The sequence below is a fragment of the Mytilus trossulus genome, chromosome 11 (assembly GCF_036588685.1).
Source record: "Mytilus trossulus isolate FHL-02 chromosome 11, PNRI_Mtr1.1.1.hap1, whole genome shotgun sequence".
NCBI lineage: Eukaryota > Metazoa > Mollusca > Bivalvia > Mytilida > Mytilidae > Mytilus > Mytilus trossulus.
The window spans coordinates 25,922,183-25,994,271 of NC_086383.1; the positions used below are offsets into that span (position 1 = coordinate 25,922,183).

The window sequence follows — 72,089 nt, forward strand, 5'->3', positions numbered from 1 at the left end:
AGATAGGATTAACAGGTTGAATGCATCCAAAATTACAAGCGTATTGGCAGCGTTCATGATTTTTAAACACGACTGGCGTACCTCGGAGCTATACGCTGAAGTGTGACGCCGATATAGAACTAAAAAAGAGACCTATAATTGTTAATTTCCGTGTCGTTTTGTGAAGAGTTGTCTCATTGGCAATCATATCACATCTTCTTTTTAGCATATCTGGTCCGAAGGGCCAAGTGAGCTTTTCTCATCACTTGGCGTCCGTCGTTTGTCGTCGTCCGTCGTCGTTAACTTTTACAAAAATCTTCTCCTCTGAAACTACTCAGCCAAATTAAACCAAACTTGATCACAATCATCATTGGGGTATCAAGTTTAAAAAATATGTCCGGTGACCCGGCCTAACAAATAAGATGAATGCCATTGTTAAACATAGAACAAAGGGGTAAAATGCAGTTTTTGAATTATAACTCAAAAACCAAAGCATTTAGAGCAAATCTAACATGGGGGTTAACTTGTTTGTCAGGTCAAGATCTATCTGCCCTGAAACTTTCAGATGAATCGGACAATCCATTGTTGGGTTGCAACCCTAAATTAGTAATTTCAAGGAAATTTTGCCGTTTTTGGTTATTATCATGAATTTAATTATAGAAAGAGATAAACTGTAAGCAGCAGTATTGTTCAGAAAAGTGGGATTCACGAATACATTGTCAGTCAACATGACCCCTTTAGGAGTTATTATCGTGCTTGTTCATACTGCTCAAACAAAGTTATGAGGAGAGATTAAAATTGACACTCCGTATATTTGATGGACACCATCAAGAATTAGCGGATCCATACGATATATTTGACCAAACTAGACACATATGAAAAAGTTTAGACATCAACGCCAAGTGATTTCATATTTTAAATTGTAAAAAAAGACAACAAAATGACGTCATTTGATTTGTAAAACATTTTTACCACATGGTAGATTGTGGTTTGTCATTATGTCGTCTAATCTTTTGATTACCATGCGTGACTTATTCCCGATTGTGACTGTTTTGCTGAGTGTGAATTCACATAACTATAAGACGTGTTACGGTACTTGTCAATCCCAAATTTATGTATTTAGTTTAAATGTTTAATTTTTTATTTGTAATCCTCATCGGATCTAGTCAAATGTGTTGACGTCTTTCCTATTATATTTATTTGTTATGGTAAAGAAAATTAGTCATCGCCTTCATTTATTAGCTTTGATTTTCTTCAAAGTAATCAGTACGAAATTTTACGTTTGAAGTTAGATTCAAAACAAACTGGACATATTGTTATACTATAGTTAATTGCTAACTTAGTTTGCTATTAATAAGTATTGAAATGTGCATTGTTATTAAACGCAATATCAGTATTTAGTTCAAAATTAATCTTCTATGAATCCTAATTCTATCTAATTCATTCAAATGTGACGTCATTTTTCATTCTTTGATAATCTGATTTACAAATTCAAATGACGTCATTTTTTTGTCATTTTGTACAATTTCAAATATGACGTAACTTGGCGTTGAGGTATAAACTTATATGGATGTGTGTTGCAAATGTCTGGTTATGAAATGTATTTCAGTTGTTTCCTGTAATTACAATTGGGAATGGAAATGGGGAATGTGTCAAAGAGACAACAACCCATCCATAGAAAAAAAAACCAGTATAAGGTCACCAACAGTTCTTCAATGTAGCGAGAAATTCCCGCACTCGGAGGCGTCCTTCAGCTGGCCACTAAACAAATATATACCAGTTCAGTGATAATGAACGCCTTACTAATTTTTAAATTGTACATAAGAAACAAAAAAATATAGATAATACAAGGCCAGAGGCTCCTGACTTGGGACAGGTGCAACAATTTGGCTGGGTTAAATATTTTTGTGATATTTCAACCCTCCCCCTATACCTCTAGCCAATGCAGAAAAGTAAAATCACAAAAATACTGAACTTAGAGTAAAATCAATTCGGAAAGTCCATAATCACATGGTAAAATCAATAAACCATACGCATAAAAAACGACTGAACAAGAACTGTCATATTCCTGACTTGGTTCAGGCATTTTCAAATGTAGAAAATGACGGATCAAACCTGTTTCTATAGCGCTAACCCTCTCACTTAAATGACAGTCTTATCAAATTCCGTTATATTTACATTGATGCGTTTAATAAACCATATAATAGTCAAAATATGGGTACATCAGTCATCACGTATAACAATTTTAACAGGAACAATTTAACAGAACACAAAAACATCTACTATCTACGAATACATGATTGATTTGAGTTGATGACGTCAGACATGTTTTATACGTCATATAAATGTGTCGTTCAATATGCCTACAATCAATTTTAAAATTCATATAGGCAATGTTAGAATACAGTACGCACATTAAAATTCAGCTTAAGAGAAAACAGACTACTAGCAGTTTAAAACTGACATGCCAGATCCAGACTTCAATTAAACTGACTGAAAGATTATGATTTAATTATATGAACATCAGGCATAATCCTTCCCGTTTGGATTTTGTAGCATACCATCATAACATATATAAAAAGAACATAACCCGTGTCATGCCAACAATTGGTTTTTGAAAACATGTGTTTATTTCCGATGCAAAGATCCTAAAAGTGAATCAATAATAACGCCAAAATATGCAATCTTTCATGACCTGACAACAGTATCGTAACTATATCCCTTCTTTATTAGTCTGTTCAAAGGTTTTGTTAGTTTCTGAGGTGAATACTGACCCCTTTGTGCTTTATAAAGAATATTTCCATAAAAAATTGGATGTGAAATATCTGAACGTATAACGTGTAAGAAGCTATATTTACGAATGATGTATTTATATCGATGATAAAATTTAGTAAATGTTTTAAATAGTTTGTGATATCGAAAACCCTGGTGTAATTTTCAGTAATACAAAAATTTCTCTCGTTAAAATCAAAAACATTGTTACATACACGAGCGAATCGTACGAGTTGGGATACATAAACATCGTAAGATGGTGATAAGGGAACGTCACCATCTAAAATGAATAATTAACGATAGGAAATGAAAAAGTATTTTCTCTTTTATCATAAATTTTAGTATTCACCTTTCGTTAGTGATATAGATATCAAGATCGAGTTAAGGGCAGTGGTCATTGTTAGTATTAGCCTAATTTAAAGTGAGTTCAACAGGATAAAGTTCTTTAGTATACATACTGAAGTCGTCATTTTTTAGAACCAAAATATCATCCAAATATCTAAAAGTATCACTAAATTTGTTTATCAGATGTTATTTCGATGGGTCTTTGCTTATTTTTGTCATAAATTGTAACTCATAGCAGTACAAAAACAGGACCGCAATAAGTGGCGAACAGTGTGTTCCCTTTCGAATTCCGATAACTTGGCGATATACGGAATCCCTAAAGCGAACAAAAGTGTTATCTAGTAAAAATTCAAGGGCTTATATAGTATCAAAGCATGTCCAATTGACATCGTTTTTTTGTTTATTGCTACTAAAAAATGACCTTAAAGAGATTAAACATATATATTCACATTCTGACTTTTTAAAGGCTCATTTAATTAGGTGTGTGAATTTGTTCTTAATGAGAATGTGAGGCAATGTGGTATACAGGGTAGAAAAATCAAAACTCTTAACAGATTTAAAATCACCAATATAAGCATGCAATTTATCAAGTACTTCCAGCGAGTTCTTGACACTCCCAAAGTAATTAATTCCACCATTTTCAAAGGCGTTATTTGAACAATTTATTATCAGAGTTTTGATTGTACCAAGTGTGCTGGTAAGAAGAAAAGACAATTTAGTAGTGAAAACATGGATTCAAGACGAAATAAATATATATTTGTAAGGTGTTTTGTGTAGCTTCGGAAGCCAATACATAGTTGGGACTTTCATTGTATTTGGTTCTGTCTGTAAAGCGGTAGCTAAAAGTTTATGTTTGTTTCAGATGTCGTTTTCGGAAAATGGAGTCAGTTGGAATGTTGGTGAATTGGTGATCTCTTTTTTCTGAATCTCAATGTAAAATTTAAGTCAAACAAACAGCTTAATCGGTAGGGACAACTTGGCTAGTCTTAGTCCTTAGTATTTTGAATAGTAATTTTATAAAATTCACAGTTTGCGAAAGTATAAATTATTCTAAATGATAGTGTTGTTCTGGTAACTAACAGAAAACCTGGCCGTTTTGGGAACAAGTGGTTTGATCTTTTGGTCCTTGATTCTGTTCAACTTTGTACTTATTTCGGCAATTTTGTATCTGGGCGTTACTAGTAGGTCTTTTGTAGACAAAATGCACTTCTCACGTATTAAAATTTTGAACTTGTTGCCTTTTGTTGGCTGTTGTTCGTGTGTTTCCTTGTCAAGTGTGTCCTCCAATTTGTTTATATTATAGTCCTGTGGTGTGGCGTTGTCATTTTGATGTTATATTTCACGTGGCCATAAAAGAGTGAGGTTTGGCATGCCACAATATCAGGTTCAACCCACCATTTTTTCCTTTTGTGCGTGTTACATTTAAACGTTGTGTCGTTTGTTTTCTCTTATTTTTTAGTGTAAATTCACATTACGATAAGACGTGTCACGATACTTGTCTATCACAAGTTCATGTATTTGGTTTTGATGTTATATTTGTTATTCTCGTGGGATTTTGTCTTATGCTTGGTACGTTTCTGTGTGTGTTTAATTGTTAGGTTACTGCCCCTGAATTGGAAATTTTAAGGAAATTTTGCCGTTTTTTTGTTATTCACTTGAATATTTTTTATAGATAGAGATAAATTGTAAACAGCAATATAAGACCTAAAAAAAAGTCAATATTGTTGAAATGGTCAATTGACCCCCTAAGGAGTTATTGTCCTTTATAGTCCTATTTTAAAAAAAATCAAAAATTCATATTATTAAAATAGCTACCTTCGGGATCGTTAAGCGAGTTAAATGGTGCGAGACTGCTTAAACATTTCTACATGCTAAACTGTTGAAAAATATGATCATGCGACTTATTAAAATGACTAGTCAATAAAGTGGACATGCTAAAAAACAACTATTCATCAACATCAAATTAGTCATGCATGTAGTAATCAATAACGACAATAGTAATATACCGCTGTCCAAAAGTCATACATGGTGACGCGAAAACAAATCCATGTTACAAACCAAACTGAGGGAAACTCATAAACAATAAAGGAAAAAGAACGGAACAACAGAGACACTGAAGAGCAATAAAACCAAACACTAACATAAAAAGTATAAAGACTATTTAATAACAACTGCAATATTTCTGACTTGAAATTAAAATGTTCGTAGTAAGCGGCGAGAAATAAGATCCTTTGCACTTTTCCATCCCAAAACCTTGATGAAAAATTAATATGTTCTTGATTTTATCATTTCCGTTTAAAATATTGAATAGAAGTTGTCGAACAGAATTCGTTTTGCCTACCTAAATCATTTAATTTTAGTGGTCTACTAATTGTGGACTATTGCTCTTTAACTTTCGACGCCACGTCGTCTCGATATTTAATAGAAAAAAATATATGACAGGATTTCCAATGAGACAACTATTCACAAGAGACCAAATGACACTTACAATTTTTCACATTTGAGAGAAGTTTTTGAGTGGTTTTTAATGTCATCTTTGTGTTTTATATTTTCAAATGGGTTGCTATCATTGTTACTCTCTAGAGAAATTACAACATTTCAGATTAACCAGAGTTAATCATCAACAAGTCCGCCTAACCAATTAATAAATGTATATGAATATATCAAATATTCCAACAAGAGTTGCCATAGTTCGACAAATGTGTTCTAAATCACACGTTCAAACTATGATTTATCTTGTGTTTTTGGGATATCTATGTTTTACAGAGTATACATATTCTTTTGTTGTGCCATCAGCTAATGAACCAGGTATTGTTTTAATGATAATTTCTTTATTGCCTTTAATGTGCGTATTAGACATTACAAAAACGGTCATGTGGACAGTTGTAGCATTGACAATTATACCACATCTTCTTTCTTGTAATTACTGTGAGATTTTGAAATATGATTTTAAATTGAAATATCATCATGCATGTTCATGAGCTTATTTAAAAAAATATGAAACAAATATCGAACTCTAGAACAAATTCGTAATAGGAAAGACCATGAAAACTGTCAATTTCCAATTCAAAAATTTGTCAGCAACCCCACCAGACATTATAAGTTAATTCAAATTTAACTGACATCCAATTGCCAAAGCTGTGTATACATAAATCACAGATATACAACAAAACTTATTTAAACCTTTAAAAGAAAACATATACTAGTACATTAATCATTCTTATGCAATTTGTATGTAACATTGTTTTTCATTGGCTGAAAGTTGCCGTCAAATCCACAGTTGACCAGGCGTACCTAAGGAGAAACAACCATTTTGAAATGATCGACTCAACAAATGTTCGATTACTACTATATAATCGAACATAAAACAACACTTACCTCCAATTCGCCGTTTTAATGTTATTTAATCCGTTTTTAAAGCGTACAGGTAACGTAATAACCTCCAGTTTGTAAGTTTTCATTCGTATGACGTAACGTTTATCCATGACGCTTTTGCGCCAAAATCATTCATGAAGTTTCGCGGAATTTTTGTTATTTGTCAAATTTATACATTTTTCTAAGTTTTAACGCATTATTTCTTTTTGAAATGCATTATAATCGGAATAACAGTACGGTAGTTGAAGAGTTGCCACCGTCAATTTTGATTTGACGGTCGCAAATCTCCGTTTTACTGTCTCCGCTACGCGTCGCCAGTAACACTGCATTTGCGACCGTCAAATCTACAATTGACGGTGGCAACTCTTCAACTACAGTACTGTTATTCCTTAAATCAAAGACGGCGAAACAAAAGGTATTCTCAACAAATTCTGTTTTTGTCGTTAATGGTATATTTGCTCAATAAGATAGAAATTATGAATGTTAAAGTACACAAAATAGAAACAACACTGTAAAAAACGCATTGTGTGTAAAACACCCCCCACCCTGCACCACTAATGTCGTGGTTTAAATTAAATGTATAACAAAACATTACAGAACGAAAAAATTAAAATGAAATATAAACAACTTGATCCCCTATTATCTATAAACTTAGACAATCTTGTACATGCTGTAGTTATCGTTTATATTTTACTGTCAACATCTTATTTTAGATAAACATTTTTTTTTTAATTCAAGCAAAAAAACAACAGTTTACAAAACAAAGCATCACAACCTTAAGAATAAGCAACACACACCAACAAAAATATGGGTTTATGTCAGGTGCTCATTGATTTTGAATGAAATATCAAAAATAATTATATATTTGTTGTTAGTATTTTACTTTCTTGTCACATTTCACTTTTCACAAATGTTTTAAAAGGTGTCATTGAATCCAACAGTTATTTAGTCGTTACCTCTGTTTGATATTACACACGAAATTTCAAACTATATCCATTAGCAGTGTGCTGATTAATAGCATAGTCTTGAAATACGTGTGATGAAGCATCACTCTTTTTTTTTTATTTCGAAGCTACAGTAGTTAAACGATCATCAAATTTCAAGTATTCTAGTAATCATATATATCCAAGGTTCTTAAATCCAACAGTTTTATCATTTTTACACAATTTAATCTATTGTGTGATGGTTCATATTCTGGACGCCAGTCTTTGCTCCTTTGTAATAAATCTACATACCAAAAAACAAGTATGAAGCTTAGAAATGGAAAAATATTAAATACTAAACTCGTTCAAAGGGTATCTACACGTCTCAATCTTCAGAATCGCTTATCTAAAAATACTACCATCGCTAACGTTTTTAACAATAAAAATCGTGGTTACCCTTCTATCGATAAGTGTAATGCCAAAAAAATGACTCACGTGTCCCCGTCTTTCCACCACCAATACAGTAAGGTCCACATTTAATGGTCGCACATTTTCTCTAAATTTTGAAACTGATATTACTTGAAAAACAAACAGTATTATTTATTTACTCGCATGAAACAAACCGGGATGCGGTATTAAGTACGTAGGTGAAACTGGGCGATATTTATCTAAACGCACGCAAGAACACCTATATCGTTTTAAAAGACCCAATTAATTCAAAAGTATCATTTATCAACATCTTAAGAAGCACAGTCATCCTATTAAATATTTAACAGTTCAACCTTTAGAAGTAGTAAATAAGCAGCCTGGTGAATCTCATTCAAAGTGGGTACGATCACGAAAAATAAATGAATTAAATTGGATTAAAAAATTACAGACAGTTAACCCTCTCGGTCTTAATGATAATATCATGGGAATTGGCAATATATCAAGAACCGATTCTGTTAACAATTTGGATATAATTTCTAAAACTGTTCGTAAAAATCGTTCTCATGGACGCAGAAAAAATCGCAATCAAAAAAAAATTCGGACCAACCATACAAATATTTCGGACCTAATTTCTATTTCACAAAACAACGGCGACATTATCTGTTAACCAAGCTTTGTTCTTTACCTATAAAAAAATATATTTTTTTTTAGAGGATTGCAACACAATTTCATATTACAGTCCTAAGTATAAAATTGTCCAAATTATAACGGCATATTGTTATTCTAAACTGTTTCCAAAAATTGATCGCCCTGAAGAGCATAAAAAACATTTTATTAAAATAAAGTATGTCAATAAAGGTTTTGGTTTTGTAAATATTGCCGGTATTTTTACCGCCCATTCTGTTAAAGACCAAATTCCTGGATATTTTGATAATACTAAAGTCCCCCTCATTTGTTATATTTACAAGAAATCTACCCGAAAATATGTGTTTAATTAAAGCCAATTGTGTAAAGATGTAAATATCACTGAAAATACACCTATGTCGTGTAATTGCAGTAATTCAGAATACACATATGGCCCAATTTACCATGTTATAACAGGAGACCTTAACATCGTTCGCGACTGAGAGTTAAAATCATTCCTCAGTAAAGGACCTAAATATCATCCCCCGTCAACTATTAACTGGAATGAGTGTCGTAATATCATCCACGACTCACTCCGTGCCTACTATTTGAAATGGGTAAAACGGGGAAAAGCTGACAAAAAATCTTTGGACTCTTTTTAATTCAGTAATGAAGATAGTTGATATTCGAATACAACATTTTAAAGAACATTTTACTCTTAACAAAAACTATAAAAACCCTATTTCGCGTATCAGAAATAAACTAACAGAACTAGCCAAGGAATTTTTTTTTGTCCCGGCTGATTAAGCTGTTTGACCTAAATTTTATATAGAGGTTCTGCAAAAGGAAATCACGAATTCACCAACATTCCAACTGACTTTATTTTCAGAATACGACATCTGTAACAAACAAAAACTTTTAGCTACTTCTTTACAAGCAGAACCAAACAGAATGAAAGTCCCAACTATGTACTGGCTTCCGAAGCTGCAAAAAGAATCTTACAAATATAGATTTATTTCATCTTCTAGCCATTGTTTAGCTACTAAATTGTCTGTTTTACTTACTAGTACACCTGGTACAATAAAAAAACTGATAATAAATTGTTCAAATAAGGCCTTTGACAATAGTGAAATTAATTACTTTTGGAGTGTCAAAAACTCGTTGGAAGTACTTGACAAATTGCACATATTGGTGATTTTGAATCTGTTCAAAGTTTTGATTTTTCTACCCTATATAAACTCTTTGCTTTATGTTCTTATTAGGAAAAAAATTCACATCCCTAATTAACTGGGCATTTAAAAAAGTCGGAATGCGAATACATATGTTCAAACTCTTTTAGATCTTTTTTAGTAGCAATAAACAAAAGAACTATGTCAATTGGACATGCTTTGATACTATTTATCCGCTTGATTTTTTACTTGATAACATTTGTGTTCGCTTTGGAGATTCCGTATATCGTCAAGTCATTGGAATTCCAATGAGGACTATATGTGCACCACTTATTGCGGACCTGTTTTTGTATTGTTATGAGTTACAATTAATGACTAAAATTAGCAAAGACCCATCAAAACAACATTTGATACAAAAATTTAACAATACTTTCAGATATTTGGATGATATATTGGCTCAATAATGTATACTAAAGAAATTTATCCTGCAGAACTTACTTTAAAAAAGGCTAATGATAACAATGACCTCTGCCCTTTCCTCGATCTTGATATCTATATCATAAACGGGACGCTTAATACAAAAATTTATGATAAAAGAGATGATTTTTCATTTCCTATTGTTAATTATCCATTTTTAGATGGTGACGTTCCCTTGTCACCATCTTATGGTGTTTATATATCTCAACTTGTACGATTCGCTCGTGTATGTAACAACGTATTAGATTTTAGCGAGAGAAATTTATGTATTACTGAAAAATATTACACCAGGGTTTTCGATATCACGAACTGGTCAAAACATTTACTAAATTGTATCACCGTTATAAGGAAATAATTCGTAAATATAACTCAACATGCAGACATCTTATACGTTCAGGTATTTCACATCCAATTGTTTATGGAAATATTCTTTATAAAGCACAAAAATGACAGTATTCTCCTCAGAAACTAACAAAACCTTTAAATAGACTTATTAAAAGGGGATATAGTTGCGATACTGTTGTCAGTTCATTAAAGATTGCATATTTTGGCTTTAACATTGATTCACTGATAGAGTCTTTGCATCGGAACTAAACACATTTATTTCTTAAAAAACAGTTGTTGGCATGACACGGGTTATGTTCTTCTCATATATTTTATGATAGTATGATACTAAACTCCTAACGGGAGGGATTGTACCTGATATTCATATGATAAGGACATAATCTTTTAATCAGTTTAATTGAGGTCTGGAGCTGGCATGTAAGGTAACTGCTAGTAGTCTGTTGTTATTTATGTATAATTGTCATTTTATTTATTTTCTTTTGTTACATCTTTTGACATCGGACTCGGACTTCTCTTGAACTGAATGTTAATGTGCGTATTGTTATTCTTTTACTTTTCTACATTGGCTAGAGGTATAGGGGAGGGTTAAGATCTCATAAATATGTTTAACCCCGCCGCAATTTTGCGCCTGTCCCAATTCAGGAGCCTCTGGCCTTTGTTAGTCTTGTATGATTTTAAATTTTAGTTTCTTGTGTATAATTCGGAGTTTAGTATGACGTCCATTATCACTCTACTATTATGCATATTTTAAGGGGCCAGCTGAAGGACACCTATGGGTGCGGGAATTTTCGCTACATTGAAGACCCATTGGTTGCCTTCGGCTGTTTTCTGCTCAATGGTCGGGTGGTTGTCGCTTTGACATATTCACCATTTCCTTTCTCAATTTTAGTAATCATATATATCCGAGGTTCTTAAATCCTGAGCGTTTCTGGTGCGATAAATCAACACAAGTCTATGGAAGCACTAAATCCATTTAATGTCCTCATCATTTTTCTATCACTTAGTGAATTGTTCTACTATTGTACAGATAATCGTTGGCGCTCATGTCGAAGGTACGCCAAGAAGAGCAATTCGCAAACACAAAATATATTAAGTGACGTTAATAAATTTAAACACGATGAAATAACTAACATTCCTACTCACTAGGGCAAAATATTCTACACGAATTTGTATTTTTTTTTGTTGTTTCTTCACTTCACCTTTATATGTAATAATAATTATAATAAATGATGTTAACTATACTCGAAAAGCTGAAATTTTAAAATTCAACTGGCATTTTGATTCTTTCTTTTAATAAGTCGCATATAACAGACTTCACAAAGTCAGTTTGCATACAGTGACATTAATATAAATGAAAAAATATATAAAAGACAAAGCTAGGTGTACAATGTATCAACATATTTTTACATTTATGCCGGCGTCACACACGCTTGGTGAAAGCTACAAATCGAGGAACTGTTTATGCAGCATAATTATTTTCATCCAGCTTTAGCGTGTGCCTAGCAAATACATGTACGCTACACGTACGTTATATATCAGATACGAACGCGTTAAGCGCGCTACATACAGATAGCTTGAGGCACATTTAGGGCACGTTGTATACGCTTCTTATATGCAAGAAGAAGAAGAAGAAGAAGAAGAAGAAGAAGAAGAAGAAGAAGAAGAAGAAGAAGAAGAAGAACGATTTAGAGTTATGTAATATCTACATGCGAATTGCAAAAAAAGATGAGATAAATAATTTCAAATCAAATGATCATATTGTTTTGGTTTTGATATGATAACAGTCTGATATAAAATTTGCTATAAAAGAACGTCCATGATACGACCGTTACGCGTCTCAAATACGTTTAAGAATTTTTTTTCTTTTCGTAACGTGCATTCCATCTACGTTAGACAAACGTCAAGAATACGCAATCAAACGTTTCTTAAACCCCCGATAAACGCTTAGGTATGCTTCTCGTACGCCCAATACGCGGTTAGAGCTCGTTGTAAACACAATACAGATAAAATTAACAGGTTGAATGCCTCCAAAATTACTAGCGTATCGGCAGCGTCCTTGATTTTTAACACACCCTGCGTATGTTGGAGCTATACACTGATATGTGACGCCGGTATAGAACTAAACAAAGAGATGTAAAGTTGTTAACTTCTGTGTTATTTTGTGAAGAGTTGTCTCATTGGCTATCATATTTCATCTTCTTTTAAGCTCACCTTGCCCGTCGTCGTCGTTTATTTCTCAAAAATCTTCTCCTCTGAAACTGCTGGGTCAAATTATTCCAAACTTGACCACAATCATCACTGGGGTATCTAGTTTAAAAAATATGTCCGGTGAACCGGCCTAACAATCAAGGTGGTCGTCATTGCTAAAAATAGAACATACAGATGGGTGCGGTTCTTACCTTGACAAAAAACTTGGGTCAGACTTGTTAACTACTTTCTAAGTTAACTTGATAATTTTTGATCAGTTTCGTCGTTGTTGGACCAGATCTACGGTCTGCTTTTTAGGACTGCAGCAGATCTAGCGCTTTAATTAAAATATGTAAACAACATTCGCATTGTATTTACACAGATATCAAATTTAATTATTTACTCGCTAGACTCTACTAGATATTATACAAAGTTTATCTTTCTTTTATTTGATATACATGTATTCTTATATAAACAAAAATGGCTATACAATCACATAGAGCTATTCATAAAGGAAATGAGAGCTTTTTTTTTTTTATTAGAAAGCGGATAGAAAGGTTATTCAACGCATCGGAAAAATATTATTATATCACGGGATAACAACAACATTGTCTACGTTGCGTCGTTTCCCGTTTTTCTACTGTCCCTTCCTAAATTCTACTTTATGTATAAATGTATACATGCACGCATATGTCATTGTTATTCAACTTGTTTCCATTGAATTAACTATTTTATTTTCCGCAGAACATTCTGAGAGAAATTGTACAGTGTCCGTAAGCATACGGTATGGTAAAACTATCAACAATCTCGTCAAATTTGTCAGATTTGTAGAGAGATTTTTTTGCCGATTTATTGATATATTGGACATCCCAGAATTGTTCGCAATGCGCACTTGAATGAAAAAGTTGCCACTTGACGTTGAACTACAAACAAAATTAATCAACCGACATAATAGATTTACAGTATAATATTCTCAGAAGAGAACCTCATATACTTTTATTAAATAGTACAAACCTATTCAGACATATTAGTGTTGGTACTTTGATGATGCGGCCTTAAATCCTGACATTCAATTTATGCGGATCGTTTTTTTTGTTGTTGCATTCATTGTTTTCCAATATTATTGATTACATTCACATTTATTTTCCTAAGAAAATGTATACAGAAGCCCCAGGAGAAGACATTAAGTACAGGTCCATGTAAGAATCAGGCAAACAGTGATAAGTCCATTTTGGCAAATTGATCAAATTTCTTATTCTAGATATGGATTTACCTTATAAGAACTTCAATATGAAATTTTTTTTTGAAAAAAAAAAATTTTGTGTTAAAAATATTCATTTTCAAATTTCCCCCTGATGGCCCCTAAAAATGAGCAAGGAAAACTACCAAAACGCACGTTTTTAAAGTAATTTATCTTGCTTTAATAATATATTTTTTGTTGCTTGTATATACTTTATATAGAGTTCATATGTATAGTGATATGAAAACAGATTGAAAATGGATTTCAAATATTTTCTTCCCTAGCAACCGTAACCATGGAAATGTGATCAAAATGAAGTTTAGAAAAATGCAAATTTCATCTAATTTCATTTTATTTTTTTAAGAAACAGCAACAGTATACACACTTTTGTTATATATTTCCTTTTAGAGAAGCCCTATAGAATAAATCGAAACAAAAAAAAGTTCGGAAATATTTGGCTGTTGTAGGTGGCAGCACCATCAAAATCGTCAATTTTTCAGTTTTTTTTTTAATCATTTATGATTTTTACGCCCCATGTTGATCAAATTTAGGTGAAATATTCACTTATATCATGCCAATACCTATACATATGATATACCAGGGTATAAAGGGGTAATATTTTGCATTTTGAGTGGAACAATATATAGCTTGTTTGTGTATGTTTGGGGAGGAGGGCGCTTGAACCTTTTCCAAGGGGAAAAATGTTATGATTTACATTAGTTATGAGCCAAAGTCCACAATAATTGTGTTGTTACCTTGCAAGAATCAACAGGGTCTGAATAGATATAAATGAAGGATTTGAATTCTTAGAAACAAATAGTTTTCTCAATATATTGATCCAAATATCACATGACACATAGTGTAGTAATTTTAGCAAACAATTACTATGTTTTGTGTCTCCCACATTGATTGTTTTTTTATTTCAGATGTGATAAACAGGTACTCCTGCAAAATATTTGTTCAGTGGTACAAGCAGTTAATAAAAAATAAACAGGTCACTGAAGTGTCCCCATTTTCTTCCTCAATATGTTAATATGCAAGAGTCAATGGTCTTGCATACAGAATTTTTCCCATTGGAACAGAACATATCTAGTGAACTAACATGTATTTTAAAAGTGAAACCACCCTTATTCACATATTGATAATATTGAACTTAAATTCAATGTTTACTACCAGAAAGAAAGTCAATTGGAGATAATGGAAGTAAAGAATAAAAAAAAAGATAGATAATAAGTTGACTGTTCAAATGTTTAATTTTCTAAAAACTGAATACTTATATGGTCATGATGGTACAAGCAAAATTATTTTAACATATATTCTAATAATACTTAGTTTTCATTGATCAAATATGTATCTTAACCTTCTATTGAAAAGAGTGATTGCTTAGCATGCTTAGTAAATGTTCTTTAATAATATGTGACAAATACTTTTATGAAAAAAGTAATAAGGAAATCTTGATATTCTCCTGTCTTTCTTTAAAGCCTATCTCATAGTTCATCTTCAGTCCCCTTTGTTGATGTTGGTTTATTTTTTTGGTTGTAAATACCACTTCATTGCACAACCTGGCCCAATCAGGTGTCAGGTTGTTTCCTGTAACAACTGTTAAAAATGCTTTCCTATATATATATATATATATATAGCTATCAAAAGATGGTTTTTAAGTCAATTTAAGGTAGCAAATCTAATGACACAGCCAACTTTTGAGCAAAAGAACAGCATTTAATCAGAACTTTCTGAGTGATGAGAGGATAATATGGTTGAGCCTTCACCATTTTCTGTTTTTATTTCTGGTCCTCCATGGAGATTTACTGCACCAACTGTTTTAGGTGTTTTGATTTTTCCAGTTACATTAACAGGTTAATAAAATCCTGATATTAACACACATTTTTCTGTTTTATTTTCCTGCCGTTTACCAAAGTCCATTTGGTCTATGGATTTATAAGGAATAAATTTTACTTTGCCGATGTTGTAGGCTTTCCTCAGTAGTATACCATCTTCTTCAACTCACAACTCATTAAAATCATTTATTCCATTAAACTTGTGTGTTATCAGTTTGTTTTATGAGGTGTCGTTAGTACATTCAGAGACTTCACATCCAGCAACACCTGTGAAAAAAATAGCAATGAGGGGAATAATAAACCGATTTAAAGATCATGTTTTCAACTTCAACAAAATGTGTGTACATTACTACATAGGTCAACATGATATTTTGAAGAAAAGAATAATTTTAAACTAGAGGCTCCAAGGAGCCGGTGTTGCTCCAATGATATTTTATTTACAATTGATGCATGGAATAATGCAACCGTAGTTATACTTTTGCTCTAGTTTCAGAGATACATGTATGGACCAGTCAAAAACTGCATTTTTTACGATGTTCTATTTTCAGCCATGTCTACCATGTTTTAGGCAGACAGGGTCACTGGACACATTTAAAAAAAAAAATACCCTGATGTTTATTTGGGGCCAAGTTTATTTAAATTTGTCTCAGTTGTTTCAGGAAAGACTTTTGTAAAAGAGTGCAAAAATTTACGAAAAATTGTAAAATTTGACTTAATGGGCAATATCTCCTTATGAAGTCAATTGACAATTTTGATCCTGTTCACTTATTTGTAGAGCTTACTTTGCTGAACATTATTGCTGTTTACAGTTTATCACTATCTGTAATAATATTCAAGATAATATAAACCAAAAAACAGCAAAATTTCCTTAAAATTACCAAATCAGGGGCAGCAACCTAACAACGGGTTGTCCAATTTATCTGAAAATTTCAGGGCAGATAGATCATGACCTAATAAATGATTTACCCTCCATGTCAGATTTGCTCTAAATGCTTTGGTTTTTGAGCTATAAGCCAAAAACTGCGTTTTACCCCTATGATCTAATTTTAGCCATGGTGGCCATATTGGTTGGTTGGCTGGGTCACAGAAGTTTGGTTTAATTTGGCCCAGTAGTTTCAGAGGAGAACATTTTTGTAAAAGTTAACGACAACGTACACAAAGTGATGGGACGGAAAAGCTCACTTGGCCCTTTAGGCCAGGTGAGCTAAAAAATAACCAAAAACAACAAAATTTCCTAAAAATTTCTAGTTCAGAGGAAGCAACCTAATAAGTTTGTCAGAATGATTTAAGGATACATATATATCTTAGCTTACCGAACATTTCTGCCTGTGTCAAATTTGCTTTTAATGCTTTAGTTTCAGAGATATAAGCCTAAATTTACATTTTACCCCTATTTTCCTATGGTGGCCATCTTGGTTGGTTAGCCGGGTCAATGGACACACTTTTTAAATTAATACCCAAATGATAATTGTGGCCAGGTTTAGTTAAATTTGGCTTATCAGTTTCAGTGGAGAAGATATTTGTAAAAATTAAAAGACAACGAAAACAGAAAAGTGATGAGAAAAGCTTTAGGGCCATGTGAGCTAAAAAAGTTAAAAAAAAGTTGCAGTGCATGATGTGCTGTTTGCACTATCATATCAAGGATTCGGTTTTAAGTTTGATATTGAGACAGATAGTACTACATGTATAAGGAAATCATGCACTAAATTTCAAACTATTCTGACTTTTTACTATGACCAAAACCCTTTACCCTGAAAAATAACTTTTTTAACGTAGATAGTTTTTTTAGGATATGGTCCTAATCTGGCATACAATTTGATTTATGTAAAAAATTGTGCAAGAAAAAAAAATAAAATCATAATTTCCTGTTGATATGCACACATCTGCATAGTATGTCCTTATTATCTACAAAGTTTCATTGCAGATCTGTTGTGTAGTTTTAGAGGAGTTGCAAAGACACTTTTGCAGAAGTACATTAGAGCAAATAATTTCAAAGGGGCGTAACTCATAGAAAAAAAATTGAATCTTAATTTCCTGTTGACACAAGGTTGATATGCACATCTACATAGTATGTCCTTATCATCTAAATGTATCATAAAATCATATTGAATATATATCAATATATGTTCTATGAATTAACTATATAATTATAGTATCACAATATATACTTGGGGGGGGGGGGGGGGGTTCTCGGGGTTGGAAGCCTTCTTTTTTTTGGCTGATCAATGCATTTGAATGAGGACATAAAGTGGACCCCCCTTTGTCCTGGGTTGGGAACCCCCTTTTTAAAATGGCTGGATCCACTCCTGATGTGAATGTGAGCCTCAGCCTGTGACTCAAGTCTAACATTTTGACATTATCATGTCAGATTTATTTGTGAAATGAAATTTACTTCTGAGAATCAGACTGTCTCTGAAATTGTGTATAGAACCAGATTTGCTTATTCTAACAGGGCACATTTAGTTCGCAGTGGGTTTGTGTTGTACTTATGTTTTCTGTATGAACAATGTACATTTTGTTAATTTACCTGTTCTAGAGTAAAGGGCAGATTTCATATCAGCTGCTGTTACAATGTTTTTTCCAACTTGCAACCCAACTTTTCATCTTTTTGCACATATTTGTTATCTTTGAATCACAATATGACTTTCTTGCATGGGCTTCAGACTAGCAATACCCCTGAATATTGATCCCTATAAAATATAAGATATTCATTACTCTGCAATTTAAAAAACAAAAAATAACTACAAAGTATTGTGTATAAGTTGTATTACATTAGATTAAGGCAAACTACAGAAAGAGGAAGAAAACTAAAAATTTAGCAATTTTACCATTTGTAAAGGGGCATAACTTTAGAAAGGCTTAAGTGACGCCCCCAAAATTCAAACTTGATTGTGTTTAGTGATAATATGCATTGTTTTAAAGTTTACTAACATTTGGTTAAGGCAAACTGAAGGTTATCTATAGTTGTTAATTTCTGTGTCATATTGGTCTCTTGTGGTTAGTTATCTCATTGGCAATCATACACATTTTCTTTTTTGTATAAATAGTTAGAGTACATTCATAAAGTGGTTGTGGTTTGTTTATGTGTTCCATATTTGTTTTTCGTTCCTTATTGGTTCATTTATCAGGCTGTTAGTTTTCTCTTTTGAATTGATTTACATCGCCATTTCGAGGCTTTTTATAGCTGACTGTGCGGTTTGGGCTTTGCTCATTGTTGAAGGCTGTACCGTGACCTTCAGTTGTTACTTTACGTGTCATTTGGTCCCTTGTGGAGAGTTGTCTTATTGGCAATCATACCACATCTTCTTTTTATGCAGGGGGCATAAAATAAGTTTACACATTTGTACACGTAAAATAATATCAAGCTTATAATAAAATGCACTCAAATTTCCTTTCGAAAAAGGGCAATAACCCTGCAAGTGTTGTCTGAATCATCAGAAAATTAATTGATAGATAGCTTTTGACATGGTGAACAATTTTACTACTTTAGTTTTCCCAAAACTATAATTATATTATTTTATAGATATAAATTAAATGATATCTCTAGGTTGTTTTTTTCCAAAGCAATGTCTCAAGAAACATATGTGCTTTAATTAATAAAAATAAAGATTATAGCTAATTTCCTAATGCATGTACAAAAGACTCTTTTACTTTGTTTGTATATTGTACAATAGAAATTTAGATAACATCCAATTGCTTTAAACTATTATATTTACAGGTTTTAGGTTGCCTATATTTATTGTTTGGAGATTTCAGTCTTAATTACAAAGCTTGGGTAAACGTTTCAAAATCAAAATTTTACTCTACAAGCATAAAGAAATTAGCTGTAAGATGAACATTAAACTACTGTCACTTTATAGGGAAAACATAAAAAAATCAATGAAGGATAATAAACTTAATTCAAATAGTTTAGGGTGGGGTAAACATTGCTGTTTTCTTGAATTGAAATGATTTTATACTTTCCTGTTACAATCAATTTTCCCCAAATTAAGTAAGAGGAGAAGAGGAGAATAAGGGGGTCAGTGAAAAAATATATATACTGCAGCTGTGCTATTTGAGCAGTCAAATTGCATTGACTGTATATTCATATGTCATATACAGTCCATGACCGTATATCACCTTGTTTATGACGTTGACAATGGGTTTCCGTAGAGTTTTATTTATGACGTCAATAAAACATACAAGTTCGCGGAAATTTAACGTCGTCCGCTTCAAATTAAGAAATGATGTTTTTTACCCAAAATACTTCATTTAGAACATTTTTAAGAGTTGCAGTATATAAAGAATAACCATACATTGTCTCGAAATATCAATTTGTTATTTGTACTCGGTTCGAAACAGGTAAAATGCTCGGCACAGCCTCGCTTTCTACCTGTTTCTAAGCCTTGTACAAATAACATTGATATTTCGAGACAATGTATGGTTATTCTCTATATATATATACATATATAAATAAGTTTTTTATCCTACATTGAACTTTTGATGTTGTCCATAATTCTGATATTGTTGTCTTCTGTTTTTACCTTATATTTACTAAGCCCAATTTTTTTTGTAATATACATTGTATGTTACCTGTTCTTTTATTTATTTCTTGTAAGCATAACCAGATACATGTATGTCCACAGTGGTAAATGTAGCATGCTGCATTATCTGATAGAAGATCTAACTTCTTACTTTAAGGAAGTTGATATTTATAGTCATTATAAAATTCTGAAGAAGTGAAGCCACACACAACCAATCCTGTTCACAGATTCTAAAACATGGGTGAAAATTCTATGCTGAAAAAGAAATGCACAAGACATTTTTATAGATGTTGATACTGAATTCATTCCAAATAAAAGACTACATGTACATTTATTTATATTCATTTCATCATGTTTATAAGAATCTATTCAATAAGAAGCTTAAATCAAGGATTTTTTTGATTGTTTATAGTCAGTGTGATACATGTAAGTACACTAGTAATTTTGGGGCCCTTTATAGTTTGTTGTTCGGTGTGAGCCAAGGCTCCGTGTTGAAGGACATACACTGACCTATAATGGTTTACTTTTTTAAATTGTTATTTGGATGGAGAGTTGTGTCATTGGCACTCACAACACATCTTCCTATATCTAAAGATTATATGTGGTATGATTGCAAATGAAGTTACTCAGGGTTCTCATTATCTGATTACAGATGTTTCAAATTTCCATGATTCCAAAACTCACAGACTACTGAGAGTTGCATGTATGAAATTTTCCACAAGAGAGCAAATCTCTTAGAGGTTAATTATAGGTCAGGGATAAATAAATAAGCTTTATTTAAAGTCAGCAAGGTATATAAACAAAGGATCTCAGAATCAAGGATTTTGTACCTAATTTTAATTTTGCTGATGTAACAATGTACAGTGTGCCCTTTAAATAACCAAATTGATATAGTTTCCCCAAAGCCAATTGCAACATTTCACAAACTTTTATTTCCAATTACATGGGCCCCTTCGCCTAAACTCAAGGAAAAATACTGAATAGGTAAAGGGTGGTTAGTAACGAGCAAAAGATTTACTGCATCTATATAGTCAGAAATAAATGACCCTGAAATACTGACTGTGATATTTTCCATATCCTGCTTCATATTTATCTTTTTAAAATTTATCAAAAAAATCTATACATGCTATACACTTATATCCAGAAATAATTACTTGCCTTTTATTGTTGTATTCAAAACATTGATAGAAAATTTAAGAATAAAATATAATGGACAGAACTAACCAATTCTAGAACATTTGGTGAATGAGCGAAACAACAAAAGGTTGAACAGGTTCATGGTCTTAACATCTCTAAAGTTCCACAATTTTTGTATAAATTATATATACATTTTATATATTATAATATAAAAATACAATTGCAAAGTAAACATGTTAAATCTTAAAAGGTTTCTTACCCATTGTGGAAATTTGCCCCAACCTAGTTTTGACTAGTTTTTTTAGCCTAAGAGGACTCAAAACATATGGTACTACATGTACTTTGTGGATGGATGCAGTTTCTATAGTTTGAAGTTAGTTTCAGGTTTGTGTTCACTCACAATGTGGTCATGTCTTTTTTTTTTCTTCAAGTTTTCTTTAGCTGGATAATTAGTTGTAAATCACTTTCTATACTGTTCCTAATGTTTCATAGGAGCTACTATTTGATTTTTATTAGGGGCTAGGATGATATTTAAAAAAGGCAGGACAGGAGTTTTGATTATAAAAAAAAATGCCAAAAATTAACTTAAAGGCAGGATGACAATTCAAGTAAAAAAAAATATAAACCAAGACCTGTCCATCATAGAGTGGGGAAAAAATGCAAGACAGAGATTACAACAACAAAAAAATGCAGGGTAAAATTGTTCATCCTACCCCCCCCCCCCCTTCCCTTTAAAAAAATAAATGGTAGCTCCCTTAACAGCTTGATGGATGGGTGCACTGCCTATTTAGCAATAAGACTCCAGTTAAGAAACCCTGTAACTGTAGTTAGTCCTGTGGAACAGGAAACCTAACAAAATATACCACAAATAAAAGATATTCTATTCTATTCTATACCAGGCATAAGGACATGCTGTAATGTGTATCATGGGTGTTATCACTTGTTCTATCTTTGTTTGTATTAATGGTATTACTTATTGTGCAAACAGAGTGTGGGGACAGAGGCAGTATATTGATTTACCTGAAAATACCACATCTCAGTGCTATCAACTCTCCTTCATTGGTATTGTCCACGGCTGGTTCGTGTAGTCTGGCAACCTCCACGCAGTCCCAGATCTGTCAATGCCGCGGCGTTATGTCTTATAACATTCAGCGAGCTTTCGTACACTTTTATCCTGATTACATAAAGGATTAAACCCCACATAAATGGGTTAAAACAGACTTATACTGCCATTTATGTCCGGCGAGACCATCTCGTCTGCCATTTGTTATTGTTGTTGTGCAGATTACGCCCCTTTTTTTTAAAAGAGGTAACCAAGCAAGGGAGATAAACAATACAGCCAATGACGCGTTTCGATGATTTTACTTTAGTGAATAACATTTTTCAAATAAAAATTTCCAAACTTTTTATTCATTGAAAGAGAAGATATGTATCAAAAGATTTTAAATATAAAAAAAATTGTGTGCTAGGCATCTGCTGTTAACAGAAAATCAATATCGAAGTTGACCTACTTTCAATGCATTACACTGTTATAGATGTGGACGGCGAATGCATTCAATCTATTTTTTTCTAGACAAATGTGGCATACATCGATGTAATACTATTGTTTTGTCTCTTTTATTAATGGATAACAACGTTCCCAAAATTTCACCATATTCCGTGTATATGGACTTATCACTTTTTATTTGATTTGCCTGATTCTTACACGGACCTGTACTTAAGACGCTCGGTACAATACTATTCGGGTATATAGATTTCAAATAAAAGTGCACAATGACATATGGTAGATTTTGGTCAAATAATGTTGTTATACAAGTCAGTATTAAGTATTAATACTACTGAAATTTTGTTAAGTATCAATATTTTGAATAAATGAAGGACATGCTGGCATCCTACATTTATTGCAACCAATTTTGTTATTGTATTGCAATATTGCTGTCCATTGTCTTATACATTGAATCCTGACATACAACATATGGCTGATATCACTAGAAGCCCGATTTCAGTCTGAAACGGCCATTTTGGTCTGATCACATCTTGATTGACTGGATTTACCGCTAGAGAAATTCGTCCAGATATTTCAGATCGTTTAGTCGCCGTTCAGATCGATAGCCTCATCAGGTAAATCAGTTCGTTAAGGCGTATCAAGACGGAAAAGACTGAATCGTCTAGCGGGTTGTTTAGACCCGTTAAGACCGTGTCAGACCAAAACAGACCATTGATACAAAATTACGTTCAACATGTTCAGACCCTGTTTAGATCCGTTTAGTATACCGGTTTGATAACACTAGTTGCGTCCCTTCTACTCGATAATGCATTTTAGATTAATTTGTATATATGTTTTTTTTTTATATTAGGATTTGTTTGAAATATTATTTTGATTAATTACAAAGAAAAATTAAATCTTCTGTTGATTCTTTATTTCTTTTCTTGTTTTGTCGAGGAACTAATAAATTATTCGTCTATATATGTTGTTTATTTTTTAATAAATGTTAGTTTATATAAATGTATATTGGTAATTAAATGCAAGGACGTATGTTAATTGTATACACACCAGAATGTATGCCATAAACCTTAAAATGTTGTGAACACCGGTGAAAATGTTTTTCGTATTTGAAGATTAGTAACGGAAAATCCTAAACGTAACCTAAAAAAGTTAAGGATCCACAGAAATGCACCGGAGGCAAATTAACACATGCATATTTTGGTTTTATGTATGACATTTGCTTTAATTCGTTTTCTGTTGATATATGTCCTAGTTAACCGTTAAAGCTGTTGCTTTTTGTTTGCATGTGTATTAATTTAGTGAGATTTACTCTATTTAAGTTGGAAAAAAATATTCCCGACATCCGGAAATTCGAAAAAAGACTTCTCGGATCCCGAAACCTGATCATCATACTGCATTCATTCAGTCTCTGTCGGGACAGTGTTAAAGTATCACCGTATAATATGCATTTTCTAATCCATATGATAGGTATACTGTACTTAGTATACATATGGCGTTAACTTAAACAAAATCTATTTTAGTTAAAATGGTTGAGTTCGATGGCACGTGCTAGTAATCAACCGGGTCAACAGGTAACAAAATCAATGATCCGTAACGTAAGAAAGTACATGCCTATTATATATTACAATTACTCTCATCATCATTCTTAATAGAAAGGTGCCGTAGGGCTAAACGTTAATAAAGAATTAATGAATTTGTGTATACACGTATTAGTGATGTCTGATCGTCAGTTTTTAATATACATGCTTATGTTTTTAAGATTTTAAATTGAGCAAAAAAACATGAACTGTTCGGAAGTTTGTTAAGTATTCAAAAGAAACATTTCGCTTCTCTACTTATATAGTATACAGAGTATTCCTTTAAATTATGTCAGTTAAATAAAGTAGTGTGTATTTGTATTCTATTTATTTTGCTAATTGTATCATTATAATATTCATTTTGTATTTCACTACTATATATACTTTAAGTTGTAGTGTGATTGATTGTTGGTTGTTAAAAGTCCAGTGGCAAATATTTCATGCATTTTCAGGACCAGCTGTAAGTTGAAGACATATATGGAACTCACTGGTGTAGTTTTCACGTGTTGTAATAGATAAAAGAATAATTAATTTCTAAAATATCGAAACATAAAGGAGGCAAGGCGCATGGAATACCCGCACTTATCAGTTCTTTTCTCTGTTTTGTCTTAAAAAAATAATGTTTTTTTTTTTTTTTTTTATATGTTTATATAATTCACGATAACTGCGGTGTATACGTGCTGTCAGACGAAAGATAAATATGTGCCCTTTAAATGTCTTTTTTACCATGGATCGCTTGCTTTCGTCGTATTGAATGGAAGCTGCGCTCAAAGTACTAATTCTTTGGCGTATAACGACCAACCATGATGTGAACAATCTTCTAAAGATTAATTTTGAAATGTCTGACATTGTAAAGTTCGTCTACAGTAAAACTTGTAAAATGCATTTTTTTTGTACAAAAAACACTTCATTTTGTTATAAAAGTTTTAGTTCGAAAAAACCTTTTTTTTCATACATTTTTTGTTCGATTTAAAGCCAACGTTTCAATATTATTTTACAAATATTTTATCATATTCCATCCAAAATAAGAGACTAATTTTTCATGTTTTAAAAAATTAAGGTGTTGCAATACTTTTTTCCATGTGTATATATGTTTCTGCATGGGTGATTTGTACAGTTATATAAATACAGATTTAATGTTTTTACAAAATGCATTCATTTACACGTAATGAACGAATTTGGTAATTGTCATTGTTTGTCGGGAATACACGTACTTGTAATAATTATCCATTCATTTGACTGTTTTCCCCGAGGGCTAATCATAACCTATGCCATATGGCATGGAGAGATTAATAGAATAGTTTGAAAGGGTTTAAGCTATTATTTCGGGCGATATCTATTTGTGCCAAAAAGTAACTCATTTGCGCCACAACTTAATTGCGCCAATACTTCTTTGGCGCCACTTAATTTTCAAAACTATAGGTATCATTTGCGCCAATAAAATAATCATCTAATTGCGCCAATTTTTTTTTATTTATATAAAATAACTAAATGATTGACTTCCCTCCTTCTTTATCCGGGCTCGGGATCGGCAGTTTACCGACTGGCGGAGTTAAAGTCATTTTAATAACAAAAAGTATGCTGAATTAAAACGTTCACTTGTATAAATATACACAGTTACACCTTAAAATGTCTCTGTACATCATTGAACTAAAGGCTGGTATTTGTAGTTGAGAATAGACACATATATAATGTCCTATCTTGAAGCCATGCATGTATAGTATAAAGTTGTTTGAAATATTTTGGACAAATTTTATAGATACCAGCAAAAACTTCCTCTGAAATTGTACACAGAAATTTTAAATTTTAAATTAGCTTTGCATCCTAATAAAATGATCCCGCTTTCTGGATCGTTACACAATACAAAGTCATCATCTTTGTTTGTAACAACACCAATAGCATCCACTATTCAGTGAAATTCGGCTGGAATTTAAGTTGAGCCGGTGAAGTTTTCTTCTCTCTATATACATTTACTGACGCACATATTTTAAATCTTTCTTTTCATAGTTTTCTTCTTCAATTTTGAAGAGCTCTGGATTTATTATTTTTTTAAGGTAGCTCTGACAACATACCATTTGCTTTTCTTTTGCTATAGGTAAAAAAATATTTACAGGTAAATATGGCGCAATTTTATTTAATTAATTGGTAAAAAATAAAGGTTCCGTCGTCAGCATTCACGCCGACTAATTCAGCATTTAGGTTCAGTCTGTGGTTAAAGTTTTGTTTTACATCAAAATCGTTGTCAAACATAATGGAATTTCGGGAAATTGGGACATTGGCTTCTTTATGTCCAAAACACAGTATCCAGGGGAAAATTTTGCATATATTTATTTTCATTTTTCCGTATTTTACTACTAGATGGACTTCGTTTTTCCTGAACAGTTAATTTCATGTTTTGTCTGAGGTTAAAGATTTTTGTGCAGCCATCAATAACCGGTTTGTTTAACCGTACAGTTGCAAGTTAAATGCATATATCCATGCAGGTCAAGATCATGATAATGATAAATGAATGTTGAAACTATTTTGTTCTACATGGCGCTGGACTTTCACTCGTTTGTTCAAAATGCAACAGTCAGACTGAGAGCATGTATATATCTTATAAGTGGGTGTGGCTTTTTTCCACCTATTTTCAAACTTGAAAGGAGACCTCTTTCAGCGACACGAGTCTAGAACATGTACATGTGGCAGTTGCAAGTAATAGCTATATAAATATAAAAGAGAAGATGTGGTATGATTGCGAATGAGACAACTGTCCAAAAGAAACCAAAATTACACAGACATTAACAACTATATGTCACCGTACGGCCGTCAACAATGAGCAAAGCCCATACCGCATAGTCCGCTATAAAATGCATTTCAAAGATACTATAATTAGAATGAAAGGTTATAGAGTATATTAAACGTACTTACAAAATATGTCATCTTGTAGAATGTGATTTCACAAATATATTATTTTCAAATTCGCAGTCCAAGTCAACGTAAAATTAGTTACACACATTTTTCATGCTATAAATCCATTTCAACAATATCATTTCAAACACACACTAGCTTGCCTTTTCATTAATTTAAATAATACAAATTCAGCTAAATTTTGTTTATTCCCATCAACAGAGAAATCTCACACTTATCCTAGACGTTAATAATACTCATGCACTTCAATGTTATTAAACAATTTATTGATACGGATGACAACGCTTTAAAAATACGGTTACATCAGGGTGTAAAAAAAGTGAATTGTTTTAATTTGAATTCAAAGATAGATTAAACGGTGTCTTTAATAGTGAAATGTACTATTTTTTGAAGACTCGCCTAAATGTATGTTGCATAGATGTATTTGACCCCAACAATTTTATTAAGATCATGCTGTAAATTATATTTATAAAACCATTCATTTGTAAATATCGCATATATCTGCTCACTGTTTGAATATAGAAACTTGTCGATTTTATAATATTGAGACATATCCGAGATTTTGTATTATGTGTGATAAACAAGTAATTGAAGATGAATATCATTTTATTTTAGTATGTGAAAAGTAATGAACTTCGAAAGAAATTTATCAAACCATATTGTTGGAGGAAACCGTTGAGTCATAAACTTATAAGACGATCAATGCATTTGAACGGGGACATATAGTTGGAACTCGCCCCTTTTTTGTGTGTGATCGGTTGGGACCCCAATACAGGCTCATAGTATTTTGAAGCATTTTTGAAGTAATCAAATATAATAAACCAGAGACATATATAACTTGTAATTTATGTCTCTAAATGGACGAATGAAATTTTTACGAAAAGAAAGAAAAAGCAAGTCTATCCGAAAGGTGATTGTCTATTTGATATTTAAAAGGAAAATGTATAACTATAGTGTGTTCATTGTAAACTTAAACCATAATGCATAGAATTGTCTCTGCATGTTTATAACAGTCACAAGTCACTTCTAGAATTAAAGGTCAGCGATCGATTAAAAATTCGTGCAATTATATTTTGTCAAAATTTTCCAGAACACGTTTAATTTAATATCAGAGCCATATAATACATGTTTTATATCTTTGACTATTATGCTAGTAGACTAGTATAGTTTTCTCAGGTTATATTCTCCGTTGATATGTATCTTTCCTTTAAAGTCTTGTTTTTTTTTCTCTAACACTTTAGAATAGTATATACGGGACAACTTCCGAAAATAATCTTTCAAAATGCAAATTTAAAACTTGTATGTCAAATAATTTGACCACATGACAAAAAATTCTACAATAAACATTGGTCACGCTCGACAGATTTCGATATGAGACAGTCACACGTGCCGTTACAATAGCCAGTGTACACGCATCAGCGCACACATGTATGTCAAATAGGTCTGATTGGAGGAATGTTTCCGAAAACACGCCTACCTCAAACTAATACACAATCAAACGCCTTTACCAGAAACATAAATAATACTTGGCGATTTGGTTGCGTATTATATTCTTTTATTATTTTATTATTTACTTAATCTTAAATTTTTTACTTTTTTTATTCATTTATTTATCCAAAAATTTTTAAATTTTTGTTTTTATTAAACTTTTTTGTCATTCAAAATTATTTAAATTACCACATGGTAAACATATTAAATTATTTAAGTCCAAAAAGGCGCAAGCCAGGGCCGACCGTGCAAGGGCTGTATAGCCAGTCAAGGTCGTTAAAAACTTCCATTTGTTGGTTGCGTATTCAACATTTGAAAAAGTTTATAACACTCTTTAATTCGAGCTAAGAAGCAAAGAATATGCCCAAAATGCAAGTTTCCCAATAAATTTCAGCTATCTAGTAATGAAAATAAATAAATAAAAAAAATACAAATTAAAATTTTTTCTAGTTATATAACTATAAGTCTTTTATCTGGCAAGAACAGCCCAATTTAGCGGACAAGCAGTCAAGTTATTCTTTTTGCTGTTTCTGAATATATCAAGAAAGAAAATAAATCCCGATATTAATTTGAAACTTTGTTACTGAATACTTTTCCAAGAAAATATTCACATCTCTTGGTAACATGCATGTCGGAACAGAAAATTCTCTTGGGACGTCCAGTAGCATATATATAACGTGCATGTTGGAACAGAAAATTTGGCATACAGTACTTCAGAACGATGTTCACATTATAATACATTATACCCAACAATTGTGATGACGAATTCCTTCCTTTGTTCGAGAACAATTTTATTTAAATAGAAATCTGTGATTTTACTTTGTCCATTACTTCGACGAACCAGAGCAGGTTAAATATCGACCTGTTTTTAATTCAAATTGGTTCTCTTCTTCTTCTTTTGGTATACAATAGTCCATCGACATCCAATGATAACATGCTCAGTGGCGGATCCAGGATTTTTCGTAAGTGATGGCCCACTGACTGACCTAAGAGAGGGACCGCTCCAGTCACGGTTCAGTGATTCCCTATATAAGCAACCAATTTTTTTCCAAAAAGGGAGGGGGCAAATTGCATGTTTATTTATGTTTAATTGTCATTTTGCTTATTTTCTTTGGTTACATCTTCTGACATCAGACTCGGACTTTTCTTGAATTGAATGAATTTTAAATGTACGTATTGTTATGCGTTTACTTTACTACATTGGCTAGAGGTATAGGGGGAGGGTTGAGATCTCATAAACATGTTTAACCCCGCCGCATTTTTTGCGCCTGTCCCAAGTCAGAAGCCTCTGGTCTTTGTTAGTCTTGTATTATTAAATTTTAGTTTCTTGTGTACAATTTGGAAATAAGTATGGTGTTCATTATCACTGAACTTGTATATATTTGTTTAGGGGCCAGCTAAAGGACACCTCCAGGAGCGGGAATTTCTCGTTACATTGCATTGAAGACCTGTTGGTGACCTTCCGCTTCCTCTTCGATACATTCCCCATTTCCATTCTCAATTTTATTTCTTTCTTATGTTCAATGTAAAAATGTATATAATTTTAAATTGCAACTATCTATAGTTCCGTAACTTTCTATCAAGGCGTATAAAAGAATGGTCGTTAAGTGCGTATATATATTATATTTTTGTTAAATCAATTTTTCTTGTATGTTTCAAACTGGCCTTTACTTTTGACAACGAGTACTTACATTTCCCCAAATTTACCATTGGAAAAAATGTGTAAGCAAATTTTTATTTTATCAAATCTCTTTTTTGGAATTATTTAAATTTTATGAATAATATTCTTTACACCAGAAATGTTATTTATAAACAGTAATGACTAGTGTATCACTATCGGACACGCAGGACAGAGATGTATATTATCAAATGATTACCTATGCACCATAAAGTTTAAAATGGAAAGATTCAAGTTTTCGGTCGTGTACACTGACAGAAGTGAAATGATGCATGAACTTGCAAGTCCGACAGGAAATCGCTTGAATACCTGGAGGTGTCACCTGCCAATACATCTGGGAGTAATACCTTTAGCCATGCTGGTGATCAGACAGGTGAAGGTCTGAATTTATTTAAATAAGTTTATTACATAAAAGAATTATGGAAAAATTAGATTTTTGAAAACAATTTTCACGGAACGTCAGGGTAATACTTGTACAAGACATTAGTTAATTTTATTTACTTTACATTAAAGCAGAGACATATAATACATAATGTATTATATGTCTCTGATTAAAGTAAATAAACCCAAGTCAGGAGCCTGTTATTAAGTGGTTGTCGTTTGTTTTTGTGTTACATCAAGGATTTGTATAGTGAGACACTATACCAATCCTTGGTTACATATTTGTTTTTGTTCATTTATTTTCATAAATAAGGCCGTCAGTTTTCTCGTTTGAATCGTTTTACTTTTTCTTATCGGGGCCTGTTATAGCTGACTAGGCGGTATGGGCTTTGCTCATTGTTGAAAGCTGTACGGTGACCTATAATTGTTAATGTTTGTGTCATTTTGGTCTTTTGTGGAGAATTGTCTCATTGGCAATCATACCACACATTGCCACATCTTCTTTTTTATATTTAAATAGTCTCCCCTTAATTTTTTGTCTGTAGTGTTTTTGTTGATTGCTGTTTATCACATATTTGTTTGTTTGTAGCTCATGTATACTAGTATAAATCAAGTTGTCATCACTGTTGGGTTCTCGTCTGAATTTTTTACATTAACTCTGTTAGAAGCCTAGCTCTTTCCAAGCAGAGCCATTTATAGGGTGCTCATCATGAAGTTTAAGTTTTTGGTCTTTGCTGAAGGGTGTGCAGTGACCTATTATATAGTGACTAAAAAGAAAATCACTTGGTCTACATGGTTTATAGTTTAAGTAATGCAAGTCGTCTCATCAAAATTCATACCCAGTGGTGGATCCAGGGGGAGGGTTCAGGGGGTTGGAACCCCCCTTTTTTGGACGATCATGGAATGGGGACATATAGTTGGAACCCCCCCTTTTGTCTTGGGTTGGGAACCCCCCCTTTTTTAAATGGCTGGATTCACCCCTGATACCATATCTCCTTAGGCAAAACAAAAATTATGTTTGTTTCCAACATGTTCAATGTAGCTTACAGCTTCTGAGAAACAATTCAAACATTGATGACCTTCTGCTGTTGTCTGCTCTGTAGTCAGGTTGTTGTCTTATTGGCACATTCCCCATTTCCAGTCTCTAATTTCATTACGAAGTATCTGAGAAACAAACCTAACCATGTTAACATTGTATTAAACTGAAATAACCTAAATCACTTAGATTATCCATGAAATAAAATTAAGGTCAGGTCAACCTAACCTGATAGACAAGTAGACCTTGCAAGGTACTCATATACAATAAAATGTATCCAATTACATGTAATAAAATGTAACAGTATATTTTACACTCATTCCCTGAACCAGCTCTTTTAGCTTTTATAAATGTAAAGCTCTATTAAAAATAGCTTACATCATCACCCCAAGACTGTAATACATATTTCTTGCATATATACAACCAACTTTCATGACTTTCATGTAAGGCGAGACAAAATAAATTGATACTTTGAAGTACATGTATTGTTTAATATGTTCGACTACTACATGTACTAGTATAAAATGCCAGTTTCAGAATGAACAGCAATTTAGAAGATTGTCACCATACATGTAGATTCATTCAGACTATTTGAACTACAAATGTATACAGCAAGCTGTCATTTGACTCTAAGTGCAACCAACAACCGTGCCAGGGCTGTAAAGCTTGTCTAGGTTGGTGAAACTTCCATAATCATGTATATATGACACTAACCAATTGTGACGGACCGTGACAGACCCTCACGAAAGGTCAAAAAGGTTTAACACTCCCAGCTGGTGGTACATGAAGCCAACAGTAGCAACGCCAGCACAGAAATTCTTATTATATCCAAATTCTTATTTTAAATGTATAATTATCCAAGGTGAATTCAGATATATATGATCATGATGATGCACTTGTAGTATTGACAATGATCATGATGATTGTAAGATAATCACTGAAACTATGAATTTTCATTATTCCAATTTCCTACTTTTTTTCCTATGAATTTCAAGTTTGCTATTTGTTCAATTCACAAATTCCTTTTTGTCCAATCAGAACATCCCATCAACATCATGGCATAATGCTGTTAGCTTTATCAACGTTATTTCCAATTGCAATAAGTAACTCAAAATTATGAATGAATCCACCGTTTCGCAATTTACAGCTACAGAGGTGAGGTACCGTATGAGAGTAATTTAGTGACACTATATATTTCCTATGTATATATGATATATATGCCCCTTCATAATCTTGCTGGGAATCATGCTCAAACCAATGTGATATCTTATCTACAAAAAAAATTTACATTAAGAATTAAGTATTTATAACTTGTATTACATGCGACTTCTATAACATGTATAAAATTAAATAAGTCAATAGCATTAATACTATTTTATATACTACTGTCAATTCAGAAATTAATGTGAGGTTTTTATTATTGCGAAAAATGCGACTGAGTTGTAAACGCAATAACTTAAACGCACATTTTGTGATATTTTATATGAATTAAACAGGATTTTTCACAAAATCGTAAAAATTAAAATCGCATTTAAGTCTAAAATGAAAAACTCGCAATAATTTGCAAGCAATAATTTCTGAATTTACAGTAACTACATGTATTTGATTTGTGATATTTGTAGTAATAATAATTCAACAAATTCTTTTAATAATACTTTTTTATTTCAAAATAGAATTTGTAGAATATTACTACATACATGACAAAGCAATGGTATGCATAGATTATAACATGTTATATTTAAGTTCTACAAAATTTAGAGCAAAACAAATCATTGATAACAATTCAGGGGAGAGTCCAGCCATTTTGAAAACCAGGACAAAGGGGGGTTCCAATTACATGTCCCAATTCAAATGCATTGATCCTCAAAAAGAGAAAGGGTTCCAACCCCTGGAACCCCCCTCTGGATCCGCGCCTGCAATTTAATGAAACATGCCTGGAAAATTATCTTAAATTTCTTATCACAAAAGTGTAAAAAATTGTCGTTAAGGACGCAATGCTGTCACATCATTTGGAATCAGGGCACAATATCAATATACTCTTTTTTTTGCCCCCGGCAATTTAGAGGTTATTGCATATGCAAACCCAAGCCTTGAAGGTATTCATAACAAATATGTGATAAATTATAATTATTGTACATCACCCACCAGTGGCTATATAAATATGTGCATCATCATTGTAACATACATGTGAAGATTGGTTGGTTATGAGTTATAAAAAATCCAGTGACGGATATTTCATGCAAATTTTAGGACGTGACAGTTATCAATACATTATTAAACATACAATAAATATGAATATGTAGGGTTACTCTAGTCCAAATAATTATGACGTTTGGCAAGGCTATTTAATTTTTTTCTGGGACGCCTTCCTACAACGTCCTAGGAAGGCGTCTCAGAAAAAAAAAATAGCCTTGCCAGACGTCATAATTATTTGGACTAGGGTTACTCCATCAGGGGGTTAGGTCTGGTAATAGGCCCCCCTCCCCTCCCTCCCTAACCAAACCATTGTGAATACACACAATGGTTTAGGCAATAAACAGGTGTGTATCCAGCCCTTTTTAAAAGGGAGGATTTAAACCATAGTTTATATGTACCTTTTTCAAATCATGCATTGATCTTCCAAAAAGGGGGGGGGGTCCAATCACAGGAATAATTTTTTTTACAAGCCCAAATTCTTACTTTGCCTTTGAACAAGTTACTGTACAAGAATGTGGTGTATTAAAAAGTCAATTCATACCTGTATGCACAAATGTAACAAATTTAAACATCTTTCCTTCAAACTCTTGGCCGGATCAATGATTATTCTCATGTCTGATAGGCATGTTTTAAAATATTATTCATTTCTACTCACCAATTGTAATTTCCAGCTCAGCTTATATTGTGATGTAGTGTCCATCTACCATCATGGCATGTCAACGAATTTGTGTAAAATAAATTTGCCATTTGAAGATGCCGACATGCGACAAGTAAAGAGTGTACGGTAACGTTAAATCGTTTACGGGCTTATTTTCCGTTTTTAATCAAACTTGTCAGATTTGATTAATTATCGTCAGAAAATGTCCCTAATGGATAGTAATTCAAATTAAACCAGCTTTATTATGCTGTATTCATGTAATATATATAACCTGGTCTTCAAATGTACTTCAGGTACACTGGCCTTTTTCTGCTATAATATTCAAACTTTATCTTTTAACAAAGTCTTCTGGTGTGTAATATTTTTTTTATAAAAGGCTCTCGAATTATAGACTAAGTGAAAAATAAAGATGGAAAGTCAAACGCATGAGTCTGGCAAAAATGAACGGACAATGGCATGACAGTAAACGGAAAACGAGAAAAGACATAGATTCTAGTTATATATATATATATATTTTCCCCTGCCTCACTCAAATGCAATTTATATAGCCAACATTAAAAGTTAAATGAATGCATTCATTTCCAATATTAAAAAATGTTACATCTTAAATTTAATTAAACATAATTATTAAGATCACGCGTTTTCAAGTGTTCACGCACAGGCACTTGTCTCAGAAAAAAAAATTCCTATATACCTTATTATAATAAGGTATATAGGAAATTTTTTGGCACTTGTCTCAGAAAAAAAAAATTCCTATATACCTTATTATAATAAGGTATATAGGAAATTTATTTTCTGAGACAAGTGCCTGTGTGTTCACGGCCGACATCCGTAATTATTTAATACGGGTGTAAAAATGATCTATTGCGTCAACATGACAAATTTTTCACCACCCACGACAGTCTGTTATTGCAAAAACATGTATTGTAATCACTTGTAAACCTTTAATATAAAGGTTCAGGTGCTTACATTCAATAAATAAATGTTATTTCGGCAATCTGTTGAATTTTTTTTAGTCATTTCGCGGCGGTTTGTTCAGCAGTATGACTTTGAGCTATTTTTTAAAATATATACAAAACATGTTAAATAGGATGTAGTAAGAATTCAAATTGAATATTTTTTTTATTTAATTAACATGATTAAAGGGACGTGGTAGACTTTCAGTTAACATAAACCGTCTTCTTTCTAACTTTTATTTTATTTTTAAAAGGGGAGCAACCCCTGATAAACAATGGGAAAGTTTCACTCGTTTTGTGTCCAAATGATTAAAATCTGAACACGACTGGACACGGTCTGACAACATCTTGACGTAACTTTGTATCCATGGTCTGTTTTGGTCTGACACGGTCTTAACGGGTCTTAACAACCCGCTAGATGATTCAGTCTTTTCCGTCTTGATACGCCTTAACGAACTGATTTACCTGATGAGGCTATCGATCTGAACGGCGACTAAACGATCTGAAATATCTGGACGAATTTCTCTAGCGGTAAATCCAGTCAATCAAGATGTGATCAGACCAAAATGGCCGTTTCAGACTGAAATCGGGCTTCTAGTGTATACTAAGTGGGTATATAGATTTACAAAATAGGGTCAATGTTGGTCGATGCGGACAAATAATGTTGTTGTACAAGTCAACATGAGGTATCAAAACTACGGAAATTTATTACGTATCAATATTTTAAATAAAAGGAGGACATGCTGGCATCCTAAATTGATGCGAACAAAAATTTGTTAATGTATTGCAATATCTTCATTGTATTATCATGTTTACATGGATTATGATTATCATGATTATACATTGAATCCTGACCTATAAAAAATATGACTGATTTACTATGAGGGTATATAGATTTACAAATCAAAGTGCATATGTGATCAGTTTTGGTCGATGCGGTCAAACAATTTTATTGTACAAGCCAGCATGAGGAATCAAAACTACTGAATTTTTGTTACGTATCAATATTTTGAATAAAAGAAGGACATGCTGGCATCCTACATTTATTACAACCAATTTTGTTATTGTATTGCAATATTGCTGTCCATTGTCTTATACAATGAATCCTGACATACAACATATGGCTGATATACTAAGTTGGTATATAGATTTACAAAATATGGTCAATGTTGTTTGATGCGGACACATAATTTTGTTGTACAAGTCAACATGAGGTATCAAAACTACTGAAATTTTATTACGTATCAATATTTTAAATAAAAGGAGGACATGCCGGCATCCTAAATTTATGCGAACAAAAATTTGTTAATGTATTGCAATATTTCTCTCCATTGTATTATCATGTTTACATGGATTATGATTATCATTATTATACATTGAATCATGACCTAAAAAAAAATATGGCTGATTAACTATGCGGGTATATAGATTTACAAATCAAAGTGCACATGTGATCAGTTTTGGTCGATGCGGTCAAAAAATTTTATTGTACAAGTCAGCATGAGGAATCAAAACTACTAAAATTGAGTTACGGTTCCATATTTAGTGTACAACATTTTTGTACATGTTATAACCTGTACAAAATCGCAACTTGTACACAACATATTCATATTTAATAAGATGAATGCATCCAATTATTATTTATCATTATTCTTTAACATCAAATAGACACTTGAGCCATAACAGTGATTTAATAGCAGTAGTCTTGAAGAGAGTGTCATCTGTTTTCAATTAACCTCAGTCTGGACAGGTCACAGGAAATAGCGTCTACACAGAGGTTGATCATGAGGCCATTTGAAGGATAACACATTTCTAAATACATATATCTGAAATTGCTTTCATTTTATTAAACTTTTCATAATTGAACAAATTAATAATCGATTTTCTTCTTTTAATATATCACATATTCCAAATTAAGTCATAAGAAGAAAATATTTCACAGCTCCTCAAACAACCTCATGTATTGCATTAATACAACAAAATTTGAATTTGGAATAACCAGGAAGATGTGTATTCTTTTTTGAACAAAATGAGAAATTTACATTGGATGTAAAGACAATGTTTGGAAGTAGTTCTTTTCACATTATATTAGAGAAGATGGATCCTTCTGACTGGCATTAATTTCAATTTAGGAGGATTAATGATGTGTGCATGTTTTTTGGATTGCATATTCTGGTAAGTAAAATGTAATTGAATTCCACCATTTTGGTGATATTATCTCATTTGCTCTTTTTTTAAAACATATTGATGAAGTAATTATACCATTATAAATAGCTTATTTTTTTTATTTTTGAAGAGTAAAAAGAATAAATAAAAAAACCTACATTAAATAGTTATTCATGCAAAAACATTCAGTTTGCGTGATTTTCAAAGCTTTATTTTATGCACATATTTATGCTCCACATATTATCATGATAATTATAACCACATATTTTTAGGAGTAAGCATGTAGCTTCACAATTCCACATTTCTTAGGTTTGACAGTAAGACAGTAAAAAAAAGAAATCAGCAGTATATATATATATATATATATATATGCATAATGCCATCTGTTTTTTTTTTAATTTTTAGAATATAAAAAGGGATGCATGGTGCATATCAAATCAGAAGAATCCACCATCTTAAGAAAAACTAATCAGTGGTAGATCAAGAGGGAGGGTTCTGTGGGATGGACCCCCCCCCCCCCCCCATTTTTTTGTGAATCAGCCTTTAAAGGTCAAACGGAACCTGTTTTTAAGAATTCAGCTGGACTTCATAAAGTTGAGTCGGACTGTGTAAAGTCCGGTTGAACTCTTCAGAGGCAATTTATGCCAGAAATGCCGGCTGGATTTTTCAGACGTTTTTTTATGAAAGTCCAGCTGCACTTTCTGGACCAGACTGCTAATTTAAATATTTCGAGCTGGTTTACGGCTAATTTCACTGAAAATGCAGCCGTTTTAACCATTATAAGCAATTCAAAGAAAAGTCCAAATGAATAATATAAGAACGGTGCTAAGTACGGCTACTGTCCGGTTAGAGTACGTGTCATTTTTTTCGTACGGACATACAGATTTACAATTTAAAGTGCACATATGGTCAGTTTAAACTTTGGTCAATGCAGTCAAAATAAATTGTCGTACAAGTCAGCAGAAGGTATCAAAACTGCTGAATTTTTGTTACGTATCAGTATTTTGAATAAAAGGAGGACATGCTAGCATCCTAAATTTTTGCAAATAAAACATGTTGTTATTGTATTGCAATATTGCTGTCCATTGTATTATAAATTGAATCCTGACATAAAAAATATGGCTGATTTACTATGCGGGTATATAGATTTACAAATTAAAGTCCACATATGGTCAGTTTAAATTTTGGTCAAGGCAGTCAATCATTTTTGTTGTACAAGTCAGCAGAAGGTATCAAAACTACTCAAATTTAGTTATGGATCACTATTTTGAATATATGGAGGACATGCTGGCATCTTAAATTTATTTGAACAAAAAATTGTTGTTATTGTATTGCAATAGTGTTGTCAATTGTGTTATAAATTGAATCCTGACATAAAAAAAAAATGGCTGATATACTATGCGGGTATATAGATTTACAAATTAAAGTGCACATATGGTCAGTTGTGGTCGATGCGGTCAAATAATTTTGTTGTACAAGTCTGCATGAGGTATCAAAACTACTCAAATTATGTTACGTATCAATAATTTAAATAAAAGGAGGACATGCTGGCACCCTAAATTCATGCGAACAAAAATTCTAATTCTAATGCAATATTGCTTTCTATTGTATTATAATTTAAATTTGGATGTAACGCGCCTGCTGATTGGTTGACCTTATTTTGTTATGAGCCCATAGACATAATTGAGTCATGTGACCGTGACGTCATTAACGTTTTTTCATGGTTTTCTTCGGTTTCAATTGGAATTTAGAATTAAATTATAAGAAATGACTGTAATACTTTTTCTGTCTATTCGAAATAACATAAACAAATTTGGTGCACACAGTAAAATATCCCGCTACGCGCGTTTTTCAGTGTGCACCAATTTTTTTATGTTATTTCTTCATAGACAGAAACAAATACTACAGTAATTCCTTAAATACATTGAATCCTAACATAAAAACATATGGCTGATATACTATGCGGCTATAAGGATTTAAAAATTAAAGAGTTCATGCTTTGACATATGGTCAGTTTTGGTCGATGATGTCTAATAATTTTGTTGTACAAGTCTGCATGATGAATCAAAACTACTAAAATTTTGTTACGTATCCATATTTTGAACAAAGGTAGGACATGCTGGCACCCTAAATTTATGCGAACACAAATTGTTTGTTATTGTAATGCAATATTGTTGTCAATTGTATTATACATTAACTTCTGACATAAAAAAAAAGGCTGATATACTATGGGGTTACATAGATTTACAAATTAAAGTGCACATATGGTCAGTTTGGGTCGATGCTGTCAAATAATTATGTTGTACAAGTCTGCATGATGAATCAAAACTACTGAAATTTTGTTACGTATCAATATTTTGAATAAAAGTAGGACATGCTAGCACCCTTAATTTATGCGAACAAAAATTGTTTGTTAATGTATTGCAATATTGTTGTCCATTGTATTATCCATTGAATCCTGACATATAAAGATGGCTGATATACTATGAGGGTATATAGAATTACAAATTAAAGTGCACATATGGTCAGTTTGAGTCGATGCTGTCAAATAATTTTGTTGTACAAGTCTGCATGATGAATTAAAAATACCGAAATTTGTTACGTATCAATATTTTGAACAAAAGGAGGACATGCTGGCATCCTAAAGGAGTAGGTCCGGAAAGGACCGATTTTTGCCTCAAATTTCGATTTCATCTGATGAAAGATTTTGACCACTTTTTAAACACTTAAGTGTCTACTTCATATGATTCAATTAATTTATGTGAAAGATTTTAACTTATTTAGTCATTAAAAATGATCCGAGTCAGGCTCAAATATGAAAAATCTACCAATTATGCGAAAAAATGTCACTTTTCAGATGGTTTTTTGTCAGAAACGAAAGTGGCCGCATCCGTGTTCATCCTCAATCTTTATATATGTTATGTATTATCATCAAATACAACTTCCATTTCAATATTTTGGATGAACACGAATGCGGCGCGGCCACTTTCGTTTTACAAGAAAATCGTCTAAAATTTAACTAAAATGCTGGAATTGTGAAGATTTCAGTAATTTAGCATGACTTAATGGTGCTAGTACTCAATATATGTGCATTGTATTGTCAAAAACAGTCCATATTTATGTAGCAGAACCATTATACTATCCAATAAATGACTAAAAGTTTACATTTTTACAATTTTGTAAAACTGCTATATTTTGGGGCCAAAAAGGGCTCTTACTGAACCTACTCCTTTATATAAATTTGTAGTCGTGTGTTAAATGAATTAAATTGTTGCTGATTGTGGCTGAATAGTTCAAGGATGTTTAACTAACAAAGACGTATACAACTAACACCAAATATACTTCTTTTCAAAGATTTACATAATAAAGTGCAAATATGGTTGAATTTGATAGGTATTGGAATATATATTTAGTACCTGTTATCATTGTAACCAATTGCAAGATCTTTTTATCATTGATAGATTGTCAGATCACAGATAAATTTGTGTTATAAGCAACGTTTTATGTACACTTTATTTTCAAATATTTGTATTTAATCCTGTTTATATAATGGAAGTATTAATTTTACTTTATTTTCGAAGTTTATACTACGAGACAAAGATCTTAAAAAAATATTTTTTAAAAATCGATGTAGAGCAGTCCTGCTTACAAGTTAACTTAGCAGACCAGTCAAAAGTTTAACTTGGGAACAGGTCTGGTTTTGATCAAAGTTAACTTATGCTAACTTTGTGGCAGGACTTGTTTCAAATTTAACTTATGTTAACTTGACGGCAGGACTGGTTCCGAAGTTAACTTATGTTAACGTATGACAGGACTGGTTCGAAGTTAACTTATATCAATAGCGGACCTGTTTCCTAGTTAACTTTTTGGCAGACATATAAAACAGTCCTAGGACCAAGTCCGCTTTTCAAGTTAACTATATTTTGGTCATATGACTGGTCAGAGCAGTCCCTAATCCGGTTACATGTTAAAGTTGACCAGTCCAAATAACTGGTTATCAAGTTTACTTGCTGTACTGGTTAGGACTACACCCATATGCAAGGGTAAAATGCAGTTTTTGGATCAGAACTTAAAAAAAAGAAAGTATTTAGCATGTTTATTGCAAATCTAACATGAGCTAAAACTGTTTGTCAGGTCAAGATCTATCTGCCCTGAAACTCTTAGTTGAATCGGACAATCCATTGTTGAGCTGCTGCCCCTGAATTGGTAATTTTAAGAAAATTTTGCCGTTTTTTTGGTTATTATCTTGAATTTTATCATAGATAGAGATAAACTGTTTGCAGCAATAATGTTCAGCAAAGTAAGATTCACAAATACATTGTCACTCAACATGAGTTATTATCGTGCTTGTTCACACTGTACGGAATTCATATACAGGATTGGGCTCCAACAAAGTTATTAGGAGTACAGATTAAAATTGACACTCTGTAAATGTTATGGACGCCATCAAGAATTGGTGGATCCATACGATGTGTCTTTGACCAAACTAGACACCTCCGAATAAATTTAAACCTCAACGCCAAGTGACGTCATAAATGAAATTGTACAAAATGACAAAAGAATGACGTCATTTGATATGGTGAAACATTTCTACCACATGGTAAATTGTGGTTTGTCATTATGTCGTATAATCTTTTAATCACCAGACGTGACTTATTCCTGAGTGTGACTGTTTTGTCGAGTATGAATTTGCATTACTATAAGACGTGTCACGGTACTTGTCTATCCCAAATTCATGTATTTAGTTTAAATGTTTAATTTTATATTTAAAATCCTCTTGAGTCTTTTTTCAAATGAGGTGACATCTTTTCTATTATATTCATGTGTTATGGTAATAAAAATTAATCACCACCTTCATGTATTAGATTTGAGTAATCAGTACAATATGTTACGTTTGAAGTTAGATACAAAACAAACCGGACATTTCTTTTTAAAAAAGTCAATTGCTTCCTTAGTTTGATATTAAAAAGTATTTAAATGTGCATTGTTATTAAATGCAATATCAGTATTTAGATACTAAATTATAATCCTGGTACCTTTGATAACTATTAGCTAAGGATTTTTTTACCACATGGTAGATTGTGGTTTGTTATTATATCGTTTAATCTTTTAATTACCATACGTGACATATTCCCGATTGTGACTGTTTTGCTGAGTGTTAATTCGCATTACTATAGGACGTGTTACGGTACTTGTCTATTCCAAATTCATGTATTTGGTTTAAATGTTTAATTTTATATATGTAATCCTCATCGGATTTTGTCAAATATAATGACGTCTTTTCTATTATTTTACGTGTTATGGTAAGGAAAATTAACCACCGCCATAATCTATTAATTTGATTTTGTTCAACGTAATCAGTACAATATTTTAGGTTTGAAGTTAGATTGAAAACAAACCGGACATAGCTTAATAGAGTTAATTGCTACCTTAGTTTGCTATTAATAAGTATTGAAATGTGCATTGTTATTAAATGCAATATCAGTATTTAGTTCAAATATAATCTTATATCAATTCTAATTCTATCTTATTCATTCATTCAAAAAAAAAAAAAAAAAACAAAAACAAAAAAAAAAAAATTTTTGATGATCTGTTTTTAACAAATTGAAATGACGTCATTTTCTTGGTCATTTTTTTACAATTTCAGATATGACGTATCTTGGCGTTGAGGTTCAAAGTTATTCGGATTTTTTTTACTTTTTGTGTTGTCAATGTCTGGTTATGTAATGTATTTCAGTTTTTTCCTGTCATTAGTTAATATTTCAGTGTTAACATGTACATCTTTTGTATAGTAATTTCATAAAATTTACTATTTGCAAAAGTATAAATTATTCTAAAAAATAGGGTTGTTCTGGTAACTTACAGAAAACCCTGGCCGTTTTTGGCACACCTTGTTTTATCTGGTCCTCGATGCTGTTCAACTTTGTACATGTCTCGGCTTTCAAACTTTTGTATCTGGGCGTCACTAATAGCTCTTGTGTGGACAAAATGCACTATGGCGTATTAACATTTTGAACTTATTGCCCTTTGTTGGCTGTAGTTCGTGTGTTTCTTTGTCAATTGTGTCCTCCAATTGGTTAGGTTGTAATCTTGTGGTGTTGCGTTTTCATTTTGATGTTATATTGCACATGGCCATAGAAGAGGGAGGTTTGGCATGCCACTAAACCAGGTTAAACCAACCATTTTTTCCTTTAAAAATACATTGTACCAAGTCAGAAATATGGCCATTGTTATAATATGGTTCGTTTCTGTGTTTTGTCGTTGTTCTCCTCTTATATTTAATGCGTTTCCCTCTAATTTAGTTTCTTACCCCGATTTTGTTTGTTGTCCAAAGATATATGAGTTTTGAACAGGGTATACATTTGTACTACTGTGACTTTATTAATTGCCCTTTAAAGTCTATTTTTAACCATTTTCGTAAATCTTAGTATTTTTTTACAAAAATCTTCTCCTTTTAAACTAATAGGCCAAATAATTCCAAACTTAATGAGTATATAGTTTACAAAATGTGTCCGATGACCCGACCTTCAAACTAATATTGCCACCAGGGCTAAAAAAAGAACATAGGGGTAAAATGCAGTTATTGGCTTATAACTCAAAAACAAAAGCATTGAGAGCAAATCTGACTGGAATTAAATTGTTTATCAAGTCAAGATCTACCTACCCTTAAATTGTCATATGGATTAGACAACCCTCAATTGGTATTTTTTAGGAAATTGTGCTGTTTTTTGTGATAAACTTGAATATTTTCATAGAAAGAGATAAACTGTGAACAGCAACGATGTTTAGCAAAGTCAGACATAAAAATAAGTCAACATGACCAACATGGTCAATTGACCCGCTAAGGAGTTATTATCCTCTATATTCATATTCTAACAGTTTTCATAAAAATCATATTATTTAAATAGCTACCAGCGGGAGTGTTTAACGATTTAATGGTGCTAGACTGCATAAAAATGTCTACTAGTCTATTAGGTGGACTTGCTAAAACACAACAATTCATCGAAATCGAATTAGTCATAGTTATCAATAACGGCAATAGTGATATACAATTGTTTAAAAGTTATACATGGTGACGCGGAAACAAATCCATGTTACTAAAAAAACGAGGGAAACTCATAAACAATAACGGTAAAAGAACGGAACAACAGAGACACTGAACTGCAATAAAAACAAACACTAACATATAAACTATACAGACTATTTGATAACAACTGCAATATTTCTGACTTGAAATAAAATGAACTTAGTAAGCGGCTAGAAATAATATCCTTTGTTCTTTGCCATCTCAAAACCTTGATTAAAAATTAAAATGTTCATGTTTGAACCATTTCCGTTTACAAAATTGAATATAAGTTGTCCTACAGAATTCGTTTTGCCTAACTAAATCATTTAATTTGAGTGGTCTGCTAATAGACTATTACTCTTTAAGTTTCAACGCCACGTCGTCTCGATATTTTATAGAAAAAAATATATGATATGATTGCCAATGAGGCAGCTATTCACAAGAGACCAAATGACACTTACATTTTGTTACATTTTAGAGAAGTTTTTGAGTTGTTTTTAATGTCATCTTTGTGAGTTATATTTTCAAATCGGTTGCTATAATTCTTACTCTCTGGAGAAATTACAACAATTCAGATTTACCCGAGTAAATCATCAACAAGTCCTCCTAAGCAATTAATAAATGTATTTGAATATATAGAATATACCAGCAACAATTGCCATAGTTCGACAAACGTATTTTTTTTTTCCTTTAATGTTCGTATAAAACACATTTTATTAAAAAAAACACGCTCTTGTGGACAGTTGTAGCATTGACAATCATACCACATCTTGTTTCATATAATTACTGTGAGAATTTGAAATATGATTTTGAATTGAAATATCATCAAGCATGTTCATGAGCTTATTAAAAAAATATGAAACAAATAGAGAACAAATTAAAAATGGAGAACTGTCAATTTCAAATTCAAAAGTTGGTCAGCAACCACAACAGACATTACAAGTGTACATAAAATTAACTGACATCCAGTTGCCAAAGCTGTGTATACATAAATCACCGACATTCAAAAAAACGTAGCCAATCTTGTAGTAATCGTTTATTTTTTACTGTCAACATCTTTTTTAAGAAAAACAAAATTTTGTATTCAAGCAAACAAACAACAGTTAACAACACAAAGCACATGGGAAACCCACTAAAATAAGCGTGCGTTATACCTTCATTCTGAATGAAATATCAAAAATAACCATGTGTTGTTATTTTTTTTACTTTCTTGTCACATATTACTTTTATTAGCTATAGTAGTTAAACGATCATCAAATCTCAAGTATTCTAGTAATCATATATATCTTTGGTTCATAAATATTAAGCGTTTCTGATGGGATAAATCAACAAAAGTCTATGGAAGCACATAATCCATTTAATGTCATCATCATTTTTCTATCACTGGGTTAATTGTTCTACTATTGTACAGATAATCGTCAGAGCTAATGTGGAAGGTACAACAAGAAGAGCATTTTCAAAACACAAAATATATAAAGTGATGACTAAGTTTATAAGTTGATAAATTTAGACATGATCAAATAACTAACATGCCTACTCACTCAGGCAAAATATCTTACACGAATTTGTATTTTCTTTTTTTGTTTCTTCAATTCACATTATATGTAATAATAATAATAATAAATGATGTTAACTATACTCGAAAAAAAAGAAATTTTAAAATTCAACTTGAATTTCGATTCTTTTTTTAATAAGTCACATATAATAGACTTTACAAAGTAAGTTTGAGTACAGTGGCCGCAATATCAATGAAAAAAAATATAAAAGACAAAGCTAGGTATACAATGTATTTTAGAATTGATGCCGGCGTCACGCATTGGCGTATAGACCGGCGTGCACTAAACGTACAGAGGAAATTGACAAATTTGGTGTACGTTAGTTGCACGCCATAGGAACGCTAAACAATCGTTAGACTTGCGTTGCATAAATTTGAAGTACGTCTAAATTCAAATGTATACGCTTGGTGAACGCTACAAATCGAGGAAATGTTTATTCAGCATGAACATTTTCATCCAGCTTAATGTATACCTGTACGCTACACGCATGTTATACATACGATACAAACGCGTTTAACGTGCTACAGATAGTTTGAGACACGTTTAGGGCACGTTGTATACGCTTCGAGATCGTTCGACCTTAACTGAAACGTATGCGGGTGTGTTTGTAACATTTGTATACAAATCTAACCAAGCTTCTTTTCATTTTGCAGTATGTCCAGGTATAGAATGCTTGCCTACCCAAGAGATCAATAATTCCACGTGTAGATGTATCTGTAAGGAGAATTCTAAACCTTGTGCTAATGGTACGTGTTTAGTTTTTATATAATCAAAGTACTGAAGAACTAAATATCAGAGGACCTCAAGTTATGTTGAATTATTGATAAATGACAGGTGTTCATGTAATACCGGCCAGACACCTTACAATATATGCTATCATATCTGAGATACTGACTTGAACTAGGAAACTTAACTTTGTGAATTATAATCGACCACATGTTATATTGGCATTATGACCATATAGATAAAAACGTAAATACATCGTTAGCGTATAACTTATAATAGAGAATTAACATAGCAAACAATTCTTCGAGTAACTACATAGTAACTCACTGAACTATGAAAAAGAGGTTCGAGACAATCATATTAAAACAAACAAATTGTAATATTGGGGTGAAAGATACCAGATGAACAGCAAACTCATCGAAAATAAACAATGCCATGACTAAAACTAAAAGAGACATACAGACAAATAATAGTACACTAGAAACAACATAGAAAACCAAATGCTGAACAACACGAACCCCACCAAAACTTAGGGATGATCTCAGGTGCTCAAGGATGGGTTAGCAGATCCTGCTCTACAAATGGCATTGTAGTATGCAGGTCTTCTTTAATCATTTGGATCAATTTATAATGTTAGCACAACAGGATAACTGTCCCTTATTCTAGATGTGTGTTGCAGTCCACACAAACATATCAATTATTCATAAATATCTTCACTGAGTAATCTTTGTTTTATTGTAACACTTTAAATCATTTATCCATTATATTTAAAAAAAAATAGAGCCTAACGGTTCTGTTTTCAAATTATTTAATGTTTCATTGTAAATATTACAATTTATTATATGTAAATAGCCTTACGCTAATCATGTTTTTTTTTCTTCATTTTTTATGGTATTTTTGTTAATTGAATTTCACAACATCAGGTTCTTTTTTTAATTTTTTTCTGGATTAATTTCTTTGGATACCACTGGTTTAAGCAATGATAACATTTTGCACCATACATTTAGAACACATCTACCATATGAATGTGTTGGTCCTTAATATGCAGCCTGTAAAACAGGGCTTGTAATTTTTTGATGTGAACATCTTGATTTTCTGTTCGTAAATTGATGTGGCCATCAGTTTTCTTGAGTCGTTTGTGTTTTCTCTTATTTTTGAGATATTGAGATAAGACGTGGCACGTTACTTGTCTATCCAAAATTCACGTATTTGGTTTTGATGTTATATTTATTATTCTCGTGGTGTCTTGTCTGTTGCTTGGTCCGTTTCTGTGTGTGTTGCGTTTCGTTGTTCTCCTCTAATATTTAATGCGTTTCCCTCGGTTTTAGTTTGTTACCCCAATTTTGTTTTTTGTCCATGGATTTATGAGTTTCGAACAGCGGTATACTACTGTTGCCTTTATTAATATTGTTTAACATTTCATGGCTATTTCTAACTGATTTATGTATAGTTTTTTTTTCTGATTGTTCAAATGTTATTTGGTAATCTTTATGTCTTTTCAACATTTTTTCTTGAGCTGGTGACTGATTACCAATCATACCTCCCTTTTCGTTTTTTTCATCAAAAATGACAACAGTTTGGTTTTAATTTTGATTTATGTATGTACAGTTGGGTGCAGACCAATCATTACATAAAGTAAACGCAAGTTAACGCCGCGTGCACATATTTCGTTAGTGAACTTTAAATTTCCCGTTTACTAGTAAACGCACGTTTACTATAATTACGTTAACGTGGCCGAAATGGAAATTTCTAATGTCTACACTAGTAAACGGGCGTTTACTATGTGTCCCTTTAGTCAGTAGTAAACGGGCGTTTACTTCAGAATTCTTCAAATTTATTTTTACGTGCACTTAAAAGTAAACGGGCGTTTAGTACAGATTTTACAAGTGTATTTTTACGTGCACTTGAAAGTAAACGCATGTTTACTTTTTGCGTTAACTGATTGGGTAAATTTAGAAAAAAACTTCAAGTTCATTTGCACATTTATTTTATAAAAACGACCTTAAGTGTTAAGTCTTAATATTTTACGTATTTGTGTTTCAAACCAGAACAATTCAAAAACTCTTTTAATTCGAAATATTAAAATTACACAAAATCACTTTCATTAAGTCCATTAACTCTACTGATTGGCAGATTTTCTATATTTTCCTTTCAAAAGTTACATGTGCAAATATCGATAATTAAGAAAGAAAGGTTATCCGAGACATCGGGAGAAAATTTTTATATGATGGGATATAAACATCATGGTTTATTTTGTTTCGTTCCCCATTTATAATTGTCTCTTCGAAGTCCTAACTATGACTCGGTGCATTTAATACATTATTTTTAATAGAAATTCACCTTCTTTGCCTTGGATTAACATGATAAGATTCAGTTTTGACAAATGATAAAAAAACAACGTAAATTGTACAGTGTATTGAAAGGGATATCAATAAAGTGTAATATATATGTACATGTGTACCATCTCGTCAATTTAAATGTTAAAATATTGCTATCTTTACATGGATATTTCACTAATTTACTATGCAGCTATATATAGCGCTAATATGGTCTGTCTTTGGTTGTAATTCGAGTCAGTCTGAGGTTAGAAAACTACTGAAATTTGTTTCAATATTCAATATTTTGAATAAAAAAAGGGCATGCTAGCACTGTTAATTGATGCAAAACAAATTTTTTAGTCATAATATTCAAATATTGCTACCTTTTTCATTATACAATCAATCGTTACATGAAAATATAACTCATTTACTATGCGGCTATATAGATTTACATAATAAAATGCTTACATTGTCAGTTTTGGTTGTTGCGGACAAATCATTTTATTATATGAGTCAGTCTGAGGTATGAAAACTACTGAATTTTGTTTACGATTCAATATTTTGAATAAAAAAAGGACATGCTGGCACTCTAAATTGATGCAAACAAATGTTTTTAGTCATTATATTCAAATATTGCTACCTATTTTATTATACAATCAATCCTTACATGAAAATATAACTCATTTACTATGCGGCTATATAGATTTACATACTAGAATGCTTATATGGTCAGTTTTGGTCGTTGCGGACAAATAATTTTATTATATGAGTCAGTCTGAGGTATGAAAACTACTGAATTTTGTTTACGATTCAATATTTTGAATAAAAAAAGGACATGCTGGCACTCTAAATTGATCGAACAAAATTTTTTAGTCATAATATTCAAATATTGCTACCTATTTTATTATACAATCAATCCTTACATGAAAATATAACTCATTTACTATGCGGCTATATAGATTTACATACTAGAATGCTTATATGGTCAGTTTTTGGTCGTTGCGGACAAATAATTTTATTATATGAGTCAGTCTGAGGTATGAAAACTACTGAATTTTGTTTACGATTTAATATTTTGAATAAAAAAGGACATGCTGGCACTCTAAGGGAACATATATTTATTCTTTCGAGCTTCCCCCAGGCATGCTTGGGGGATGCTTGGAGCCTTTTAGAAAAGCTTATTTCATTAAAACACCATTAAAACCCCATAAATGTCAATCAGATTGAGAATCCACGCTGAGTTCAATCAGTAAAAAGCTCATATGAGCCTGTAAAAGATGCTTGTTTATAAATGTGATGTTTAAAAATATATTGGCAATACGTCTTTATTCTGTGTAGTTATTAATATTTTGCAGACATTTCAATGTCTTGGTAAAATGCCTTTTTCAACTTTCTGGATTAATTTACACTGCAAGCTATCAAACTGTGCAATACATTTGGGGGGGGGGGGGATATAAAAGAAAACTTTCGATATGTTTATGAAATTAAGAAAATTAAATCTATATATTAACTTTATTTAAACCGAATAACAGTTAACATAATTATTCTGTTTTCATTTCTACAACATTTAATGTCCCATGGAATGATGTTCATTTATATTGAGCTTTAATATATATAGGGCAAATAAACTGGTCTTATGAGCTTTTTAGAGAGCATTTGTAAATCTTTATTAGAATATATCGCCATGCATGTTCTATGATATAGCATTTAGCACTTTTTCTTGAATGTATTAAAGTGTACTATGAGTGAACTCTTACCACCGGAATTGTGGTTAATTGTATTTCGGTATTTGGAAGTAGAAGATTTAGTGCGACTTCGTCAAGTTTGTATTTTTTTTAAAAGTGTAACATTAAATCAACATACACTGGGATCTTTTCATTTGAGTAACATTCACATTACGGACATTGATTTGATTAATATTACAGAATCTGTTTACAGATTTTTGGACTTTGATATATTTCATTGTACATCTATAAATGGATCCTTTGCTAATGAAACAGGATTTTGTGAAAAATTCAAGAAACTAGTAAGTCTTAATATAGGCCATACTTCAGTTACTGACACTATTCTAATAAAACTTCTGGATTCTGCAATAAATTTACAATCATTGTACATAAATGATTGCTTGAATATCACTAATAGGTCTTGTTTACAAATATCATCCTTGAAATATTTGCGCAAACTGGTTATTGGATCCATAAACAACTTGATAACAAATGTAGGAATTTTGCAAATAGCAAATGGGTGTAGATTTTTAAGTATGTTAGACATATCAAATGGAATTATTATTTCTGGTGAGGACTTCATAGCAATTCTTTCATACCTGTTGAATCTTGAATACTTTGATGCATCATACTCTGTTATTTCTGATGATGTCCTTATTAATTCTTACAAGACACTGGCAAAATTGACAAACATTAGAATTATTATTTTGTGTTACACACTTGTTACTTCCAATGGAAAAAACTATATAGAAAATAAAATACAGAATGTCAAAGTTCTTATAGATCCGAATACACTTGGGTAAATAATGGATAGTGTATCAAGTGACGATGAAATTGACTGGATGTTCGATAAATCTAACCAAACGCCAGTCAAGCAGTTGGAGGAAGCTACTTCTACAGAAAAATCAACCCCATCTGCTTGGATTTTATCTAGGTCTGGTAATACACCAGACACACCATATAATCTTAAATCAAACACTGTATCATCGCTCAAAGATCAGCGAACTGAACCTGGAAAATTGTCAAATGTTTATAATGTAAAACTTTTCAATGCCCCTATTTAAAAACCATTTCTTATCACTAATATCATTAACATCAGTGGAGGTCAGTTGAGATCAGTAGTCATAAAACTGGCAAATTATCCCATTAATAAAATGTAAAGCACTGTCCACATGTTTTTATCTTTAACACCAAGAAGCCATTAAATGTAATCAGATATCCTTCATTTATCATGCTTCACCATATGATAAGGTCAGATTCCTGAAAGACCCCCTTAATTATTAGAAATATATAACTTTGCATCAACCATAGTATCTTGGTGTTACTAATTATAATCAGTATGTATTAAAATGACAACTGGTTAGATTGTATCTTCTCTATAGAGTACAGAATATTAAAAAGTAATTTTGATGGTGAAATGTTGTAAAAATGGTTTTTGCAACCTGCTACCCAAATACAAATTTACAAGAAATATATTGATTAATCTAATGGTTTGTACATGGAGTTTAAAAGTTAATTGTGAAGAATATAGGTAAGCTGTACAACATGTATTATTATAGAACTGCATGTGATATGAAAAAGCTGAAGTTAAAAAATGAACATGTATATGCTATGATTGTATCTTGGAAATAAACAATGAATATGAACATGAATATCAGTTTTTTATTAACCATTGAAAAAATAAAAAAATAAAAAGCAGTTTGTATAAAAAAGAAGATTTGGTGTAATTGCCAATGAGACAACTCTTCACTAGAGACCAAATGACACAGAGAAATTAACAACTATAGGTAACCGAACGGCCTTCAACAATGAGCCAAGCCCATACCGCATATATAGTCAGCTATAAAAGGCCTGAAATGACAAATGTAAAACAATTCAAATGAGAAAACTAACGGCTTAATTAATGTACAAAAATATGAACGAAAAACAAATAATATGTAACACAGCATCAAACGACAACCACTGAATTACAGGCTCCTGACTTGGGACAGGCACATGTATCACTATCGGATTTAGGGGGGTTTAGGGGGGGGGGGGGTTCGTAAAAATGTTTTGACCATATATTGATTTGATATTTGGTATATAATTTAACCATGACAAGTTTATACAGATCAAGTTCCAATATTGTTCTGATACTATATGGTTATTGCATGAATATTTGGGAATATTGTCCCAAGTAGAATTTTATATTGCAAGAGCTTGCAAGTTCTTTTATTGTATAGCAATATAATATTTGAAAGTGAAAATTGGTTTAAACTAAGATTTGGTCGTTGATGACGTCATGAATTTCGAAGATTTATTGCACTAATGCAATATTGAAATTTATTGCACCCTAACTTTTGGTTACTTTCTGTGGGAAATATTATATTGCTATGCAATAAAATGAATTTTCATTCGGTAGGCAACTATGTACTATCCACGCTGGTCTGTGTCCATACTTGGTTTGGTAGTTTTACCCTTTATCTTGAAAAGTATAAATTTACAAATCATCAAAGAACACTTGAAACAAGATGAGACGGAAAATAAAAGCAATCTTCATGCCAGACTAAGTAGAAAACAAATAAATTACTACATCATTGAAAACAAATATACCATATGGACAACCAGCGAACAATTCAATACTTAAATTTAATGAGCATTTAAATAATTCTGTTAATGTCAATCCAAATCAGAGTACTATTGAGAACTTATACAAGAAGTTAGGTGAAACAAAGTTATAAAAATAAATGAGTAGACAGTAGCAAATTATTGCCAATAATTTCCTGTCAGGAGTTTATGAAATTCATGACTGAGTTTTACATTACTCAGTACACAAGCATTCAATTATAAAATGTATCAAATAAACATCAAACATTGCTTTATGAGTACTTGCAATGTCAGGCGTGTTTATATTAAATATATAGCTTTAATATATTAATCGAAAGATCTGTATACTTTTTGGTGATGATTCAATGTTTTATTTTAGAGTTATTGAGTTTTTTGTAAAAAAGGGGTGTGTTTAATCCACATGTCACGCCGTATCTCAGTAATTATTTAAGATTAGTGCATAAAACTTTACACACTTGTTAGTTATATTAATCTAAAGATCTGTATACTTTTTGGTGATGATTCAATGTTTTATTTTTGAGTTATTGAGTTTTTTGTAAAAAGGAGTTTGTTTTTTTCACATGTTGCATCGTATCTCAATTACTATTTAAGATTATTGCATAAAACTTTACACACTTGTAAGTTATATAAATCTGAAGATCTATTTACTTTTTCGTGGTGATTCTTTATTTTATTTTTCAGATATTGATTTTTTTGGTAAAAAAGGGGGTGTTTTTTTTCAAATTTCGTGCCGTATCTCTATTGCTAAAAACTTAACACGTTTATGATGCGACTGGTTTCCATATACATCTTATATTTTAAAACTTCCTATTGAGCTGGAATAAGGAATGAGTCTGGATATATTAAGCATGACATCTTGTACAACCCCGTGTTATGCCAAAAACATTTTTTACGGTTTTTCACAAGACTACGGGCGTATCATGCGCTCTTGGCGCAGCTGTTTATTTTGTTTTTTATGGGTGACGTCTACTCTCTATCAAATTCACATACTGCAGTTTACATTTGTATTTGCTTCTTCTTCATTATCTACTTATAAGAAATGTTTGAAATATTTCGTTATCAAACAATTTTTTTTCTAGCATTTTCCCTAATTTAATTCCATTCTAAGGCCACACCAATTTAATTTCTTGTTCTACGGATTTTTGGACTCCAAAAATTGGGGCGAGCGAGCGATTTGAAAATTTTAATAAAAAAATATTTAATTTGCAAATTTTTGAGGCGAAGCTTAAAAAGTAAAGGCGAGCGATTATATTTTTTTTTTGTAAACATAAAATAGTAGGTTTTGACTATATTAAAACTTGATTTATCACTTGTACCTTGACATTTCCTTAATTTATGAAGTATTTTTTCCCTGTTCAACAAGAAATAATTGAATAATTAAATCTGGTCTATGTATGTGCGACTGTCAATGAGACAATTCTCCATCCAAGTCATAATCAGGTTCAGAACAACCCCTTAATGTTATGAATATCCCTTTTATGAGGGGTCAAAATATTAAAGTTATAATATTTTTTTTTTGTAAAAACACTTCAAGTACAAAAGGGCTTATATTTTCCCAAAGAACTATAATATTTGGTATTAAATGGTCAAAACATGTCCAAGAATTTTGTAATATTCCTGGACTTTAACCATGTTAACACATTTACTTTAACAGTTTAATATTATTCAAAATAAGTGGACCCATCCCTCCTTTAGAACAGTTGTTTAAAATATAATGTATTTCTCCTCTTTTTGAGTAGAAACTTCTAAGTTGTCAAAGGTTTTGTATAGTAGCACTGTACAAATCCTTAGTATTTCTATTTTCTTTTCTACAACAGTAAACATGGTAAAATGACCCCTTCAAGGCCCTTGTCTGAGGGAGGGTTGGTCCCAACCTGATAATAACAAACATAGGTCAAAGTACGGCCTTTTACACAGAGCTTTGATCAAGACCAACCAGCAAGCTATAAGGGACCACAACTTAGTATTGTACACAATTCGAACAGGAAAACCAACGATCTAAATTATGTTTCCAAACGGGAAAATACCAATGACCACATCAACAAACGATAACTGCTGAACGACAGGTACGTGAATCAACAATGACAGGTGCACAAACCTGCAGCGGGTATTAGGACCGTAACCATACATTATAATTGCAGTTGAAGGCAAATCCTTCAGAAGTTCTTTGTACTTTATTTTAACGAACATTTATTTAAAGGGAATATAAGTTAGGGGGAAAGAAACCAACGTTTTGTTCTGTACTGGTATTTCTATTTATATCAGAGCACTCCCACTTGGAATAAATTGGTTTCATGCTGAAACAAATATTCTCGCAGATATTTACAGCGTTGTGGGGTGCTGATAGGTTTAAAATCGTTATATAAAGGCTAGACTGTGATTTTAAAAAACAAATGTTGAGATCTTTAAATAATATTTACAAAAAAACGGTGCGGGAAATGGACATGATTTCATTTCCGGATGCGGGAAGCGGGAATATAATAAAAATAAAAAAAATCTGTTTTAAAAAAATAGGTGCGGGCGGGTCCGTCGAACAAGAAATCAAATTGGTGTGGCCTAATATGATTATTTATTTATATGTATGATTGTCGAGAAGGCCATATGTTAAGTTAAATTGTTAGAACTATAACAATCTTTTAATTAGTATTAAATAGAGTAGAGATCGTTTGCACACTATTTTTAATTGCAAGTAACTTTTACAAATTTATCCTGTTGTGATCTTTGATCAAATCATCGTCTGCTAATTTTTGAATTAATACATGTCTAGGTAAACAGTTTACTTAAATTGTATCTCTATCATTTACTGCGGTCAAGCAAAGTTCAATCCTGTATGCATCGCAGCTAGTTGATGAATTACTTTTATTGCTTATGTGGTTTAGATGTGTTAAATGTAAAATCAGCTGCTACTTCATAACTAATCAAAACATTATTAAATGGTATATATATACATGAAATGATTAAAGAATATAAAAAACTATTATAAAAAAATTCTACTTGCATGTAACAATAAAAGCGCATTTTAAACTTATTGAATTAGTTATCAAATCTTTGTTTTTGAAATAAATATAACTTGATTGTGCACTAGCATTACATTTTGGAGTGTACGAATCATAAAATATTCTTTGTAAAAATGAACATTTGCAATTTCAAAACAATTCATATGCAGCTTATGTTTACTTAATACTATAAATAACAAGCTTTTTTATGAGCTTATAAAAGCTCTTATAAAAGCTCTTAATAGTAAACTCACAGTTGATTTGCTTTTTGATTGACATTTATTGGATTTTGATTGCTTCTTAATGGAAGAAGCTTCTCTAAAAGGCTCCAGGCATCCCCCGAGCATGCTTGGGGGAACCTCACTAGAATAAATATATGTTCCCTTAAAATTGATCGAACAAAATTTTTTAGTCATAAATTCAAATATTGCTTCCTATTTTCTTATACAATCAATCCTTACATGAACATATAACTCATTTACTATGCGGCTATATAGATTTACATAATGAAATGCTGATATGGTCAGTTTTGGTTGTTGCGGACAAATGATTTTATTATATGAGTCAGTCTGAGGTATGAAAACTACTGAATTTTGTTTACGATTCAATATTTTGAATAAAAAAAGGACATGCTGGCACTCTAAATTGATCGAACAAAATTTTTTAGTCATAATATTCAAATATTGCTACCTATTTTATTATACAATCAATCCTTACATGAAAATATAACTCATTTACTATGCGGCTATATAGATTTACATACTAGAATGCTTATATGGTCAGTTTTTGGTCGTTGCGGACAAATAATTTTATTATATGAGTCAGTCTGAGGTATGAAAACTACTGAATTTTGTTTACGATTCAATATTTTGAAAAAAAAAGGACATGCTGGCACTCTAAATTGATCGAACAAAATTTTTTAGTCATAATATTCAAATATTGCTTCCTATTTTCTTATACAATCAATCCTTACATGAACATATAACTCATTTACTATGCGGCTATATAGATTTACATAATGAAATGCTGATATGGTCAGTTTTGGTTGTTGCGGACAAAAAATTATATTATATGAGTCAGTCTGAGGTATGAAAACTACTGAATTTTGTTTACGATTCAATATTTTGAATAAAAAAGCACATGCTGTCACTCTAAATTGATGCAAACAAAATGTTCATGTCAAAATATTCAAATATTGCTTTCTTTTTTATTATACAATCAATCTTTATATCAAAATATAACTCATTTACTATGCGGGCTATATAGATTTACATTATAAATTGCTTATATGGTCAGTTTAATTTTGGTTGTTGCGAACAAATAATTATATCAAATTACGCGTTAGTCTGATGTATGAAAACTACTGAATTTTGTTTACTATTCAATATTTTAAATAAAAAGAGGTCATGGCCGTCAGACTGGTACAAAAATTGCTGTCATTAATTGGTCAATTATGGCATAAAAATATAACTTAATTACTTCTATATAGAATAAGATAAGTTGTTAAGAGGTAAATATTGTCAGTTTTGGTTAATGATATCAAATAATTTTGTTTTACGAGTCAGTCTGTCTAAGATGAGAAAAGTGTTTGATTTAGCTGAGGATTAAATTACATGTATTTGAATAAACATACTTAAACTATTATTTGCGATTCCGAAGAACAAGAAATTTACTATAATTATTGTTAAATTAAATACAAATGTGTGACATTTTTAAATAACCTAAATCGGTAATATGTCAAGCAGATTGGTCAATTAATTTTGATGTTCCTTATCATTTCATATTTTAGGTCAGTGTATCAAGGTTACGATGACAATCTGCGTTAACGGGCGTTTACTACAAACATTAAACGCGCGTTTACTTATTATGAAAATAGGAGACGCCCATTTTTCCACGTTAACGCGGAGGTAAACGGGAAAGTAAACGCCCGTTTACTCTTTACAAAATTAGAAGACGCACCGTTTTTGCGTTAACGCGGAGGTAAAGCGAAAGTAAACGCCCGTTTACTTTTAATGTCTCCTGCAATTTCGAAGTTAACGCACAGTTAACGCGGCGTTTACATGAAGTGAACGCGAGTAAACACCGCGTTAACTTTTTCGGCCCGTCTACATGTAATGCTTGGTCTGCACCCAACTGTACATGTGACAATATAAAACCGTATATATACAATTTCCATCCATCATTAATATTGGTTATTGCTAGTATATATTTATCTTTAAGTTTAACAATGTGAAAGTGCTATCTTCTAACATATTCTTAGTATTATATTTATGGTGAAACCACTTATTCAAAGGACAAGGTTCACCTATTGCCTCAAATGGCCTAAAATATTCTATATACTTTAAAACTCCAAAGAGTTCACAATTTGGTTCGTTAATGGGCCTATTTCAAATGTCTTAATGCTCAATAAATCAGTACATTTTAAATTCCACATTAGGCCCATTTTGACAAAATGTGTGTGATTTGGGGCAATTTTTAGACCTGAAAGCTTTAGAAATAAAGATTTGGCCGCCACCTACGATCCAAAATGTTTTGTAACTAAAATAATCCAAATCTGATATATACATATGATATAGTTCATTAATATAAAAACTTTTGGATCGTGGATGCACCCTAGGTTATTTATGTTTTGGACAAAATTTACCTTAAAATAAGAGAGCCGTGGTGTAGTGGTTAGTGCATCGGACTACTAGCACAAAGGTTCCTGGTTTGATTCCCGTTTGGGATGAACATTTCAGGAACTCAATTTTCGGCTCATCCTTGACACCGTTTGCGAGTATGGTCTTGAGGAAACGATGATAGTCCGTCGGAAGGGGACGATAAATGGCTGACCCGTGTTAAGAGAGAGACATATCTCTTGCACGTTAAAGACACCCTTGTAGATTTCGAAAAAGAGTAGGCTAATGCCGCTACAAGGCAGCACTCGCACCCGCAAAGTGGAAAGGGATTAATATAAGTTGCAAAAACTTGTTTCCCAATCCACTCTAAATAAATATGTTTAAACTAGTAAAAATAGAAATAGTGTATACATGTATTAATCAACCTATAGCTGTAGAATGTAACCTCTGACAATGAAAAAAAAGTATAAATCTCAATAACTGAAAATTATACCGTAGTCATCTTTGATATAATTTTCACAGTTATACATGGTTTTGTTGTGTATGATTTTCGGAAAGAAAAATAAAGATGGCAAGAACTGAACGAGGCTGCCTGATTTTTTAAAGTGACATATGAACAACACAGTCAGTGTGGGGCAACTGAGCAAAACTGCCCACTTTGCGCCAGCAAATATTAATGAATGCCTAGGCTAGGAATCGAACCCACATACACCAACTCCGTTGTTCCTATATGTTTAAATGAAGAAAAAATTGTCAAAACAAATTTTAAACTAGATGTGTCAAAGCGACTAGAATGGCCCCGTCCTAAAAAGTTGAAAAATCTACAATTTCAATAAAAACACATGTGGACACAAACATGATGATAGTCTAACATATCAAAAATCAGCTAAAAATCTGGAGGAGTATAGAAAAAATATCCATATAACTGTGATTTTCAATAATTTATTATAGTCCAAAGCCCGTAATTTCGTCAAAAATTAGTGGAGCAGAACGAACCTTAAAATTGACATGTAAATCATCGTGATTGACTCACATACCAAAAAATCAGCCCAAAATCTGAACGTGATTAGAAAACAACTCAATATAATGGTTTGTTACGGAATGACGGAATGACGGCATTTCGGAATGACAGAATTTCGGACAAGGCTTAAACTATATGGCACCGACAACTTCGTTGATGGGGCCATTAAAATGTATATATAAAAAATAATGAAAATACAAGTTGATTTATGGTGATGAAGATGTGTATTTAGATTGTAGTCCTATAGGCTCCACTGTACAGCTACAAGGGTTTGATATTGCCGAGTCAGATTTTTTGGGGGAGGAGGGAGCTGAAGACACGCCCTTTTCAAGAAGTTTCATGTATGGTAAATTTGTAGTCCTTTTTTATATTTAGTTTTACCCTAAATGTTAACTTGCTAGATCCCCTCCCTTTTAAAACCATGGATTTAACGAGGTTGCTTAATTACATTTTTGTAATAACAATTATGTTTAAGAATTAGAAATAGATAGGTTCCTTTAAATGTAGCTGATTCAAGTAAAATGTCCACATCGGTTTCAGATTCAACATTTAAACCCAAATTGATAGAAACAAGTTCCTGTGTACCGACTACGCCACTATCATGCATTTTCATGCCTTCGTGGTAATTTGTAGTCCAAATATTTATAATGCCTCGTAAGGCTATTTTATTTTTATTCTGGGACGCCTTCCTACGTTCCAGAAAAATAATAAAATAGCCTTGCCAGACGTCATAATTTTTTGAACTTGGTAATTCAGTATTATAAAATGTGATTTACCCACCCTCTGACATTTCAGAATTCAGTGTAAAGTAAGACGAATATTCGCTGAATTCGCTGAATATGACATAGTATAAACAATAAAATCAACCAATAATTACATCTAACTTACAAATTCAAAGTCAATACAAAATTCGCGTTTTTTTCATTCCAAATTTTACAAGGGACATAATTAGTTCAAATAAGGGGCGAAAATCCGAAACAATATCATAAAAAAAAAAATCATAATTGTTAAAAAATTGGAAGATGGACGGAGTCTATCAAGATTTCGCATATCTGTTCACCATTTACTTGTAGCATTATAGAGAGAGGTAGATATAGTAAAACTTCCCGACACAATAGAAGATGTAAGAAATGTTGTAGTAATGAGGTCAAAGATTAAACAAATTTACTAGTGTCAATCCATTCAAACGGGAAACCCAACGGTCTAAGCTATATAAAAAACGATAAACGAAAAACGCGTAAAAATTACAAAAACAAACGACAACTGCTGCACATCAGATTTCTGACTTCGGACAGGTGCAAACATTTGCAGCGGGATTAAACGTTATAATTAATGGTACCAAACCTTCTCCTTTTTTTCTAAAACTAAAGCATAACATCACAACATAGAAAACACACGATACAATATCAATTGGCAGGCTTAACTCATTTAAAAAACGTAAATTAACACACTATGAACGAATAGATTTGATCTGCGATATATGAATGCTAATGCACAGTTTATAAAATATTAGGGACACACATTAAAGACAAAAAATCAAACAAACAAGTCCAACCAAAGTCGTGGTAAGATACAACTACGAAATTTTAAACCCTTCGAAAAAATCAATGGTACGAATGTGCTATAATCGCAAGTCAATCGTGGAAAGATCGTGTTGCAATTGGATAACTCGTGGTATGGTCGTAATGAGACCGTGATGAGCGAAGGAAGATCTTGACAAGCGTAGTGAGGTCACAGAATAAGCGCGGTGAGAACGTGTTATAATCATGGTAAGATCGCACTAGCAGTGTAATGAGGACGCAGTTGCATCGTGAAAGTAACGAAAATTTACATTTTCATGACGCTCATAATGCTACCTCACCACGATCTGAATTTAATTGAGATCGCGGTGATGGTGGTGGTGTGATCAAGGTCTGGTGGGACTTGGGCTAAACGTAGTATTGTGTAATTAACTGTAATGCTACCTCACCACGATCTGAATTTAATTGAGATCGCAGTGATGGTGGTGCGATCAAGGTCTAATGGGACTTGGGCTTAACGTATTATTGTGTATTTAACTATAATGTTTTATATATCATTGTATTATGATGTTTTTGTATCTTGCCCGACAAGGGCCTATGATTGGTTTAATATATAATAAAAAAATAAATTGCTGTGATAAAGAATACACAAAAAGTAAACTCATATTTAAAGGCCTTGCATGTTCTCGTTTCTTCAACTCAAATAGCTGGTATTTTAAAAATGGCGACAGGGAACGCTTACAGAGAAATTATTTGCATATTGTGCAAGATTAAATATTCCTGGTTTTGCTACGATACCATGAAAGACAAATATGCTACAAACGGCTTTAAACAAGTAACTTAAAATCAAATATTTGAAATATAGTTACCTTTTTGTGCATACATTCCTGAATTGATCGCCTCTCGTGTTTCTTCAAGCTCGCTCTTGATGATTGCGCATACGTGGTATTCCTCCGCAACATAAATTTTTCGGTACGTCATTGATATTAAAGATGGTATAGTCTGACTCATATAAGAATAAGAATAAGAATATTTCCATATTATTAATTTGTATTGAACACCAACTCATTTTCTGAGTATCCATCATTGTCCATTGAAAACATGAATTTAAAACATGTAGATTTCAAATCAAAATTACAGAAAGCAGGCCCTCAGGTTTTTGGCCCTCGGGAAGCTATGCACTACCAGCCAGCATGTATGGGTGTCCAGAGGATAACTGGGAGATGTGGTATATCAACTTGACACTACCATCTTCTTCAAAAGATATGTACTGGGAGAGAAATGGACCAGCTTATATATACCCAAGAAAAAAATATCCCCATTCGGACGTTTTGCACATTTTGGGACCCTATTCCAAGAGAGGTGTTCAGCTAAATTTTTGTGTTCACGATAGTAATGATTCTGCTAAACTTCAACCAGCACATGGAAATTACTGTATGTATGATATCGGAAAAGGATGCGCAAATGGTAAGATTTGCATGTTTGATATCAGAAAAGGGTGTAGCAACTAAAGGTAAGTTGTAAAATCATATGGTAAAGGATATACAAATGACAAGTTCAGTATAATACGATATAGTGAAAAGGTGAGGCGATGATTATTTCTGTATATACAATATCGAAAAAGGTAGCAATAGCTCTGTGTGTACTATAACGGTCTGTATGTCAGATATAAGAAAATGAACAATATCGGAAAAAGATAAGTTTCTTGAATTTTAATTTATTAAAAAAAGCTTACGTTTTCGCTGTTTTTATTGTTCAATATTTTTGGTTAGCCACCTTTATTAGTAGGTGTACCTTTCAAGAGTTTTTTCTAGTTTATTTGAATAATACTCTCCTTTGAGTTAAAATGTTTCAAGATATACAAATATATTTTAACTGACTTTGTTTTCTCATTCTCGGTGTATGTGTGTTGAAAAAGTAAAATCACAAAAATACAGATCTTCGAGGAAAATTCAAAACGGAACGTCTCGTATCAAATGGCAAAAGCTCAAATACATCAAACAAATTGTTGATAACTGTCATATCCCTGTAATGGTACAGGCATATTTGCATTATTAACGTATATGTTCTTTTTCCAAATGATAAATTAATTTTCGAGAATGCATATTTCGTTTGTCTTGACAATTACTATAACAAATCATACATACGATTGTATATCAATATGAGGATATATATTTTGGATGTACAATAATATAGTAGTCATTTATTATTGTAGATATATTTCATCCCCTAAATTTTAACAAATTACACTCGATGTGATCTTTCATCATATATGAGTACTTCAATCTCCCAATTGTACATTGCTGTAATTTTTTTGTGAAAAAAAAATATCTCTCCAAAAATAAGATGTAGCAATGGTAAGTTATGTTCTTACGATAAAAAAAAATGTAATTTCCATTTCTACGATATCACAAAGGGTACAAAAAGAATTTTCTGTTTGTTCGATATAGAAAAAGTATAAAAACGGTAAGCTATATTGTTAATTAAATGTATTCTGCATGCCTCTTTTCCCTTTTGGTCCAACTTTTTTGTCTATACTTTATGACATAAAATTTTCCTTATATACACAATCATTATTTGAGCATTACATGATTATTTTTACATGAGTGCATGCATCGGAAAATGAAATTTTCATCCAATTGGTAGGGTTTAAAAGAGGCACTATGACTATAGAAGGCTTTCACATTGACATGGTTGGATTTGGTATTCACCCAGAGAGGTCAACTACTGTGTCATTTTGCTGCAAAGATGACAGTAACAGCACTTTGTCTGAAGTATTTCCACACACGTACCCATTCGTATTACTGAAGGTAGGAATTTGTTTTGATTTAAACACATTTCATCGATCAACAAAATATGAGGCAATGTTGATATGCGACTTTTAAAAGAAGAAAAATGTGGTATAATTGCCAATGCGACAACTGACCACACTAATTCACAAGCAGTGGATGCAGGCCACTATACGGCTTTCAACAGTGAGACAGAACCATACCATATAGTCGACTATAAAAGTCTAAACCTGGAAAATATGAGACAATGTAATTAAGAAAACTTAAGGCCTTCTTATAACAAAACATGTTACAAAAAAAACAAACTTGACGGACTCGAACCAATTACAAAACCACCGAACTACAGGATCCTGTCTTACGAGTCAGGCACATAAAGAAACTGGAGCGCCACATATGTTTGTGAATGCTCAATCATCACCTTACATGGACACAAAGCCGAAAAATGCTTATATCAATAATGAAGACTAGACATTCCAGAGTATTTATACATCCCCCCCCAAAAAAAGACACAAAGTTCAAATCTGAGAGTACTCACAACAATTGACAGCTACTTTAAAGCTACTTTAAACCCAAATAGCAATTAATAAAAGTAATCATGATAATGTAATGGAATAATGTATCAGTCAGTACTCATTCAAAATTCAATGTTATTACTTAAAAAAACGTTATAAGCAGTGAGAGAAAAGCATATGACGTTACGCACGGAAATGCCTTTGAAATAAAATTACGAACATAATATAATATGATTTTATAACAGCAACCATTTGCCTATACAAAATAAATCCACCAACATGCATGTATCTTGACATGTTTTTCTTATTTTAAATTCATCCTTTTTGCACCATACATTTATTTTATTGATCACACAAATCATACATTTACGTCAGTAATTGCATGTCCGACGGTGCATTTTCTAAAGCACCGTTCTAATTTCACACATAAAATCTGCGAGATTTGGTTAACCAACCTCTTACTAGATCTTTATTCTAACGTCAACGCCGTTTTTTGGCGTTGGGTGAAATTTGAAGGAAGTCCGGGGTCGAATTTAAGCTCTTTTGTGTACTGGCCAGCCGAACCAATGGACTGAACACTCTACTGGTCCGGCTCCAAATCTACTGGTCCTGCAAAAATGACATTAATTTGACAAACACAAATTTAAATGACAGTTTATTTCATTTTGATGCTTTCGTTTACATAAGTTAGACAGTAACAAAGGAATAGTCTTTATTCTGATTTTGATAACGGCTTTGGTAATCTGAATGATTTTCTTTATGCCCGCGTCACACTGTCCCGATTTTTACGCCGATGGCAACACGATTATGGAAATTTTCAAAATCGGGACTGATCGTATCCAGATCGGGCTATTCTTAGTGCCATCTTTAACCATCGTAGAACCATCGGCCACTTTTTTCTAGCCTTCGGGGACAACTTCGGGAATGGTTCCAAATTTTTAAACATGATAAAAAATCCCCGAAGGTGCGTCCGCTGTTGAGGGTTCGTATTGAGTTCGTATCACCATCCTCGCCATCGTAATGTCACCGGGAATGCATCTTTGAACATCGTATTGCATTCGTGTTTCTATCGTTTCCATCGGATAGTTTTCGTAAAGGCCTCGTAATCCCGTCGTGTTGCCATCGAATAAAAGTACGAAGGTGACAAGATGGAACTACGACGGCAATAAATCTAGCTAAATGTAAGTTAATGTTTGCGCTAACATTTTTAAAGTGCCATGCGCGATACGCATTGGTCAGTCTAATACTATAGTTGAGAAAGACGTTCACAAAACATGAATCTCATATCATGTGATTCTATCAGACAAGAAAGGCGACAGCGTTGTTCCTATTAATTCAAATGGAACAAATATTATAGGCTCAGGATTTATTTTTACAAGTAAAATATATTTTTTTTACAATTTTTCATATCAAGTAACATAATGAAAATCATAAACGCGCCTCGTACATCAACACTGCAGGTACACGTATATAGGGAAACCAACCTTTTCTTCATTATTCTGTTTTTTTGTATGTATCGTCTGAGTTGTTGTCACACGAATGTTTATTCCATAACCATTTTGTTTTTTATATGTCATATTTTGCCGCATTTGTTGCTTCCCCAAATCCTTCCCTTTGTCTATATTATTATGATATTCTCCTGGAAAGAGCTTTTTTTGAATAAAAGGGATTAATAAACCCATTACCTTACCTTTAATAAAGATCAGTAAATATGGGCATACTTATGGGTGATTATTCAGACTAGTGCACACATTTTACAGTTCAAACAAGGCAATGCTGAGCGTGGCATCTACTCGTATGTAACATATTGGGGACAAATATGGACACTATACTTGTATATGACACATGCAGAAAATGGTAAATTGCATATGCATATTTGATACATAAACTATTTTTTTAGAAATCAACCAAAACATTCAGTAACTGGAAATACCTTTAATATTGTCTTTCGAACTAGCAGGTACAACAATGAGCAACCAATTTCCTGTGTATTATGCTATTTCAAGGAGAGAAAACAAGTTCATCTGCATGACCTTGACCTTCAGCCTTGAACGTAAAAAATATCAGATCATTACAAGGAAAAACAATATACCAAATGTTGTTATAATCTTTTGAAGCATATTAGTTTTCGAGTGTCCACAAGGGTGATATTGCCTTGTATAACAACTGCCACTGTGACCTTGACCTTTGAATTCAAAGTCAATAGCGCTTAAGATATTCTTAACAAGAAACACCGTACATTTTTTTAGCATTGGTTCTAGTGTGTCCCTAATTTTATCTACACGCAACTTACATGTAGTAGGCGATAGGATAATTAACTAAGAATTATTTTTTGACATCGTATGGCCATCGCGCCATCATCGGTATCCATTATGTAGCCTTCGTAATCGATCGTGTAGGCTTCGGCTGAGATATGAAGCTGAAATACTCGTCTTCGGTTAAATTTCGTATGCCCATCTTTTGCTATCGTATATAATTTCGGCATCATCGTATAGACTTCGTTATTCATCGTACTTGCTTCCGTCGCTTTTTGGTATGTTAACGAGATCGGGACCAACTTCGTATGAACTTAAAATTTTCGGTGTCCATTCAGGTGTCCATCGTTTATAAAAATCGGGACAGTGTGACGCGGACTATCAAATCAGGATCAAAGACAGAAAAAATATCAAAATTGTCTTCCACGTCATCGCAATCCTCACGACGACCATAGTGTGTCTGACTAGGTCGTCTGGAGCGCTGTCCAGAAATATTCCACGATCCAGTTACGAAAATACATTTCCTATCTAGGTCTGTCACTGTACATTTTTCACATATTTAGTGGAAGATATTAGCAGGCAAAATCGATGGAATTGTGCAAATGATGATACAAGCATGAAAATTACCATAAAGCATCATTATTATATACTTTTTAAGAAAACAACTGCTGGCCATTAAAAAAATCGATTTTTCAAAATGGCCACCGCCGTTTTCTAAAATGGATATTTTTTTCAGTTTGAAAATACTGTGTTTTTTTTTCTGGAAACCTTTTCGTTTACCTTCTTTTAGTAAAAACAGCTGTCAGATTTGGAAGCTACCTTTCTTACATGTGAATTATCAACTAGACATAAGTACTTGACATATACAGGGTTTGTGCATGTGCGAAAATGTAACAAAATTCATTAAAGATAATTTTAACTATTTACTATAAAATAAGTGATTTGGAATTTTCAATGATATTTTTATTTGGTTATGATACACATGATTTGATAATTTTGCGCATACGTAAACTATTTAGACATAATGAGTGATTTGTATGCACTACAATGGAAAATTGGTATAAATCGTAGTTCATCTCGTTACTCTAAAAATCAAGGCTCTTGTAAAACTGTATACGTAAGTGTAAAATCTATGATACCACTGTGTAAAAACAAGCCCATTCAGTAGCAGTGATCAGGTATTTGATGGAAAAGACGGAAAATATAGTTAATACGAGAGAAACATCAATAGTAATGGCAGATCAGCCACTTTTTGTAATGGTTATTCAGTTGAAATGGCCTGATTTGTACAGAGAAGATAAGTTTATCGTCATATGAGGTGGACTGCACATTGAAATGACATGTTATAATATTCTGGGTGATATATTACGTGATAGTATATTGGCATGTGTCCTCACTAAACCCAATATTGCAACACCTAGAACGGCATATGCTTTGTATGTATGTTCAAATGTACCTATCACTAGACACGAGCATCAGATAACTCTTTGTGGTTTAGCTTTAATGATAGATATTGGCTTAAGAAAGCTAAATACAGAAATTATGTCATAACTCTGTGACGTTCAATGATTAGATAGACTGGTGTAAGCAAATATAGTCATCTCGACCACAGTTTAATTCATGGCGTTCAATTCTGAAATAAGACCTCTTGTAAATTTGGTAGTATGCTCATTTTATGAGTCAGATTTGTACAAACAGGACACATAAAGCATGGTATCGTATTTATATAGGTCTTGATCGTGTAACATATTCTCGATCGTTAGCGACCTTCTCCGAGATATTCTCAAGCACAATTGATTAGGCAAACAAACGAAATAATGCAATTGTAAATGGCGATGTGTTGTTATAGGTTTAACCGAAGACCCAATTTAAACCTTTTGATGGTAGCTGACCCAAAAGTCAGTAAACTATCAGATGAATTTGTAAGATCTAGTGGTTTGAGGCATTCTATAACTGATGAACGACTTAATGAACACAAAAGGATTTCTTAAAAAAAGATCAAAAGCAAATAATACAAAGATTGTTTGAAGCAAATGCAAAACTAATAGAACCTGTTTCTTATAACCAGATCAAAAAGAACAACTTCATATTATATCGGTAAAATATACTGTAAACGTTTTTGTTAAAAAAACAAAGCTAGAGAACCTTACAAGTGATTGCGATATCTTTTCTAGACTTTTTTTTTTGTCGCAGTGGACAAATTGATTTGGAATATTTCTTAATCCATAAAGACAAATTGCTCCTTTTTTGGTCTTAGAATGTCAAACAAATATTAAACAGTGGTATTAAATCGGTGCAAATGGATAAACTTGAAACATTTTGCAATTTGCAGATCCAAATTCTGACGCATTTATCGTTAATGGGGCAGCAATGGTTAATTCAAGGGCACCTTGTTGGGCAACACTTTTGGAAATGTGTCACACTGCCGTAAATAAAATCTTGCATCGATTAGTACTGAATAGATAACCTTGTGTTAGATGTTTACTTAATGCATAATTTAAAGGCTATAAGTGACAAGACAAAAGTTGGTTATGGAGTAGTTTTCTCTATGAAGATGACAACGAAAAGAAATTTTTCAAGTGTCTTGCCGACAGAAATGCTCCATTAGAGACTAATAAGGATACTTCCCAGCTACCCCTTGTAAGCATGCAGAAGCTGATATACGAATGTTTGTCCATGTTCGGCATTATTATAAAAATTGTTGTAAGACGGTTATTTTAGGTGGCACCGACACAGATGTATTAGTATTAAGAATTGCAGCACTCCAAAAATATGGTGAAAAATTGATCTCGAGGTCATAGCTTAATTTGACGTTCTAAATTTTGACCTTTCTTTTACCTCATATCCATACATGATAAAGCCGTGAGACTTTTGACAAAAGGTATCAAACTATCTAACCTTTAAAAAAACAACCGGAAGTGACCTTGTGTAAACCGGAAGTAGCTAGTGTTTGTACTTAAATGTTTGTTTCGTAATATGTCGCTTAGGTATTTCTCATATTGTATGGTATAGTTTATGCGATTTTTAATTTCACCCTGCTAAGGCGAACCATTTTCTGTGTAAGAGTAATCTCCCTATTCACTGTTTACCATCTGTGTGCATCTCCTTCATTACAAAGAAAGATACCGACACATTTCTCCTTGTGACATCCTCAGGAATTTTGGGTTAATTTGGATCGAAGCGATTTGATGAAATTTTATAGGAGTTATCTAGCCTTACACAATAATTTTGTTGTTATGCGTTTTCAACTCATCAACCGATTGTATAAGCCTGGAATATTTTTATTTGAGGCCCCGATGTCCTTAGAGAATGAGGTCAAGGGCAAAGGTTAAGTTTAAGTTCTCAATTCTGACTTTTGTTTGTTTTTGCATTTTCTCCGACACTTTGAAAGATACATATGGAGGAACAAGTGTTTTTTTGTAATAAAGATATGCAATATTAAGTCTGATGCAATTTAATGGCATCTTATAGGAGTTAGTGCCCCTGAAATGTCTTAATATCAGGTCTTTTGATTATCACTTCAGCTTTGTTCATTACAAAGCCATATGAACTAGTACAAAAGATTAGGTGTTTTTTACCTAGATAAAAAACAACCTTGAGAAAACCGTCGTATGTTATTTTTGCACTTTTTCATATAAAATCAAAAATCTATATATTTTGAAATTTAAATACATTTACTCAGCACTTAAGACTAAAAGTGACTTTCTTGAAACCGGAAGTGGTGAATTATATCCGGGTTTACAGGCAAACGTATATATAACTATATGTTTTGGAATCAGTGTGAAAGAAGCTATTATAGAAGAGCAGAAGTGACATTTACTTGACCGGAAGTAGCTCGTTATCTTCTTTAGTTCTCTTTCAAGCATATCAAACTATTTATTCATGACATCATTTTAAGGTACTAGCTTATTTTAAAAAGGTATTTGATGTGGAAAGTCCTTCAATTGTCCTCTTATTATATTATCGATTTTTATGAAATAAATACAATAAATGTTTAAATTGTGAAATATTTTTAAGGCTAGTTTGTATCTTAGAAAAGTTTGCTAAGCATTCTATCCAGAATAAGTTGTAAAAACTGCATTTGTTTTCGCCTCATCACAGAGCACAAAATAAAAACGATCCTTACAAAATTATTTGCTTTTCTAAAAATATCTATTCTATTAATCTTATGATATTTTTTTTATAAAAATTGGTCGCGTAGATACTCAGCAATATTTTCTTAAAATTCGCAAATTCCATTTCGATAAAAAAAAAAATGTCAAAGTATGTATGGCGTCAAAATCATCAATTATACAGGTTACGTCTTGTGATGCAATAGCGTGCGTAGAGTCATATTTATATTATACAGTTTTGAAGAGATTAATAAGAGTGTCAACAGACATTTTTATTAAAACAAATTGATGTCGAAGGAGAGCTTAAATATCAAATCGCACATCAACCGATCCAAACTTCCTTGAATGAGAAG

The 72,089-nt window shown here is 32.3% G+C and overlaps 1 long non-coding RNA gene across 1 annotated transcript; it reads right to left on the reverse strand.

Annotated features, from left to right (window-relative positions):
- Positions 1–32,085: 32,085 nt before the first annotated feature.
- LOC134690931 (uncharacterized) lies at positions 32,086–34,913 on the reverse strand. The gene is made up of 2 exons (XR_010102056.1): positions 34,792–34,913; positions 32,086–33,211 (listed from the first exon to the last, which is right to left on the reverse strand). It is a non-coding gene; the product is annotated as an uncharacterized LOC134690931 (long non-coding RNA).
- Positions 34,914–72,089: the final 37,176 nt, after the last annotated feature.